Raw genomic sequence first — 72,089 nt, 5'->3', positions numbered from 1 at the left:
TGGGCAATACACAGATTAATAGAAATGGGTTCATTTAAATATAAAAGCTAGCTAGTAATAAGCCCAAGGTATTGGCCAAACATTTGTAATTAATATAAGCCTCTGAGTGATTATTTAGAAATGGCTGTGGGATGGGGCAGGACAGAGAAAAGCCTCCATTTACAGGACCCAAAGTGCAGTATCTTTCCAGAGGAGCTCTAGATCAATGGGAGAGATAGACACCCCAACAGGCAGGGGGAACCTCATACTTTATTAAGAAAAATAGACCACTGATAAAGGAGAAGCAGACACTTAACAGCAAGAACTGGAATGGTCTCTAGAGGGAGTGATGGCTAAGCTGGGGATAAGGACAGACAGGTACAGGTGCTGTGTGAGGTCAAAGCTGTAGGTGAAAGTCTCTGTGTGCCAAGTGAGAAAGTTGGCCTACAAGGACCAGGAGTAAGACCACATGAGCCCAGCAACAGCAGGAGAATATAGTCATTGACTTTGTCAGTTCTGACCATGTGGCTTTTGGGGGGTGACATTCTGAACTTGGAGCAGCTTGAGGGAGTAGGAGACCTGGAGTCTGGTTCAGTGTGTTGGTTGGTTTAATGAGCATCATTAGACATTTAGGAAATTGGAGTAAGTACTTTAGGAACAGTGTTCCCAAGGAAGCAGCTGTGGCATTTTTCCCTTTGATGTCTGTTAGGACATGATAGATGGTAATGGAGCCTAGAGTGTTCATAACTACATAATTCTTTCTGTCAACAAGGAGTGGTCTCATTCAGCCACAGCAATAAGGCAACCATCAAAACATAGTCTATCCATGCCTTATACTTCACCTCTGGGTTCACGTCACACATTTGCTTATTAACCCACTGTCTTCTGCAGCCCTATCTCCACCTTTGCTCTGATCTCCCCCTTCTGCACACAGCTGTTATAGTAAAGCCCTGTTGTAGCGAAGCCCTCCTGTTACAAAGGTCTGTCCATGTTGATTTTCTTCATTCTCATATTGCAATGCCTGCCCTTTTTGTTTTGGTGGTATGCAGAGGACTGAGGATAAATACAACACACACACACACCTACACACACACACACACACCCCTACACACACACCCACCTACACACACACACACACACCTGCACACACACACACCTGCACACACACACACACACACACACACACACACGTGTGTTCATACTTATGCATTTAAATTAAAACATATGTTACTAAGAAAGTTCTAAAGGGAGGGGCAGTGAAGGTGCTACAAAGAAATTCCCTTAAACAAAATGACTGACAGTTGGGGAATATTCGATAACCCAGAGTATGTATTTCTGGATGCTGCTCAAGGTTTGAACCTCATGTTTAACATCTTGGGAAAGCCATTCAGTATCACTGATCAGTTTCTTGACCTGTGAAATGGTTTCACATAGAGCATTTAGGTTTGGGGAACAGTAATTTAGACCCTTTCTAGAAAACACAGAGCAGAGACTGGTGGGGGACCGCCGTGCAGCAGTGCCCCTGCTCTTCCCAGCCTCCATTCTCTTGACCTTGGGATTTCTTGCTTGTTGTCCCCACAGTCCCCGTCAAAAGACATGCTGCTTTTCATCTGACCTTGCATAGGGGTTCTTTCCAAGTTCAGGTCCTCACTTTTTCCTTTCCTTTTCAGAATGATTAAGCTTTGGCTCAGTAATTAGGCAAATGACTTTATCTTTCGATACTGTTTCTGACATGCAGTCAGAACCCAGCAAAGGAGATCACCATGCCATGTCTTCCTTCTTCAATTGCAGTGTTTGCTGTAATGGTGCTGAAATATTTTTATTGCTGGCTTGGTGTGAAATTAAAGCAGGCAGGTAACGCTTGTTGGCAGTGGAGTGTGAACCTTGCATCGTATTTCCTAGAAGTTATGAGATTTTAGTTAACAGAAAAAGGGCCAATCTCCTGCTTGCAAGCCCATTTGTAAAAACATTTTATATTCTTCAGGCTTTATTTGTATTTTACCCTTTAAAAAGTTATTACTGATGTCCTCTCTCTGTTGAAGGACCCAATCCAGAGTGTCCACTTGAGTGATCATGTTCTCCATTGTCCCTCTGTTCTGAAAGGTGACCTTAGGGTTCTGGAGAGATGACAGCTCTAGGCCTTACAGAATGTTCCCAGTTGGGTGAGGTCATAATTAGACTGGGATTTGTGGATGCTAAGGAAGATATACACAGAGGTGAAGTGTCTAATGACAGCCATGTGACTTGGTGCTGTGACTTATCCACTGGCGAAGCTGGTACCTGCGAGGCATCTCACATTCTGTTGCTTTCCAACTGCTCTGTAGTCCACTTCTGAGAGGGAGACAGGTCACTAATGTTGGCCCACCCCTAGTGGGGAGGGATATAGAAGTCATCTTTATTTCCTGAGGGTGGAAATAGTGGAAATAACTACAGGTATTAAAGAAAATAGCCATAAGAAATATTAGTCTCTATACACCTATTAAAAATCAGTTGGGGGTACTTTTCTCTACATAAAAATCCCCTCAATATAATAAAACCAACATCTAGAGTCATCTTGATATTCCCTCTGGCCCTTGTGATTTGAAGTGTTTATATAATAAATTACTGTTGAAATGTATTTACGATTTTCATTGTGAAGTAGGAAGTCTAGTCTCACACACGTCTTTCTGCTTTCTTTTGAAAAAAGGAAAAAGAAAAAATCCTTTTATTAGAAAGTTGGAAAATACATAGTCCCAGAGGAATTTTTCAAAGAGAACAAACGATAAATTCCTGGCAAATATAGGAAGCTTTTCTGCCAATATTCACAGGGCATTTTCATAATGCAAACCTCATGTATCTGGAGTAAAGAAATCCCTCCCATGCTGTCCTTGGGTAACCCAGATAGGTGGCAACATTCCCTGCTGCCCTACTTCAAGAAGACTGCAGAACACTTCCATTTTAACTGGCTGAAATCACTTTGAAAACATTGGTCAATCAGGAAAAACAAATGCCCCCCAAAGTTTCTGAATATTTCTACTGTACCAGGCCTAGGAAAACACTTAAAAATGACCCTTCCCTCATGCCTGGGTGCCAGAAGTTCATAGTTCCAAAAACATTTCTTTGGAAATAGCACAGTGAATATGTCTATGTCTTTTTAATAGAGTTCCCAGCTTTGTCCTATTATTTAGGGAAATTGCAGTGGCTAAAAGTGTGTGTCTGAATTTAATTTGGTGCTTCATTTTGACAACAAATGAGCAAGTCCATACATTGAGGAGTAAGCCCATTCATTGAGGAGCAAGCTTATACATTGAAGAGTAAGCTCATTCATTGAGGAGTAAGCCCATACATTGAGGAGACAGCCCATTCATTGAGGAGAAAGCCCATTCATTGAAGAGTAAGCCCATTCAGTGAGGAGTAAACCTGTACATTGAGGAGTAGACCCATTCATTGAAGAGAAAATCCATTAATTGAGCAAGCCCGTTGCTCTGAGAGCTTTTGTGGGATATGTGGACAAAAGACAGTGTCCTCCCTCTGACCAGGGCCTGAGGAAAACACATAGTGTGGCCTCAGGGGCCGTACTCAGTATGAGAGAGGAAAGAACATTAGATAAAGATATTAGATTTTAAATAAAGGAAGAGTGGATGAAATACATCTTCATTGTTCTAAAGGTATCAAAAGTGTGTCCAAATCAAATGACAAGAATACACAAATGACAAAATTCAACCAGCCAATCAAGCAAAACCACCAAATTCAAAGAGTATGCACAGCATGAACTTAAGTGTTGTATGTTTAAATTTGGATTCTTATTCTTTGACAGAAATCACTATGAAAGCTCAACATAGATGAGGAACTCAAGGGCCCTACCCTTCACTGTTAACGGTTTGCTGCAGATAGATTCAGGGAGAGGGGCAGTCTTCAGCTGTGTATCCTCTAGTGACCCCACCAGGCTCCCAGGGTAGTTCCAATTTACTGCTCACAGATAGCCCTGATTAAACCAAATCAGACACAAAACCAACCCCAAAGTCATAGTCCTCTGAAACGGGTTGGTAGGATTGAGGAGCCAGTTGACAGGGCCTGGAAGGAAATAAAAGAGGGTATGAGGCAGGGGAGTAACCGGAATGTGTTATATGCATGCGTGAAATTTAGTCATTAAAAGAAAACATTAAAGGCAAGCCTCAACAAAAGAAACCATGTGCAAATTGTATCTTCCACGAACAACACTGGCAACAGAAGACAGGCAGCCAGAATCATGGGGTGAAGGTTGGGAACAGACACCTCACAGATTATCACGTATGCATGGTCAGTAAGCAATAGGGAGGCTCTTCATCACCAAAGGCCACTGGGGAAACACAAATTAAAACACAGCGGGATGCAGCAACCTAGGTTCAATCAGGGAAAAAATGGAATGAAGCCCATGCAAGCCTCCCGACTCTGCCAAGTGCAGGCAAACACCTGGAGAAACTGAATTCTTACAGACATCCCAGAGGGAACATCAGACGCTGTTATTGGGATGATGGGCGATTGTTTCACAATTTTAAAGATGTTAAACATGTAATTGATGTAAGGCTCAGCCAAGGCTAGGGTCGTGCTCAGTGGTAGAGCACCTGCCTGGTATATATGAGGTCCCAGGTTTGATACTCAGCACTGATGGAAAATTCATGGGGGTGTGGATATGACTAAGATGCATTCTATGTATGTAGGAGATTTTCAGTGATAATTATGTTTTAAAGAAACCATTTTGAGGCCAGAGAGGGCTGTAAGAATGTCTGATGCTGTGACCTGTCTAGTGTGGGAGGTCAAGGGAGGCTTGTTAGACGGTGAAGTCTCTGGAGCAAATGCTAGAAGCGAGCATGGTGGTGCACAGGCATGTGTTAGGCTAACAGTTCTCACAAGAAAGGAACCAGGGAAGGTCATTGTTCCACATGCTCACTTTATAGACATTTAGGGGACTGTCACTCCTCCGGGAGGAACTAGATGATTTACACAAAAGAATTAAAACATGTTATTCCATCTCCAGTGTCTTGAGTCACTTTTACCTTTTAACTCTATTGGAGTAATTGTGTGTGTGTGTGTGTGTGTGTGTGTGTGTGTGTGTGTGTCTGTGTGTGTGTGTGTGTGTTCAATTGTCTGAATATTAAGTTTTAGGGCATACAGCTTGTACAATGTACAGTTGTGACTGGTTTTAAAAAGAGCCTTTATTTGGACTGGGTAGATGGCTCACTGGTTGTAACACTGGCTGTCCAGAAGACTCAGGTTTGGTTCCCATCACCCACATGGCAGTTCACACATGTTTGTAACTCCTGTTCCAGGGGAGATTCAGCACCCTCTTCTGATCCCCTCAGGCACTGCATGCATGTAGTATGTTTACATACATATAGACAAAACACCAATACACATAAAATAAAAAGTTAAAACTTAAAAAAAAAAAAACCCAAATCAACAAAGGTGTGCCTTTATTATCAGGGTCTAGATGCCCTGAAGGGAAAGTCAGATCCTCTTAAACACAAATAGTAAATACTTTATCCACACACAGATTTAATGAACAGTGAGTGTAGGAGTTCCTTTGAAGTCTAGTCCCTCCAGGAGCCACAGAAGATGCTGCGAGAAGACACTTTTTTTTAAACCCCTTATACTCCACTATAAAACTAATGCATGGTTTGTTGTCTCCAAGGCATCATTAATTGCACAAAGAATCTTTAAGGATTTGTTCATTTCGCGGGAGAAGAGGAAGGAGCAGAGGACCACATTAGCTACAGGACGTCGGTTGTCACATGCAGTTTATTCTGGGAAATGCTGTGAAGCTTAAATTTCAGAAAGGAAAGTAGTTTTTAAAAGGAAAATAACCACCTCAGGAGTAAGTCATTTCCTTTTGTGTATAGGAACCTCAGCACATGTGCAAGGCAAGGCTAGAGATCAAGCTTCAGTGCTTTCCCTCAGAGCTGTCCTTTCCTTTTGAGACAAGACCCTTTGCTGTCCTAAAACCACCAGGTGGGGTGGGCCGACTGACCAGTGAACCCGAGGGGTCCTCCTGTCTTCTCCTTCCTGGCCCTGGGGTTACAAGTGCAAGTCACCCTGTTCAGCTTTTTTGTGAGTATGAGGAATTGAACTCAGGTCCTCATACTTGCAGTGGAAACACTTTACTGACTGAGCCCTGACTCCAGAATAGAGCAGTTAACGCTTCTAACTGCTCAGTGTTATGTTCAACTCTCCATTTCATCTGTAGGACACCTCCAGGTCCTATTGCTAGCCTTGCTGTGCAAACAATCAAGCCTGGGTTTAATGCAGCTGGGCAGTCAAGTCCAGGCAAGAAGAGTTGGTGCCCATTAAATTTCCTTTATCATGTTGTAAAGGAAGCATGGAGAATTAACACAGGGGGCCTGCCTCTGCCTCAGTGTAGAAATTTGCAAAGGAGTTGTCTCCTGGGTGAGTAAGTCTCTTCAGTGTCAAACAGTAGCCCAAAGAGATAAACCTGAAAGATGAAAAACTGAGATCTTGCCATCTGCCATCCCTCAACAGACCCCAGTTCAAATGGAAGCTTCTGGCATCCCCCTCTCAGCCCACTGAGCTCAAAGGCTCCATGATATGCTAACCAGAGCCATTCCTCCCTTTAAAGCTGGTGTTCTCTACAGAGCTTCAGTTCAAGAGAACCCACCAATAGGGAGGAAATATATGTGGTTGCTTTCTGCAATTTCATGGTGTTTGAAAACACCTGTAGCTTTGTATAAATTAGGTGGAAATAAAAATAAAAGCACCAAGTTATTGAGATCAAAACTGTGTATGTAGGTAGAGAGAGGGGGGATGGGGGATAGATGCAGAAGAGACAGCAGGGGAGGGAGGGAGGGAGAGAGAGAGCCAGAGGAGAGAGAGGCAGGGAGAAAGAATAAGATGGAAAGAAATGTTTTGCTTTGTTTTTGTTTTAGTTTTAAATGCAGCCTCCAGTAGATGCCTTGAATTAAAGCTGGAGAAAAAAATGGTTGCATGCTTATTTTGAATATGCAAAGGATAACATTCAAATAATGACTGCATTTAAATATATTCAGATCATACAAGTAGTCATGATGAGCCCTTCTTTGCCTATCATTGAGAAAAAAAGCATCAGCTTCTACCCCAGCTGCCAGAACAAGCTAGAAATGTACATTAATGAAACGTTGCACTGGGGGGTCTATGTGTCCCGCAGGACAGAATGGCCCATGGCCTGATTTCTCCATCATTCACTTCTCACATCTTCTTGTATTTCTGCTACAAAGACTCTGAGCTCTAGATAATGCCTGCAAATTCTGGATTATGATTCTAGTTGTCAGGGAAGAAGCTAAGCCTGGATGGCTAGGAAGGGCACTATAATGGGCCATGGTGTCTTGCTTCTGTGATTTGACAGTCAAGATATGATTGGGCATCTTTCCGGTGCTGAGTCAAGGAGTCTTTTTAAGTCATTCTCTGTGCTAATTTTTCTTTCTGCTCTGGACATGGCACACTCAGTAAATACTGGCACAGTGAATGAAGAAATGTGTGCTTGGAGACACTGTATAAGCCACGTTCTTTTTGAAATACATTGTTTAAAAGGGTTGGCTCTAGTAGCCTGGCTCTTGGTTAAGGAAAAGTCTGGTTTTTTTTTTTTTTTTTCGAGACAGGGTTTCTCTGTGTAGCTTTGTGCCTTTCCTGGAACTTGCTTTGGAGACCAGGCTGGCCTCAAACTCACAGAGATCCACCTGCCTCTGCCTCCCGAGTGCTGGGATTAAAGGTGTGTGCCACCACCGTCTGGCACCGTTTGTTTTTATATAGAGTGTCATGTAGGCTGTCTTTGAACTCACTGTGCGGATGAGGATGGCCTTTAATGCTTGATCCTCAGGCCTTCACCTCTTTGATGCTGCAATCCATGTTGTTTGTAGGCACTGCTGGGGATGGAGCCCATGACAGTGCATGTCAGGCCGGCACTGTAGATAGCACTGTACCAACTGGGTTACAGCCTCACCACAGATATCTTTTAATAGATTGAATTATTCCCTCCCTTTAATGCCTTCCTTTATCATTCCCCCCTCTCCCCTCCCCCTCTCTCCCCTCCTCCTCTCTCCCCTCCTCCTCTCTCCCCTCCTCCTCTCTCCCCTCTTCCTCTCTCCCCTCTTCCTCTCTCCCCTCTTCCTCTCTCCCCTCTTCCTCTCTCCCCTCCTCCTCTCTCCCCTCTTCCTCTCTCCCCTCTTCCTCTCTCCCCTCTTCCTCTCTCCCCTCCTCCTCTCTCCCCTCTTCCTCTCTCCCCTCTTCCTCTCTCCCCTCTTCCTCTCTCCCCTCCTCCTCTCTCCCCTCTTCCTCTCTCCCCTCTTCCTCTCTCCCCTCTTCCTCTCTCCCCCTCCTCTCTCCCCTCTTCCTCTCTCCCCTCTTCCTCTCTCCCCTTCTCCTCTCTCCCCTCTTCCTCTCTCCCTCTTCTCTCTCTCTTCCTCTCTCCCCCCTCTCTCTTCCCTCTGCCTCCCCTCCCTTCCCTTATCCTTTCCTTAATATCCTGTCCACTCAGACCTTCTTTCATCCTTCACTCCTCTACCACTCTTTTCCTCCTCTCTCCCCTTTCTCCCTCTCCCCCATCTCCTTCTTCCCTCATATTCAAAGGCTTTAGTCACTCCTCTTCATAGGCTGATGGGGCTCTGTTATCATTAGTCTTTACAAAGCTCCCCCTCTGCCTCATTTGTCAGCAACTTATCATCTGCCCCTGTGGTTTCCTCCCAGTCACCTGCCCAACTATTGGACCATTTTCAACCTAATTTGAATAGTTTGCTTTAGGTGCATTCTGGGAAACGAGCATTGTGGAATAGGCACACATTTGATGGGTGCAAACAGGCTTTCTGTCATCGCTCATTGTGGTGTGTGTGTGGTCATGGGTGAAAGACCATCCATCGATCAGTCGTTCTATCTGAATTACCCTTGTTTCTTTAGCACTCACGTCTAAGCCCTAGCTGCAGGACTTGCTAACCTGAATCCTTTGCTTTTTAGCTTTCCCAGTTGCTAGAGACAAGGCTTGATCTCAGGCTCTCATGGAGAAAATTATGGGACTTATGGGAGAATTTCTGTTACACACTCAGGAACCAAACTGGAGGCGTGTGTGTGCTTCATTTGTGTGTGCTGGTGGACTGTGCTTCACATCTTCAGCACTGTTTAGAGAAGACACCATCTGCTGCTGTGTGACTGGGTCACTCGGAAGTGGAATACTCATTGCATTAGTGCTGGGTTGAGGCTTAATGAGACATGCTCAGGTTACAAGGGCTTCCCTCCCTCCCTCCCTCCCTCTCTTCCTTCCTCTCTTTCTCTCTTTTTCTTTCTTGAATCACTATCTCATGTATCCCAAGCTGACTTTGAACAAATTCACTATGTAGCCAAGGATAGGCTTCAACTTCTGAGTCTCCTGCCTCTACCTGGATGGGTTTGCAGTTGTTTGTCAACATTCCCATGCTCACAGGAAGTGGGTGACCAAAGGCAATGGCATCATGGAAAAGCCCACCAAAGCTGCAGCCCTGGAGCCTGCAGCTCAGCTTGTCAGCAGCTCCTCAGGTCAGAGCCTCTTCTACCCAGCACTTGTTCTGCTTGTATAATCTTGTGACTTTTGTAAGTTTCAGGGACTCCCTGAGACTTGTGGATTTTACTTACTTCCCGAGTCTTGTCAGTTTTACTTTTTGCCACTCACAGCCTCTCTGGTGAGTGGTGAGAAATGTTTCCATTTGGATTAAATAGCTGCACAAACAGCTAAAGACCTCCCCTGAGACCCTGGCTTCCTCGGTCCACAGCATCCCCCACAGTATCACTCTGGGGATCAAGCCTTGAACACCTGGGCCTTTGGAGGAACCTCACAATGCAGATAATAGCCAAAATTAACTGTGTGTATGTCCACCACATCCTGGGTGTTGCTGCCGATGTCCCTGGACATAGTCTGGGACTTTTGACCCAGACATTTTCAGTGTCCTTCCATCCAAGGCTGGTGACTCAGTGACAGAAATGGTGCATATATTTAAGAAACCAGTAGGTCACACTTTCAAACCAGAGAGCATTTGGGAGGGGGGTAGCTAGGAACTCCCCAAAGCTCCATCCAGTTCTCCAGAGAAAGCTAGAATTTGGTTTTCTGTTACATGCTTTCCTCTACTCTTTTCCCTTTGTCCCCATCCTCTTCCTCTGTTCTTCCTTTTCATTCTCATTCTCTTTCTTTCTCTCTTTCTTTCTTTCATATTTTTAAGCACTACATTATTTCTGTGTGTAAATATTGTAAGGTGCACATGCAATCATTTCTATAAGATATGACCTAACATGGTCTTGGAATGTGACTTTATGGCCATACTACTACCCTGAACATGCCCAGTCTCTGAAATGCGATTTTAATCTGGGCTCTCATGGATCAAACTTGTATTGTTGGACTACTGGTTTTATGCCTGAAGACATGTGTTTCAGAAAGAACATTATCACAAAAATAAATGAAAGGAAAATCAAGAAAACATAGATAGATTAGGATAGCTTTAAATCCTTGTGCCTCAGTTTATCAGTGGGTAAAATGGAGAAAATAATAGTTATTTCTTGGGGGGGGAGGTTGTTTAGAAATAATTTAGTTAATTCATACAAAGAATTAACATGAGTGCTTGGGGCGTAAGAGCCAAAAATGTTCACTATGATTGCGTTACCTATTAATTAGTGTCATGTGACAGCCAACTGGAGATGCTCCTGAGAGGAGATGAGTTGGTACAGGGAGAAGACCCAGGTGAGCCATAAAAGGAGGGAGTGTTCATGGATGGTTGTGCCTTTGTTAAATACTGGTACAGTGATATTTGAACCAGAGCTTGTGTCTGCATTGGCTAGGACAGATTCATCTACAAGAGCAACTCTGACAGTGGCCACTCAGACACGGTGGCAGAGCGTCTCTGTCAACTGCTTGCAGCTCATAGCTGGCACCAGGCTTCTGCTGTGTTGCTGCCTAATCTGTAACTTCCATTTGCACAGCATTGTGGAGTTCCAACATTTCTTGTCCAGATTCCAGTACCAGATGTAGAAAGGAGAAATCAGGGCTGAGGGTTCCCCATGAGGATGTGACTCAGTGAGCTTGCCTAGTGAGTTTTTCATGGGCCACCCAGAAGCATGGTCATATGGGCAGAAGAGAAGCATAGTGTTATTAGAGGCAATGTGGGGGAGACTATTACATTCTGATTTCAGGAAGACAGTCCTGCACAGACATCTCCTGTGGTGTATGGGGCAATGGGTGGAGGACACTTAGACATTTCCACCAAGGTCTCTCTGTTGAGAAGATAAACAAAGCAGCCAACGGCAATAAGGATGAATCGGCATTACTTCCAACTGATGATACAACGAGTTACCAAAATCTTGGGGGTTTAAACCAACATAAAAGATTTATTTACAGTTTTAGAGATCAGAAGTCCCACCTAATTCTCAGAGGGTTCAAACCAAGGCTGTGTTACCACCAGTGGAACGTGATGGCTGTGTCTTAGAGTGCTGCATCCTTTTGCTGTTTGAGTCCAGAAACTGCTAACGTTCTCTATGTTCTGGGATTGTCTGCATCCTCTGCCCCATGTGCCCTCTCCCATCTTCACACAGTATAGCAGATCCCAGGCTCTGTCTCTGCCCCTCTTGCCTCCTTCCTGTAAGGACTCTCATGATGATATCAGGCCCACCTGGGTAACCCAAACTCATCTTTTGCTCTCAAGATCCCTACTGAGACACATCTGGGAAAAAAACAAAACAAAACAAAAACCTTTAGTCAAGTAAAATGACACATTTATGGGTTTTCTGATAGACATTTGAGAAGACTTTGTCCTGCCTATATAACGTGTAAAGACTCTAAATTCTTTAAAATTCTAACCTCTTTTCTTAAAGTGTCATTATTAATTCTACACAGGTCAATCAATGAAATAGGTTAGTAGGTCACCCGTGAGACCTGAAGAGTCTTCAGAATTAATGCCTTAGTGATTTAGTAACAAGTTTCATTAAGCAGAATTTCCTGTGAGCAGTTGCCTTCCTCCTTCATAATCAGGCAAAATCCCTGAGCCCACCTTTGGTATTTTATATTAGTGTTTGTCAAGGTTCTCCCTGGGTTCTCGTACTATGGGTCATCTTTTTCTTTGTGGTTAAGGAGACGAAGGCTCCTTTTCCATGCTAAGGACTCCCAGCTTCAGCTTCTCAATGTACTGAACTTGTTGATGTGGTGGGGTAGGTTGCTTTTAAAACGTCGTGGATTGGATAAGCAATATATCAAGTTGGTGGTCTGCTTGTGGCTCTGTATAATCAGAACTTTTCCCACAATGGAGACTCACTTCACCACTATGCATGCGTGCAATGTTTAGGACTGATGGCTCTTGCAGACCATCTTAACAGAGCATGTGGCCTGGCATCAGTCATACCTCTCACAGATGGTTGTGAATGTGATTGTTTTTTGCCTATTTCTGTTGTGTATCATTCCTGACTATTTTAATAGTGGGACTTTATAGTTTTGTCTCTTTCAAATTAAGGGCTTTCTAGTAATGTGGCAATGTATCCCCCTCTATTGAGAAGTTTGATTGCTATTGTTTTTCATTTAATGAGTAACTTTGGACTTTTCCTTCTGGAAAGCTATAGCCGTGCCTTAAGACCCATAGCTTATCTCCCTTGATATACTTATAGTGATGGCAAGTGGTTTTCTTCACCCACCATCTACTTTGCAGTATCTTATACAGTGTTTAAAAAATCGTCACTATTACCATCAATTTGACAGGTTCTAGAATCGTCTAGAAGGCAAACCTTTGGGTATGACTGAGAGGGAGTTTCTACATTGAGCTAATTGAGGTAAGGAAGCCCTCCCTAAATATGAATGGTGTCTATTCCATGGTCTGGAATCCTGGTCTACACTAAAAATAGAAAGTTAGCTCACCAAGAGTGTTCACCTCTCTCTGTGTGGCCAGACAGCTTCTGTTCCTGTCACATGCCATCCCCATTGTAATGTCCTATGACTCTTCTTAAGCCATAAGTGAAACAAGTCCTTTCTCCCTTAGGATGGTTCTCATCAGTTATTTGTCACAGCAACAAGAAGAGTTAATATGCAAGAGCGTCTTTTCCTGGGATGAAGGATCTGAGGTTCTCAGTACCAGAAACTTGGTACAATGCACCCAACCAAGACTTTGCAAATAAATGTGTAGATTTTTGTCCTTCTGGTATGTATTTTTGAGAGTTGATATGTAGTGAATTTGATAATCATCCCCTTTTAAAATAACTTGCTTAATGCTTATTGCACTGATCAACTGCAAACTTCTGACTTAGAAACCTAGAAACTAGTGGCCATATTGAAGAGAAATTATGTGCAAGGAAGTATTTTTTTTCTGTTTAAGAGATTAGCTAAATCAAGGGACAATGCCTACAAATAAATTTCCATGCTAGTGAATTACCAATTAAATTCCTGAAATATCTTTGGTAAGTAAAGATATTTTACTTACCAAATTGCTAAATAAACCAATTCATATAAAAAGAATTCTAATTATCTACCATGGTTAAAAATGAAGCATTCTATTTTCCTATTATCATGTTATTATTAAGTTAGCTTTCTTATTAGTAAAGAGTTTTGTTTTTATGTGGTATGGTATTTTCAGGGTTTTATTTGATCATTTTCATCTTTGGCTCTGATTAAAAAAAAAAGCCCATTATAGGAAATGATGGGAAAAAGTAAAAGATCAGTATATGAGAAAAATGCCTATACTACCCAGATAATATATACTGCTCTTAAGTCTGTGGTAACCATTCTATAGTTACACAAGTTCATTTTGGGTTCTTTCTTTGAGTATTTAATATTGTTGGGATTATATTTTGTCTGGGGCCTATTTCTGTTTTAATCAGTAGTATATAATGCTGTGGAACAGTCTTTGTAGACTGTAAATATATATTGCTCTCATTGTTAATAAAAAGCTGATTGGCCAATAGCTAGGCAGGAGGAAATTGGGTGAGACAGCCTGAGACAGTGAGACTGCTGGGGAGAGGAATGGTGGAGTCAGAAGAGTCGCCAGGAGGCTCAGAGGGAATGAGACATGCTAGAGGACAGGTAAAGCCATGAGCCACGTGGCAATATGAAGTTGAATAGAAAGGAATTAATTTAAATTGTAAGAGCTAGTTAGTAATAAGTCTGAGCTATCAGCCAAGCATTTACAATTAATGTTAAGACTCTGAGCGATTATTTGAGAGTGGGTACAGGACAGAAAAACTCCCCCTACAATATAAGAATTATTTCTCTATGCCTTTAACTATTTCCCTCCCATGGTTATTCAACATGACATCCCATGAGTAGACCACTATTTAAGCATTCCCATCTTCCTCAGGAGCATGTCTTTATTTTCCTGTGGTACAGTTTAACATGTGTAAATTCCTACATGTGGAGTAAGCAGTTAAAGGTTAAGACTGTCTGGAGGCATTCAATAACATCATTAACACACATTTCATAACACACACACACACACACACACACACACTGCTAGTTTCCCACAAGAATTTCCCAGATGTGGAAATTCTTAGACTGTGATATTATGTTTTGTGCTATTGCTAAATATTACCACTTTTTAAAGGGGGGGCAATGTGATAAAATAATGCTTTAAACTTTTAATGACTTTAAAGAGAACACCTTTTAAAATTGTGTCAATCATGAAACACATTCAAGTTTCAGGAGCCTAACAACTGCGGATTTCATCAAACATAATGGTAGGTATGTCCCATAGATTGCGAGAAAATACCTGAGAGAAGCAGCTAAAGGAGGAAGGGGTTATTGGCTCAGAGTTTGAGGGTGCTGTCCATCACGGTATAGAAGGCATGGTGACTGAGGCTTGCGGTTGCCTCTACAGTCAGAAAACAGACAGTAATGAATGCTGGAGAGATGGGTTGGTGGGTAAAATGCTAATTATCTGAGAATGAAGATCTGAATTAGGATCTTTAGCATCCACATGAAAAGTCAGGTACAGAGGGTTATACCTGTAATCCCTAGCATGGTGGTGGGAGACAGGAAGATCCCAGGGACTCAATGGCCAGTCAGTTTAGCTGAGTTTTCAAGCTCCATGAGAGAGGCTGTCTCAAAACATAAGGTGGAGAGCGATCGAAGGAGACATAGGATGTTGACCTCTGGTCTACCTACACAAGCACATACACAAGCACACATGCATGCACAAAAGCACAGATAAAAAAGCAAGCAAGCAAGTTGGTGTTTATCTCACTTTATCCCTTTTATTTATTCCTGTTCCCCATCTCATAGGATGGTGCCACTTGCATTTAGAGCAGATCTTCCATTTTTTTTGGTGAAATATTTCTGGCAATACCTACAGGGATATACCCAGAGGTGTTTCCACAATGATTCTAAAGTTATCAAGGTGACAGTGAATATTCACCATCATAGTAGGTATAGATGCTATTACAGGCTAGAAGCAATAACTACTTATTGCTTAATAACATTTTGATTAATTTTTACAAAGGAGTAATTATCCTTGTTTTTTGGTTAACTCATCAGAAACATTGCACAGAACAATTTTCTGTGTATGTAGTCCTCCCAACTCCTCCATCCTATCTGTAATCATCTACCATCTGTCCTTGGAACCTTACATAGAAATGTTGAAGATAATATTTCCCTATTAAAATTTACATGGAATATAAATATCTACTCAAAATATAGAATGTAGGTTATCTGGATTTTATTATGGCTTTGGGCCCCTGTATAATAAAACTGAACACCAATATCTTGGAGTTATCACTCACTTATTTATGAAAAAAGTCATGTTTTCTCAAATCAATTTTTGAGAAATTTTTGTTTTCTCAAATCAAATCTTGTGTTACTCCTCAAGGTAAGGCTTTGATCGTCATCATAGATGGTGCCCATTATACACATGATGTACACAGGGAAACTGCGATTCTTTTGTCATTATTCACAAGACATATGTCAGAGACTTAGACTCTCACGAATAGTTTTCTAAGTTATATTACACATAAGGGGTAATGAATAAAGCAGACATGAGAGACTCGAAGTGCATGTTTACTTCAAAGAACTACTTTTCAACAACAGACTTGATGTGCCTCCTCTCCTCCCACTCCCCAGCCTACCCCATTTTTCTCCCAAGCACAGGATCATGGGAATCTCATTGACTGTCAGAGATGGCTGCATAAGTTGTGTCATGACACGACCTTGGGTTTGATTCTTTATTGTCCTTGAGCAAGTGAGGAGTCTGCTGTGGTGGCTTCAGCGTAGGCTCACTCATTGCAGAATATCGCTTCTCCTCTGAATTATCTCAAAACCCCATGGAAAAGATGTACTCTTGACATTTTCATTCTCTATCTCTCTTATTTCTCAATTCTCTTCAGTGTCGCTTAAAATACTTAAATTACTCAGCAGATATTGCTTGAATACTCTTGGTTAATTTTTCTCATTATTGCTTTAGTGTATACATAGTTTGAGCACCATTAATGAGCAAGACATTGGCACAAAACCACCCTATTGATATAATCCTCCACCTAATCCTTATACAACGACTACCAGTTTGGATGCCTGAAGGGTGATGGAGATGGGATTAGGGGATTACTTCACAGGAGGTTTTGACTCCATAGGAAAATACTTTTGGCAAAACACTTCTAGTTCTCAAGGCCCCGAGACACTTGAGGGAAAGGGGGCCTTTGAAATGAAGCTCAGGAACAAGGGAAGTAGGGTCTTCTGAAGTTGCAGTGATGATCAAGAACCTGGTTGACAGAGTTTTGTATTTTATCCTACAAGCAACAAAAACTCCATAGATGTCTTAAGAAGGTGATGGCATGATTTTCATTTGGGGCTAGAGAGATGGTTCAGTGGTTAAGAGCACTTGGTACTCTTGTAGAGGACCTAGGTTTGGTTCCCAGCACCCACACAGTGGAAACCAAATTTCATCTTCCTACCTACTATACTGCGTTGAAACAAGGTCCTATATATATATATATATATATATATATATATATATATATATATATATATATATGTATGTATAGACACATGTATAGATACAATATATATTAGGAAGGGCATCTTGAGAGGTGAAAGACTATGATAAAGTGAGGTGGGGTATCTGAACATCAAATGAACAGTATTCAATATTCTCAATTGTCATGTATGTGTTGTGAGTGCTGGTAGTGGTGGTGGTGGTGGTGGGGTGTGTGTGTGTGTGTGTGTGTGTGTGTGTGTGTGTGTGTGTGTGTGTTTGTTTGTTTGAGAGGACTATGCTACATTTGTGGGCCACTTTGGATAATGTAGAGTACTAATACTATTAATTCTTTAAGTCCATGAACATTGAGTGTCTTTTCAATTTCTTTTAAAATGTTTGATAACTTTGATTATATTGATATTTCACTTTTTGGTTAAATTTATTATTGATTATTTCATATTTTTGTAGCTTCTGTAAATCAGATCACTTTTTATAATTTCTGTTGTGGCAATTGGTATGAGTGTGCTATAGTAATTTTAATTCTTGTGTGTTCTATCCTGAAACTGCACTCTATGTATTTGTCTGTTCAAACAGTCCCCTGAATATCACTTTACATTAAACAAACTTCACTTGTTTTCAGTTACTTCCTTTAGGCTTATCTTTGACAACACATACAGAAGGTCAAAGCTTGTCCTTGTAAATGAATCACATTTGTGTTTATCATGACCATAAACATAATTCTGAGCACATTAAAATATATGATCATTTTAAGGTGACTGACCAGTAGCTTGCATGTCTTAATTATCTTTAACAATTTACAAGTTGGTACCTTAAATAAGATTAGGATGTTTTCATTGAAGTTCCTTGAGTATCAAAATGAACTTTAAACCATTAATACAGTCCATGGAGAGACTGGGAACTTCATTTTCCTGATTCTTTTATAGTGTATTTTATAAAATACCACAGTTTTATATGACTCAGTTTATCCAAATAGCTAAAACTTAACACAATTAGCAAAGACATAAGTGATTAGACACATGTCTTTAAGCCAGCTTCTGCTAACTTGAGTAGATCTTAGGAATTTATCAAACACACATTGTTCCTTATCCAAAATATCTTAGAGACCTCTTGTCTCCTTAGTTAAAAAAAATCTATTTTTCTAAACAAGAATTGTGTGCTGTAGAAAATTAAGATTACCTATACATATATCAATCTACCCCTATTTTTTGAGACAGAGTTTCTCTGTGTAGCCTCGACTGATCTGTAACTCACTCTGTAGGTCAAGGTGAGCTCAGACTCACGGAGATCCCCCTGCCTCTGCCTCCTAGGTTCTGGTGTTAAAGGCGTGGGCCACCGCTGTCCGATGTACCATCAGCCTTTTTTTTTTTTTTTTTTTTTTTTTTTTTTTACAGATTTTAAGCTAACTTTTTTGCTTAGGATCTTACAGATTTTTTTAAAAACTAAATGAACTTCAAAATCCTGGGATAAAGTTCACTTTTCAGCAAAAGTGTCAAAGATAGTAAACAAAACCAAGAAAAGGAGGGGGGAGTACTCAGAGAGTTAAACATCTGGGATTATACTGTGCCATTTGTAATCTCTATTGAAAAATCCATTGTCATCTTAGCTGTCTCCAGTATATGGTATCTTTGTCCTTGGTTGTTATGTTTTGTGTGATGATATTTTATTTGTGTTGAAATGTGATATTTTATTTGTATAATAAACAAAGTTTGCCTGGAGATCAGAGGTCATAGGGAGCCAGGAACAGAAGTCAGGCAGTGGTAGTCCATGTCCTTAATCCAATCACATGGCAGGCAGAATCTCTGTGTGGTCAAGGACACAACCAAGCATGGTGACACACACCTTTAATCCCAGTACCAACCATAGTGGCCTGGAGGACTGTATAGACAGGCAGTGATGAGGAAGTGATGTAGCTGGGCTTAGAGCCAATGAGAAGGAAGAACAGGAAGCAATAAAAGTGCAGGTTAGACAGGAAGACATGACTCTCTCTGGAGAAGATACAGCATGGTGGTAAGCTAAGGCTAGTCATGGCTATTTGCTAGTTCTCTGATCTCTTCAGCTATTACCCTTGTATTTGGCTCTGTGTTTCTTATTTAATAAGACTGTTTAGAAATTCATCTACAGTTTTGCACTTTTCCCTGTCACAGAGTCAGGTGACCAGTCTGACCCAGGTCAGAGGCTTTGGAGGAAACCTTTACACAAACACGCTTAGGTCCAGAGTGAGCAGGCCAAATCCCATCTCCAGAGTCAGATTTTCAGTAGAGTAGAACTGCATGTGTCAATATTCCAATGTTATCTGCACCCAAAGGATATTTGAATCTCTATAAAACTGAACTGGTGATCAGAGGGAGGGACAAGAGCAGAAGGCAATGAAAGTTTGGAGATAAGGGAGGTTTGGATCATTTGCTGGTGTGGTGGCAGAAGGTGGTACAATCTGGGAATCTGGAAATCAAGCATGCCATTTTCTGGCCATTGACACCAATTTTCTAGTTTGTACTGAGGCCAAGACATTTATAGCAAGACATCAAGGCTTTAATGGAATGTCTGAGTCCAAGGAGGAAAGAGACTTAGGAAGACAGGCAAAGGGAGTTGACAGGCAAAGGGAGTTGAAAAGTGAGTGGGAAGAGTTTATGGTTAGTTCAAGCTCCAGAGAGAGAGAATAGTTACAGGAAGGGAGGTGTACAAGAAGCCTAGAAATTTAAAGTGAGGCAGGCTTGTGGCCTAACCCAGGAGCTAGCCTGGGTATAGTGCCCCATGGAGGCTTCCTGCTGGGATCTTACTCAAGGTCAGAGAATCTGAGCTTGCTTTACCCAGCAGGGCTGCATAATGGGATGGTTTTGCCATAGGCATGGTTACTAGGTATTTGGAAGAGTCTACACTTGGCTGTACGGTGTGTTTTAATCTTGCAAAGAAGAGGTCTTTTGCCTCTTCCCTTTTGACGTATTATAAAAAGTCCTTTTGAATAAAACTCTGGGTGGCTGGGTATTGGCCCAGGGCCCTCCCTAAGCTATCCTGTGTCTCTGTCTTTCTTATCATCTCTTTCTACTTTCTATCTTTCTATCTAACATTTCCTCACTGCTCTCTCCTCCACCCAAGAACCCTTCAATAGGTGGAATCAGGTCAGAGATGGACTCTGACATACTCCCACACATGGGGGCTTTGCTACATGATATAGGTATAAGGTAATAGAGAGCCAGATGCCCTGTTTGCCAGAGGTAGGGGAGATAAGGGAAGTGACAGCTATTCCTGGCCAACAGAAACCCATTTCACAGATTTCTGAGGAATACTGAAGGTAAGCTTTTGTCCATCCACCAGCAATTCTATTCACCTGGACCTACAACTTATAGGTTAAATAAAAGTTTACACAGTTAAAACCATAGAAGTTAATACATGCAAAGTGACTCATAAATGTTGTTTTTGCTATATTCAAATGTAAAACTTGGGCACACACACACACACACACACACACACACACACACACACACACACAGAAAAGGATTTTTTTGTCCTGCCTACCACTTCCCAGATAACCACACGTAGATTTATTATTATTAATTATGAAAGCTTGGCCAATAGCTTAGGCTTGTTTTTAATTAGCTCTTATAACTTAAATTAACTCATTCTATTCATTTACTTTCTTCCTCATGGCTTTATTACCTTTACTCTGTATGGTCCATGTTGCTTTCCTGCTTCCTCCACGTCTGGCTGGTGACTCTGCCTTTCTTCTTCTCAGTGTTCTCTCTGCCCTGAAAATCCTGCCTAGCTATTGGCCATTTAGGTTTTTATTAAACCAAACACAGTGACATATCTTCATACAGTGTAAAGGAATATTCCACAACACACACACACACACACACACACACACACACACACACACACACACACTTCTTCCTTTCTTTCTTTCCTTCTTTCTTTCTTTCTTTCTTTCTTTCTTTCTTTCTTTCTTTCTTTCTTTCTTTCTTTTCTTTGTTTCTTTCTTTGAGACATGGCCCATTATGTAGCCCTGCTAGCCTGGAACTTAATATATATACTAGGTTGGCCCTGAACTCACATAAGATCGACCTATTTCTGCCTCTCTAGTGCTGGGGTTAAAGGCACATGCTGCCAAACTCTGATTAGTTTTGCATTTAAAAATCCTGGTCTTTACTTACCCCAGCTAAATCAGCATTTAGTTATCATATATATAAGATAGGCTTCTATTCTACACCATCTTTTTGTAATGAGTGGAACTCTTCTCTGCATTTGTAAGAAGCCTAAATTTTGATATATCTTAGGTAGATAAAAAATATTTTAGATCCTAAATCTCCTAATTTGCCCCCCAAAACCAAACCATGGAATTCCTCTCTTTGTGAAACACGTTGAATTGATTTAAGTGTAACTGGGGGCTATGGATGTGCATATGCTGATGGGGATTCCTGTTCATGGCTGGCTCCCTTGGGTGCACCAGACAGCAGCAGTCACCTGCTGCTACAAAAGAGTGTTTTCCTCTATTAATGTCTAAGAGCTGCAGTGACTCTCGCTGGGAAGGCATGTGAATTCTTTAACTCTCTTGTCTCAAATCAATACACTCTCTGATAACTCATCCTCTATGTATCTTCTTCCCACAGAGCCTATTATTTATTAAGACTTCCATATCTATTCTCATCTAGTACATATCTTACCCTTGTGTGTTGGGCTCCTTGATCTCAGCAGGACAACTTTTATGACTGTCTTGTACTCATCTTACCAAAGACCTTTCCATCTCACCCTTGAGCTACTGCTCAGTGCCCTTCAGCTAACGTGTTGGACCATCCGCAGGAGAGGCACATCCAATGGTAACCGGCTACAGATTGTGGGGTATATGTGTTCCCACAATGCCTGTTGAGACATCATTAAGAGGTGGGGCCTCCTCATAGCTTATTAGGCATTAGGTATCACCATCAGGATGGAGTGCATTACCCTAGAAGAGGCTTTCACACGACTTCAGTTGTTCCTGTGTGGCAACTCACAGCAAAACCGTGTGTGAGACCAGGAAAGCAGTCCACGTTATGCTGTGCATTGCCAGACACCTTGATCTTGACTCCCCAAACTCCAGAGCTACAAGATGTCAATTGCTGTGATTTATCAATGCCACAGTGTAAGGTGATTTGTTCTAAAACAGGAAACACTGGGGCACTTGGAAATGTTGCATCTCCCATGTTTATGGCAAGGACACTTCTGTGGTCTTTAGGATTCCAGTGAAGAAGCCCAGGGTGAGGACACAAGCCCTGAAGCCTCAGAAGACAGAAGCCAATCCCTCAGGAAAACAGACCCTCAGGAGTGCAGGGTGTGTCCAGAGTCCTACAGAGACAGCAGGGCTGGAAGGGCCTGAAGAGCAGAATTGCCAAATGCTTACCCAGCTTCTGTCACTGTCTCCCGGTGCAAAAGAGACCACCCATGGGGAAGAGCAAAATCATGGTAGCCAATGAGGAGGGTCACAGAGACCGAGATACAGGCTAAAAGAAGTAGGTGGGGAGGAAATGGCACATTTCTCTGGCTCATACCTCTTCCCTAACAGTATCTTAGCATACACATTTAGCGGGCTGGTGACACTCTGTCTATCATGCCAGAGAGAACATCCTGCCTCCTTCTACTAGGAATCCTCCAAACTTGACCTAGATGAAGATAGATAGCAGAGGATAGTGGCCTGAGGCTGGGTAAGGATGAGGAGAAGGGCTGGTGAAGAGAGCAATGGGGCAGGCGCTCAGGAGGAATCAGACTGAGGGCACAGCACAGCACAGGGCCAGCACTGCACAGGGCCAGCACTGCACAGGCCAGCACAGCACAGGGCCAGCACAGCATAGGGCCAGCACTGCACAGGACCAGCACTGCACAGGGCCAGCACTGCACAGGGCCAGCACTGCACAGGCCAGCACAGCACAGGGCCAGCACTGCACAGGGCCAGCACTGCACAGGGCCAGCACTGCACAGGGCCAGCACTGCACAGGGCCAGCACTGCACAGGACCAGCACTGCACAGGTCAGCACGGCACAGGGCCATTATGACACAAGGCCAGCACTGCACAGGCCAGCACTGCACAGGCCAGCACAGCACAGGGCCAGCACATCACAGGGCCAGCACAGCCAAGCAGAAGACCTGCATATTTCTCCTAAGAGGCCCCTTTCTTGTGTTTGTTTCAAGGCATTGTGTTCCCTGGAAGCTGATACCAGAGAGTAGAGAGCAGTGTGCTGAGGATGCAGACAGGTGTGTGAGAGAGCCAGGTAGTAAGGTCAGATGGCTGTGTGCCAGTGGGAAGCTGTGTCCATATCACAGGCTGAAACTAGGGGCAAAATATTCCTGTGTCTGCAGATGAAAACTGGGGAGGAGGGGGCATGCCACACCCTGATCACCTGGACCCTGAGGACTGAGAAGGGATTCTGGGAGGCAGTTCTCACAGACTCCTGACTCTCCCTTGTAGGTAGGTTCATGATGGCTGGTGGTGCCACAGTTGTGCCGGTAAAGTGAAGCACTCTGTGGGATTCAGAAATCCTTTAAACAAGGATCCATGGAGTGCTGTGGTCATTAGGAAAACCGGCCTCAGAGGACCTTCCATGCACAGAGAGATCATCGGTGCAGCTACCTGTCTCCAGGTGTACCTGTGAGCCATTAGAGGAGACATCGGCACTGGAAGCAGAGATGATCCCAGAGGCCTGACCAGTTTGTATGTGTTCATGATGAATATTGCTGACCAGGTTGGAGCCAGACACAGAGGAACAAGTTTGCAGGGAGTGTCCATCTTGTGCTCCTTTGGGAAGGTAGAGTGTGTGGGAACACGTGAGTCCATTAGTTATGGTGAGGCTCTTAGCACCATCCTGAACTACTAGACAGCTTGCTTCCTGTCTCCACCAGATCCAGACACCGTCACAACTCACCCCAGCACCATTACTGGTGAACAGCTTGTTGCTTTGCAACCTGAGAATTCTGTACTCTGTATCTGGACAGACAGCGCACACACACACACACACACACACACACACACACACACACACATCTCCCAATGTACCTTGTGTGCAGTTGACACTAGTGAAGTTTGCTTGAACTGGAGAGGACTCCCATTCCAAGCAAGGTAATTTCATATTCCATATGATTGCCCTCCTGGAAATGCCTCAGATTCCTCTAACTCAGCTTGTTCCTGTCTCCACACTGACCCCAAACACTCACCACCCTCCTCTACTGCTTTGCAGGAGCCATGTGAAGCCAGCACATGCCATGGTACACACTTGGCCCCAGGGCGTCTGGTCGTGTGCAAGGTGAGGCCCACCAGCTGTGCTTTGAGTGGAAGCAAGGTGAAGTCTGGAGAATCTGACAGTTGGATTCAGAGATGGAGCTGGTTCCAAGCATGATCGTGGATGAGAACCTGTTGATGGAAAAACCATGGCAACCCCCGGTCTGACAGTGAGGGCGTTCCTCTGGGTGGCTCATGGTCTCCTGCCATATTCCCACCTTCTAAGATGACTCAGAGACACTTAAAAGCATTTAAGGGGTCTGATTCACACACCTCTCTAGGCCCACACTCTAGTACACCCCAAGACCACACTCTAGTACACCCCAAGATACTGTTTTCCACAGTGTCTCACACAAAGATCCAGCTGTTTTCTTTCTGACACCCTGTAGGGGTGTTGCTGCTGTGAAGCTTTGTGTCCCCAGGCAGCAGGCTGGGAAAGACTGGTGCCTTTGCTGCCTGTGTGACCCTGTGCTGGGGCTACCAAAGAGACCCCTGGGACTACACTCAGCAAGAGACATTTTCAACTGGATGGTGCTTAGAGCAGGAGATGCCACCCAAGCCCTAACACACTGTATGGAAGAGGGACACACAGGTGATGATGCGCCCCTGCTCAGGCCATGGGGAAGCCATGATTGGTTACAGGGTGATGGACTGTGGGGTTCCCCTAACCTCACCAAAGAATTAGGCCCACTGCCTGCAGCAGACCTTTACTGAGGAGGGGTAGTGTGCCACCGGCCTGTCACCCAACCTCCCGGTACCGGGAGACAATCAGACGCAGTGGGGAGCCGTGTCAAGCAGGAACTCATTTATTAAGCATCAGCACACCCTTTATAAAGCACCAAACCACAAGCCAGCTTTCCTTCTACCAATCACCACAAAGGTCATGTACGCACCAGCCTGTCAGCATGATGATCATGAGGAGGCCATGCACCTATGTCATCTCTCTTGATCCCAAGAACCAATCATAATTTTTGGTAAACAAGTTAGGTCCCTGCCCAGCCCACTTCCTCTCAGTGCCATCTTTGGCTTTTGCAGCCTCACATGTGCTTGGCATACCCACAATGGACAACTGAACATTTGGTAATCTTACCAAAATGCCGTGTTTTCAGGTCTCCTTGATGGAAGAGGCTTCTTCTGATTGACAGAGAAGTTAGGCCAGAGACTTACAAGCAGATGGACTAAGAGGAACAAGAGAAGATGTCTACTGATCCAGGTACCACCCAGGCCCTTGTACCAGCCCCTTGTTTGGGGGAACAGTGTCTCAGGCAGCTCGGAGACTTACCTCACTGAGGGTGATGCCTCTCTGTCCTGGCAGGAGCCATGTGAGGGTGAGGTGCTGCTCAAGTCCCCTCCTTCTACTGTATGGAGTCAGCTGTTGTTACTGTTCCCTTGGTCACCTAGGCAGGGACACCACTTCTCCATCAGAAAGACTGCCGGCTGCAAGGGACAGACCTAGAGAACAGTGACAGTAATTTGAGGGCTTTTCACAGTGGACCCTTTTATAGAGTGACATCAACCAATACCTAGAGAACTGAGCCATGAAGATAGTCCCTAAGAAAAGGTCCTAAACAGTGAGAGCTGAGTGACTGATGACTTTATGCATTGTGTATCCAGGTGAAGATCAGCCATTGAGGATATGCTCAGAGAGCTGGGCATAGGATTGCTCTGCAGAAGTGTTACGAGAAAAACAGGCACCAGACAAAATGATATATGGTACAAATATCTCTGAAGAAGAGACTGTTTTCTTGCTACAATAAATTCCTTTGTAGATTTGAACCACATGCTCTGGTGTCCTGATTTGTATCTATATAAACATTCTGACAGTGGAATTGGTCAGCGTGCTTGTCTTCTGAATGTACCATTTCTCCCTGTGGTGAGAGCAGCACTAATTCTCCATGATGCACTTGGGCCTTCATTCTGTGCATCAGATCTCTGCCCTCTTCCTCCTACATACTGCCTCGTCTACATCCTGGAAACATCTCTCCATCCTGCTGTTATCACTAATGGAGAATTTTGTTTAGGCTCCTCATATGCAGTATTTCTCTCTTTTAAGGGTAAGTTTTCTTAGTGTAATGTCCTTCAGGTAGACTCAAGTTGACCACAAGTCTCAGTATCCTTCTCCCCTTTCTTTTTCTGAGACAGGGTCTTGCTGTGTAGCCTAGGTTGACCTACAATTCCAGATACTCCTGCTCAGAATCCTGGGTACTGTGGTGAGAGGTTTGTACCTCCTGAATTATAAGACCTAATTACATTCTTCTTCAACAGACATGTGGATGTAGGGTAGACACATTATTAAAGGATTAGGTTTTGATTCATTTTAAAATACTCCCAACTTTCTCTGCAGTTGTCCTATCTCAGCATCATCAAAAGGATCCTTATAATTTGGTGTGGAAATACTCACAAGGGCCCTGACTCCTAATCACAAGGCACTGCCTGGTGTATCCTGTAATCTGGTTCCATCATCAGGTTGTAGTTCTGCCCTGCCGTTCATATCCTGTTGAGGGGATAGAGTTTCCCTCAAGGGACAAGTGTAGCTAGAGTTTTCCTGCCTGGCCCACAGTCAGGGCAAATCTCTCTCACCTGCCAGTCCCACAGTCTCTCAGACCCGACCAAGTAAACAAGAGACATATTGGTTACAAACTGTATGGCCATGGCAGGCTTCTTGCTAACTGTTCTTACTGTTTAAATTAATTCATTTCCATAAATCTATCCCTTGCCACATGGCTCGTGGCTTACCAGGATCTTCACATGCAGCTTGTCATGGTGGCGGCTGGCAGTGTCTCTCTGACTCAGCCTTCCACTTCCCAGCTTTATTCTCCTCCTTGCCCCGCCTATACTTCCTGCCTAGCCAACGGCCAATCAGTGTTTTATTGATTAATTAGCAACACATTTGCCATACATCCCACAGCAGACAAGGGATGCTCTGTGCTGTCATGTGAACTAGAGACTGAGAGGCTTCCAAAATGACAGGAGCCCTGGCCCCCTGCAACCAAATCTCTGTCAGAAGAAACTCAAAAAGCAGCTCGCTTCTCTTCCTGTGGAGACACAGCCAGCATGGGCCATCTGGAAGGACTGGTTTTGGTTTCGTGAGGGGTCCTGGACTGTGCTGTATCAGTTCACCCCTTGCTGCATGCTGGTTGACTCCATAGCCTGGCTGTCATGAATAGGCCTTGGACACACGGGGCAGTACAGAGGTCTCTTTGGCATCCTGACCTTCTTTCCTTTGTTATGTTCAGAATGTTGGGATGGCTGGATCACAGGGCAGACATGGTTTCACATTTTGAGCAATCTCCACATTGTGTCTCATGATAGTTGTATCAATGTTTGCTCTGCCAAAAATATGCAAGGGTCTCCAGTTCACACACAGGCAAGTGTCTTTCTCATCTTTTGATAATATCCAGACTAGTTCATATGGTCATTTATGACAACTCATTTATCAATGGTTGGCCATATTCCCTGGACAAATGGAGTTTAATTTACAAAGTTCTAACCTATGTCTTTACCTTGGTGAGTTTTCCCTACTTTTCCAATAGCAATTTCAGAGTATCAGGTCTTACATTAAGGTAGTTGGTCCATTTAGAGTTGATTTTTACGAAGGCAAAGAGATAAAGACCTAGTTCACTCCTCCACATTAAATGCCCGGCTTTATTCTAGCACCATTTGGGGGAAATTTTGTCAGAAGTGTCTGGTTTTCACACCACTATGTAACTCTGCCAGTTTTCTCCAGAAAGAACCTGCAGACATAGGGAGAAATCATGATTTTGTGTGGCACAAACAGACTCCACCTGGGACCAGATTCAAGTGTGGCAAAACCGACACCTTGGTAGAGAACCACCCCACACTTCACCTGCTGCCAGGACCTTGTCAAACTGTGAACAAACAACACTGGAGGGTCGACTACCCCACTCTGCCTTGCCAAGGTAGGTCAGGTCCTAAGGCTTTAGTGGAATCTCTGAGTCCAAGAAGGAAAGAGACTAAAGGAGACAGGAAAAGGGAGGGGTAGGAGGAGTTAGGGGCCTAAGAGAGACTCAAAGAAGAATGCTACAAAGGAGTCAGGCCCTGGAGGATGTAGTTTGTGAGTCCACTCATGTAAGTCTTTAATCCTCTCTTTCATTTGGCCAGACTGGCTCACACAGAACATTCTTCATCAGCATGTTGACTACTTACCAGTTTGGGAAAACTTTGCTGGGTAGTTAACTCCTGGATGTTGTCTGTCTTAGGGTTTCTATTACTGTGATGAAACACCATGACTAAAAGCAAGTTGAGGAGGAAAGGGTTTATTTGACTTACATTTCCACATTGTAGTCCATTACAGAAGGAAGTCAGGACAGGAACTCAAACGGGCCAGGAACTTGGAGGCAGGAGCTGATGCAGAGGCTATGGAGGGGAGCAGCTTACTGGCTTTCTTCTTATGGCTTGTTCAGTCTGCTTTCTTATAGAACCCAGGACCACAGCCCAGGGATGACACCATACACAATGGGCTGGACCCTCCCCCATCAAGTACTAATTAAGAAATGCATACAGCTCACTCTTATGGAGGCATTTTCTTAATGCCTCAGAGGTACCCTTCTCTGGAGATGACATTAGCTTATGTCAAGTTGAAATAAAACAATCCAACACAGTGTCTGTCAGGTAAGTAGAAATCTGAGACAGATACAGACTAGGGAGAGAGAACAGAAGGTAAAGTCAGAGAGCTCAGGGGGATCTTTATCTTGGGCATATACTTGAACACCCAACAGGAGGGGCAGGAAAAGCCTATCCCCAGGGATAGGCTGTAAGTGGGAGAGCTTAAGCTGTTGAATAGGAGTGGTTACTAAACAAGGGATCTGAAATCCTTTTGACCTGTGGCAGATAGATCCAAGTCCTGGCTCCCTAAAGTTTACATTGATTTTTTTTTTTTAAGTTGAGGTAAAAGTTTCAGCTGTGTGGTGATATATTGTGTCCTCCAAAATATTGTACACCCTAATAAAGTTTATCTGAGGATCAGAGGAAAAAGCCAACCACTATATTAGACATAGAAGCCAGGCAGTGATAGCACATACCTTTAATCCTATCACTTGGGAGGCAGGGATCTGGATCTCTGAGTTCAGGGCCACACTGGGAAAGCCAGACATGGTGGCACATGCCTTAAATTCCAACACTAGTTAACCATAAACTTCTGGAGGTCTGTACAGATAGACAGGAAGTGATAGAGCTGGGCAGGAAGAGAAAGTGATGTAGCTGGACAGAGAGAGGAAATGAGTTAGCAGAACACAAAGGAATACAGGTGTGGGTATACAGGAAATAGGTCTCTTTGGAAGCTGAGGGTCAGTAAGGTGAGGTTGGCTTTGACTTATCCTATTCCTCTGATCTTTCAGAATTTATCCCAATATCTGGCTCCAGTTTTTTATTAATATGACCGATTAGCAATTCATTTTACAGACAAAGTTCTTCCCAAAGCCTCTCCCCAATCTCTAGGAGTTTCCTAATGTGCTGTGTTCACAGAATCCCATTATTTGAGACTACAATTTAGAGCAGCTTTAGTTTAGAATGAGAGTGGAAAGCCCAGAATTCCTACATACTCCTCAGCCTTCCACATGTAAAGCTTTCCCTACTAGTACCCCCATCCCACAGCGGTCGGTGTGCTACAACTTATGAGGCTCCACTGAGACCTCGTTACTACCCAAAGCCCAGCACTTAGATGTAGGATTGTGTGTAACTTATTTCCTCTTCCTTTTTCAGCATTTTTGAGGAATGACTAGCACATAGAAGCTTTGCTTATTTAAGGCTGGCCATACATTTCAGTGAAGGTTGGGCTTAATGCTTGACACCAAGACATCCCCACAAAAGAGGGAAGAGAAACAGAAGTCCTCATATCTGCGGTCACAAGGATCAGACTTGTGACTGTTTAAGTATACATTTCTGCTTTGGTTGGTGGTACTTCATAGCTCATCAGTCAGCCAATGTGTTTAAGGCCAGATTTACCAAAGCTGTAAATTTGCCTTTCCAAGATAAACACTTATTTTAGTGGAGTATGTTCATGTGTTTCCACTGTTTCATAGTTTGTTCTAAAAATAAAAGCATGTGAACAAACCTTTGAGTTGTTCAACAGGAGCAGGAACAGATGCTATAGTGAGTAATTTTTAATAGGAACAACAGCATAATTAGTAGAAACCCCAGTTGATAAAATATCTGTTTAATTTAAGCATTTGGTAGGTTGCTTTCAAAATAATCAGATTAAAGTTAAGTACAGTTCATGGAATTATTTTTATGTGTAATTCAGGGATCTATATAATGCAATAATATAATATGTAAGCAGTTGCCACAGACTCCTGGGGAGCCTGTTCAAATTGTGTAGCTACATGACACAATATTGCTTCCAGCTCCCAACTCCCTACCCCATCCTCCTGCCTTTATCCATTTGAAGTAATGATAATGTAAATCAGACCATGACACCGTGTAGGTGGGTTGTAATAAACTGTGCCAGTTGACAGGAAGAAACAAGCAGACATTTAAGAAAAGAGACTTGTGGTTGGGGAGATGGTTCAGTGGCACACAGCACAAAGACTCAAGTTCAGCCCCCTAGGACCCACATAATGCTCGACACAGTAAGGTGGGGGAAAGAGACAAAACCCTGGCAGCTCACTGCCCAGCTGTCCTGTGCAGGTGGTGACAAAGAGGAAAGATTCTGTCTCAAACAAAGCAGAACCTAGGAACCAAAACTCAAGGTTGCCCTATGACTGCCCCTTGTGACCACATGTATGCCTATGCTCACACACCCAGGCGTGCACATGCACATACAAATACATGCATCATAGACACACAGAAACATTTTTAAAAGATATTTGCTAAACAGATAGTGGTAGACACGGCTCTAAGTTCTTACAACAGGTATGTTTCAGGGTGGTGGACTAAAAGGGAACAATATCAGTCTTTGTGATGGACACACACTCTCTCTCTCTCTCTCTCTCTCTCTCTCTCTCTCTCTCTCTCTCTATCATCTGTCCTGCAAGCACAGCCAAGCCTCATTTCTTTCCTTCTGGACTAAGGTCCTTCTTCCTTGTCATCGCTGACTTAAATTGGGTCACATTTGTGTGTTCTGTGATCTGAAAGTTTTGAGACACCTTCCTTGGTCTCTGCTTACCTTGCCAAACCCTCCCCCAGTTCCTAAGTTGTAAACAGGAAGAGTGTCCCCAGTCATTTCCAGTGTCCTCGAAAACACTGCTGTAGCTGAAGTCCCAGCCATTCTTCTGCCATCCGCCAGTGGAGCCTTTTCTGTGCTATCAGGTCACTCCAACACTTGGACTGTGAGCACTTCTCTTGGCTCCTGCTTGCTTTCCCAGCATGCACCTTGCGCAGATAGAGACTATTCAGCTCATAGCAGAATCCAGGATTATTCCCACTGTGGGCAATTTGTAGTGTTAACATCAGCTTGCCTGATTGCTGAGTTTAAGACAAGTCCTGACTTTGGGGTCTGTATATTTCTAGTTTGTCTTTTCATGATGTAAGCCGCAACTTACTTTATTTTTGTCACTGATTTGAGACAAGATCACATGTAGCCCAGGCTGGCCTCTAACTCCCAGTGTAGCTGGGGCTGGCCTTGAACTCTTCATTTCCAGTGCTGAGATTACAGGCATATGTCATCAGGCCTGGTGCTTTAATTAACTTTTTTTTCTTTCTGTAATCCTAAACTGTATGAGCTCTTTGAAGAGGGAGGTTTCTGTTTTGACCACTGATGTTTTCAGTTTCAGATTTACTGTGTAATAACAAAAGCAACAACGATAACAGGTACAGAGTGCTTGATGGACACTAGCTGTAATTCCAGATGACATTTTGGTTGTTGGCACATTTGATTATCACAGCCCTCCAGCTGCCATGACTCCAGCTTCAGGGATCTGATATGGTCCTTTTCCTTCATGGGCACCATCCCCCGACAGTGCATATACACACAAATACATGCATATACATAAATAATATATATATATTTATAAACTAAGTTATTTTGCAAGATAGAACAGGGAATTTGTAATGAATATGCACAATGTCACAGCATGGGAGAGCAACCTTTATCAGGGTGAATTCTGGGAACACAAAGAGCCAACTGGACCACAGTATCTCATTTCCCCAGTAGTCTTCACTGGGGGAAATGGGAGTTTTAATGGAAAAAATAGAGAACAAAATTCACAAACAGTGACTTTAAAAATGAGGTAAGACAGAGTTGGGTCTGGCAAGATAGCTCAGGGGTAGAGGTGAGTATGCCACCAAGTCTGATGACCTGCATTAGAAGGAAGCAACTGAATCCTGTATTCAAAATGAGGAGCCTCATCCTGTTCCCAATTCCCTCATGGATATGGGAATTGTTATGACTTGTCCTGCCTCGGATGCATTAGAATGAGTAGATGAATAGAGTCAAGCCAGATAAGATGAGCTATTGGATATTTGCTCCAAACTAAATCCCATTTGAGCTATAATGCATTTCAGTTGAACAACGCTCCCCTGGACTCACATTGAACTCCGTGGAGAATAAACTTATATCTGGGGAACATGGGACATACCTTACCCTGAAGCACACCAAGGACTAACGTCTATTCCCCCCAAAAGCCATGCATTTATACCAGTTAAGATATTAGCTCCTTCCTCACCAAAACACGAAGCTATGCTGATACTTCCCGACTATCTCACACATGGATATGTGATTTTGAAGACCTCCATGCACAGTATTTAGGTCCCTACTACAGATCACAAAGGAGAGCTGAGACCAAATACAGGAATATAAAGGCATCATCCCTCCTTCCCAGGTGCCTCAGCCTGGCCCTGGTCTTTCCAGTGAATGATGACTGAACACAATCCCCAAGACCAAGAGTTTTCTATGCTCCCTGTGAGTCTTTTGATCTCTACAGTGACTTCATGATAGTTATCACTGCTGGTCTTTGGATAAAACAGTCTCAAACTTAGAGATCTTAGGCAACTTGTCTAAAGTCACAAGGGTGGAAAGTGGTAGACCCAAGTTTAGGACCTGCAAACCCCAGCATCAGGGAGCACACTACTGTGACAGTGTCAGGTTCAAAGTACAGAGAATGTAAAGGTATCTGTGTAGGCGTGAGGGAGACAGCCCTAGAATTTGTATGCAATCTCTGTTTTGTGGTCTCCCTCCCCTCTCTCCCCAGAGTCTCACATAGCCCAGGATGGTATCTAAGTCACTCCTTAGCGATGATAGCCTCAACCTCTGCTCCTCCTGCCTTTCCCTCTTGGGTACTGGGGTTGCTAGTGCATGCCACCGTGTCTAGTTCTGCCACCTCTCCCAGGGCTTCACGTACGCTAGCGAACACGCTGCCAACTGGGTTACGTCCTCCGACCTTATTTTACACATCCAAGAATCACATTTTTGTGCCATTTTGGGCATCGGTTTGGTGTCTTTGACAAGTGCACCCAGGAGCACAAACCCCCCTGTATCAAGATAGGAGTTATAGACATCACCCTACAGATTTTTCTAGGCAGGATTCTTCTCGCCCACTCCCCGCTCCCTCAATGAGACAGCAGCAGCTCTGGTTTCTATCACAATAGGCCAGTTCTTCCTGTTCAAAGCCTCCTTATTAATAGATTCATGCAGCAAGTACTCCATTGTGTCAAGCTCTTTCACCAGCAGAGTGTTTTTGAACTCCACCAATGACATTTTGTGTGTCAGCCACTCATTTCTTTTATTTTCCTCCTGCTGAGCCCACACCGTCCTCTTCTCTACTTTTTCACAAATAACCAACAGGCTTTATGTAAAGCCTGTGACATTTCAGGCATGGTACAGAGCAGAAGGAAGTCTGCAACTCTTCATGCCAGCCATGTGCTCCAGGTGCCCTTTGACTGGTCTGATGTGATCCCCTTTGCATGTGCTCCTGATGAGCTATGATCTCAAAATGCAGTCGTTTGGCCACAGCACCTTAGCAGGTGGAAGGCTGATAGATAAGCTACACATCTGAGATGATGTATAGCTAAGACACGCTCACTACCTCTGAGGATCCTGGACTCTAACTTTTGTCTAATAAGCGAGTTCGCTATTCTATTCTGAATGCCTTAATGCATTGGCTCTTTCACTTCAGGGAATGTTAAGCAATTATATGCAAGGCAGGAGCATGATCAAAATGATGTTGGGCTGTGGTGCAGTTTCTCTCAGATGCAGAAGGACCATGCTCTGCTCTGACATCTTCACCCACCATGCACCTGTCATCATCCTGTCCTTCCCCTTGACCAAAGAGGACCAGTGAGCAAGGTTCCAGGAGAATGAAAAGGCTTTGGGGGTAGGGGAAGGTGTGGCATCAGCAGAGACTCTGAGATGGAAAACTGCTGGAGAGTCCCACAATATTTAAACAACTTTAATTAAGCTAAAGATGGAGCCGTGGGGTAGCGGGCCATGCTACCATGCCGATAAATTGGGACCAAATTAGAAAATTCTTAAAAGCCACGGCGAGGAGCTTATGTTTAATTTCAGAGGCCCTGGGGAGCCATTTTCAGCAGAGCCGAGAGCTGAACAGTTCCTAAGGACAAATAATTTGGGAGAAGGTAGCACAAGGAGAGAGGAGGGTAAGAAGACCGTTAGATCCGAGCTGCAGCTGTGCAGACTCAAGAAGGAAGGCGTGAGTCATGACTGCAGCTGTGAGTTCACTGCTTTCTGGAAAAACTGGTGGTTTTCTCTTTTTCACTGATTTTGTGTGTGTGTGTGTCTGTGTGTCTGTGTGTCTGTGTGTGTCTGTGTGTGAATGTGTGTGTGTAAAGGACCCCAAACTAGCTGCCTTGCAGGTTTTAAGGATAATTAACCTTGCTGTGCTCAGACCTTTAAGTTTATTGTGTTCTAGACCCTAAGCCAAAGCACAAATAACCCAATTAGGCCAGTAATGGCTGTGGATTACATTATATTAACTATTAAAAGAACATAATTTATCCATAGTCAGCATGTTTAACTCTTGATGTAGAAAGAAAACCAAACCAAACCAAATGCTAACTCGATCTTAAAACCTAAGAGAAAATAAATCTACATAACATAATCAAATCACTTCTATGTTGAGAGGAGGGTGAATTGCAGGTAGTGGGATTATTGTAAAAACTGCCTGAGCTATTTGCAATCACCAGAGGGGACTCGGGGAAAACAGCCTCCAGAGGCAGCAGGCGTGTTTGGTCTTAAACTGTGACTAAAATAGGGAGCTAATGCCAGTGCTCCTCGATTTGAGACTGGAGTTCATCTTAAATTGAACATCCTATGTCCAAACTACATGTAAAGCACCTCAGCCACAAAACAACGTGGTTAGCAAGACAGTACAGAGAAGAGGACCTGGGTTCTCCTTCTGTCTGGCTGCCAGGGACCTGAGATCTTAGTGACTCTGCCAAGCATCCTCTAAGACTGTCATATTGCATTTCACCAGATCAAGGAAAATCAAAACTCAACATTTGATGTGTGGCTTATACTGATGTGTAGCAATTTTGTATCCTGGTATAGTGGTTTGAGTGAGAAAGACTCCTTGTAGGTTCATACATTTGAAGATTGGTCCCTAGTTGGTGGAATTGTTTGGGAAGGATTAGGAGGTGTGACCTTGTTGGAGGGGAGTTGTCACGAAGGTGGGCTTTGAGGTTTCAAAAGCTCATGCCATTCCCAGTGTGTTCTCTCTGCCTCAAACTTATAGATCAATGATAAGCTCATCTGCTCCAGTGCCATGACTGCCTGCCAGCTACCATACTTCCCACCATGATGGTCATGGATTGTAACTCCCTGAAACTAGAAGCCCAAATAAATCCTTTCTTCTACAAGTTTCCTTGGTCATGGTATCTTATTATAGAATAGAAAAGCAACTGAGACACCTGGTAAGGAAAAACAAATCCTAAGCCACCAGAAGTCATTCTTACTGTTGGTCCCCAAGAGATATACATCACATGTAGGAAACTGAACTACATAAGGGAGTCCCTTGATGTCCACAAGTGAATGGTTCTACAATATTTCCAGATACCAACATCTGCAGGTGTTCCAGCTCAAAGCATGGTAATGTGTGCAGCCCAAGTGGATTCTCTCATATGTTTTAAACCACCTCTAGGTAACTTGTAATAGCTAGAACACTATAAACCTAACAACCATGTAGGTAGCATTTTCAGTGTGTGCTTATGTATGTATCCGTGTGTGCACCTGTGTGCATACATGTGGAGCCAGAGGTTGATGTCAGATGTCATCCTCAGTCACTCCACCTAGTTTTTGAGACAGGGACTCTGGACCCAGAGCTTGCCAATTTTTCTTGACTAACAAAGTCATATTCTCTTTAAAGCCCAAAGCTCAGCAGTTCCTAACAAAACAACCATTTCTGGTGTGTGACGGCTGCTGAGTCTTTAAGGAGTTCAATGAGTGACTCTTTATAATAGACTGATTTGCCCAGAAGGTGGTAGGGGAGCGTTGCCTTTGTATCAGGCTAACTTTAGCGTGGGTTCTGGCTGGGAACCTCTTTTAACTTGCTGAGTTCCTCTGACATTTGGTTCCCTTACCTGTTAGGCAGGGATCACAATGCTGCCATGTTGCTTCTGCCTTCTTGGATACAATAATAAAATCCCCCAGAGCAAGCATGGTAGGCAAAGCTGAATAAACACTCAGGAGATCTCAGTACATATTGATAATATGCAGCATTCCATCAATGGTTATATATTCACTATTATTAGATGATGGTAAAAAGAGGTGAGAGAGTCACCTGTGTTCTGTGAGATGGGACATCATAGTGTTTGTCCAATACATTCCACCTCGTGTAGCTTAAGTTTTCCTGCCTGGCCCACAGTCAGGGCAAATCTCTTTCACCTGCCAGTCCCACAGTCTCTCAGACCCGACCAAGTAAACACAGAGACTTATGTTGCTTTCAAACTGTATGGCCATGGCAGGCTTCTTGCTAACTGTTCTTATAGCTTAAATTAATCCATTTCCTTTAATCTATACCTTGCCACATGGCTCGTGGCTTACCGGCATCTTCACAAGCTGTTTCTCATCATGGCGGCTGGCAGTGTCTCTCTGACTCAGCCTTCCACTTCCCAGCTTTATTCTCCTCCTTGCCCCGCCTACACTTCCTGCCTAGCCAACGGCCAATCAGTGTTTTATTGATTAATTAGCAACACATTTGCCATATATCCCACAGCACTTCCCCCTTTTTTTTTTTCAAAAAGGAAGGTTTTAACCTTAACAAAGTAAAATTACATATAATTTGGGAATTTGGGCGTAGCTTCTCTTACTACTTCCTGCTGGAAGGGGACGCTGTATCTTATGGGGAAACAAAGAAAATTTTAGAATTATGGAATAGTCCGTGAGGGTGTATCATCTGAGTCAGTTGCCTTCAAATCGTTCTGGATGTTGGATCATCTGGGCCATGGTGTCATCAGAGACCTTTCAGGGGGTCTTGGCTGGTCAAACCTGATGTATCTTAATCTTGAACAAATCCATAGCCTCTGGCTTTCTGTGGAAACAAAAGAGACTCTTTTCCAAAGCAACATATCCTTATATCCAAATTTTGAAGTCAAGGTATCTTTAAAATATATATATTGGTTTAACTCAACAGCTTTTACAATCAAATGTTTTTTTGCAGTTAAAAATCCCAAAGACAACATAATCCAGATTCTCTGTGTAATATCCATTTTTACATGGCTTATTTTTTATACTACCTTTACTGTCTCTTTAAAGACTTTATTTTTTAAAACTATGTATTTTTTTCTATAACTGTATATATCACCTTTTTTGTCTTTTTCAAGCCTACGTATCTTTTACACACATTGTAAACTATTACATCTGAATCTGTCTTATTGTGAATCTATTGCTTTAACCTGCAGCAGCTGTGGCTGCTGGCTCCGCCCACAGCTTCTCAACATGGCTACATTTACCACCAGCTCTGGGAGCTATCATGGGTCTATGCTTTTATCCAAGCAGCATGTAGTCCAGAAACTTTTTTTTTTGTTTTATACTAGCAATGTCTAAATCCACCATGCAGCTTAATGTGCCACTTGCAGAGGCTTCATTCCTGCCATACGGGGCAGCAGGTCGAGCACACATGCTAGGAACCCACCAGTAGCTCAAACTGGCAGCTGCTGCTCATTTGAGAGAGACAATTAGGAACTGTTTTTAGCTCTGTCTTAGAATCTTTTTTTTTCTCAGGTTTTTAGGTGGAAACTCTTGCCACCACGTTGGACGCCATTTGTAGCTTAAGTTTTCCTGCCTGGCCCACAGTCAGGGCAAATCTCTTTCACCTGCCAGTCCCACAGTCTCTCAGACCCGACCAAGTAAACACAGAGACTTATGTTGCTTTCAAACTGTATGGCCATGGCAGGCTTCTTGCTAACTGTTCTTATAGCTTAAATTAATCCATTTCCTTTAATCTATACCTTGCCACATGGCTCGTGGCTTACCGGCATCTTCACAAGCTGTTTCTCATCATGGCGGCTGGCAGTGTCTCTCTGACTCAGCCTTCCACTTCCCAGCTTTATTCTCCTCCTTGCCCCGCCTACACTTCCTGCCTAGCCAATGGCCAATCAGTGTTTTATTGATTAATTAGCAACACATTTGCCATATATCCCACAGCAACCTCGGACTGGAGTTATTACTTATCTCTGAAGTTTTAGGAGTGTGCAGTTTTTTTTCAATATGTTTAACTAATTAACAACTGGCATATGGGGCCAGAGAGATGGTTCAGCAAGTAAAGGTGCTTGCTGCCAATTCTGATGTCTTGAGTTCAATCCTCAGAATCTCCATTGTGGAAGAAGAGAAATGACTCATAAACATGTGCCGTAGCATGTCCCTGGCCCCAGTACACAAACACACAAAATGCATGTATGTATGTATGTATGTAAAAACGGAGAGACTTCTACTTAAAAGATATCTATGAGTGTACAGGAAAATAATTTATCATTTTTTATGATAACTATGGTTTCTAGGTGAAATCCAAGCTCATATTAACTGAGTTTAATTATATTAAAAAACCCTCAGAATTCTGGTGGAGATTTTCTTTCAGTCTGTTTGTGGTAAGGCAAGGTTAATCTTATGCCCATCTCGCAGTGGGAGCTCAGTAGGAGACAGCATATAATGGTAGCTATTGTTCATATATGAATTCTTTTCATATGTGAAAATCAAATGAATATTTAAATAACATTTATGAAGTAGGCTGTTAATGCAGAATGGAATCTAGTGGAAGAAAAATGTGTATTTTGCAGATGGGCTGTAATATCTCTGAGGCTTCTGTGTGCACTCACGCACAGCCTAGACATATAGATATGCTGCCTACTCATATCTACTGTCCTACAACATGACATCTTCTAAAAATGCATCACTCTATATTACTATATGACAGCTCATTTGAACAGCTACCTATTGTTTTATAGAATAGACATGCTTTGCATTTTTAGCATATTATAAAACTGTCAGACAAGGGGCTCAAGAGATGCCTCAGTGGTTAAGAATAGTCATTGCTCTTGCAGAGGATCCAGGCTCAGTTCCCAGCTCATAGCCTGGTGACTTACAACCATCTGTGACTCAGGGGATCCAACATCCTTTTTTGCCTTATATACATGGTTCACATATTTAAATGTAGGCAAATCACTAATAAACTAAAATAAATAAGTTTTTTAAATGTCAAGCAAAACTCTTACCCCTAAAACCCAAACATCACAAAAGTGAAGGAATTTTATGGTAAATACTGGTATATCCATCACCTAGATTCCAACATTAAAAATTTTCCTTTATCTATACAGCCTCCATACACTAACCCCCGAATCCTTATCCTGTGTTTATAACCACAGTTAAACTTGGGTCCCATGTAGTCCAGGCTAGCCACAAATTCTGTGTCACTGAAGATGACCTTGAATGGTTAGTAACATAGTATTCTCACTAAGTCTGCCTAACCTCTTCAAAGTGTATCCAGCTGCATCTCACTAGCCTATGAAACAATCAAAATTCGACATTTGAGGTATGGCTTCTAGTGAATGTTTAGCACCTATGTGCCATGGTAAAGTAAAAGACTTCTGAACTTGGCTTCACTGTTTTCTCTCTGAGCTAGACAGACAATATGTGGAAAACTAGACAATGGTGTCCCTTGGTGTCCATGGGTGCTTGCTTCTAGATATTCCTACATATCATATTCAGCCTTCACCTTTGGAACGAAGGCCGATATTATAGGCATGCACCACCACACCTAAAGCACATGGTGCTGGTGATTGAACCCAGAGCTTTGTACGTAATAAATAGACAAATACTACCAAACGAAAAGAAAAAAGAAAAAAAATCTTACTAGGAGTCTCAGTTAGAACTGCATTATATCTGTAAGTCAAGAACAATTGTTACCTGCAATAATTAGTTTTAATTATCAACTTGACACAAGTTAGAACCATCTGGGAAGAGAATCTCTCATTACGAGGAGTTGTATATAACGGATTGACCTATAGGCTTGTCTTAATTAAGTTAACTGATGTGGGAAGACTCAGTCCACTGTGGGCAGCACCATTCCCTAGGCATGGGTGAGAGTCCTGAAGAGTATGAATGGAGAAATCAAACTGACCACTATAGGAAAGTAAGTGAGCACTCATCTCTTTGTTCTTGACTGTAGATAGATGAGACTAGTCACTTCAAACTCCTGCCTCAGAGACTCCCCTGCTGTGACGGACTGTAACCTGGAATTGTAAACCAAACATACCTTTTCTCCCTTAAGTTGCTTTTTTGTTATAGTATTTTATCCCAGCCACAGAAATGAAATTAGAACAACACCTTAGCATCGCTCAATTTGCCACATCATTAGATGGACCCAGACTCTTGTGTCCTTATGGCATCTCTGGTGGATCTAGGGCATGCTCTGTTGAGCAGACGCCTGGGCCATCTTCTCACTGTGGCTCCTTCAGTGTTGTTTATAGGGTAGAGGTTTTGAAACATTGTTTATTGAAAGCTGCAGGTGTTTGTAGATGCTCCCATTACATTGATGGACTTCTAGTCCATTCCCCTTTCACTAAGAATATTTAACCACAAGTTTATGTTGGATTAGGTCAATTACTTTTCCTCAAACTGTGGGTATGAATGCTTATAGTTTTTGATAAATCCAAAGTTTTAGCTCATGCATGGCTGCTTATAGTTTTTGATAAATCCAAAGTTTTAGCTCATGCATGGCTGATTTACCTGCAACTTATGTCAACTGTTAAAAAGTGCTTAGCAAATTTTGTGTGATTCCAAGCTTTGACAGTAAAAACACCAAGCAAAATAGTGAGATTAAGGAATATGTAAGTATACTTTATTTGATGTCATTTAATTCTAAAAGAATTTGCTAGACTCTGATAATTTCTACTTTGAAATTTTACCAATAACAAGAGTGAAGTTTAGAAAGATTATCAGATGCCCACAGTAACAATAGACTGATTTTGACCATGAGTCTTTATCGTATCAGTCCATTTAGGACCCAGAAATCATTTCTAAGATTCCCCTATAGATTCCTCTAAATTAGCATCTATCAACTGATATGCCTCTGTAATTAGAATTCGTTCTTTACAAATGGCTAATCCTGCCGATTATGTAGTGTTCTATTTTCTCCATTCTCACGGAGAACCTTACTTTTTTAACATGGGGTATAAGCAGGATCTGGCAACCTTCATGTTATCCTGATCGACTGACCCAGTAGAGAAGCTAGCCAGGAATTTAGCTGCAAATTGGAAATTCTTTTTGTTAAAATGATCTCTTCTCCTAAAACTCATACTTTTTGTAGGAAATGGACTAGGGTTAGGTTAAAAAGTTTCTGTGTGGAAAAGCATCAACAACTTTTTGAAGTTTAAAGAGAAGAAAATGTTAAGCTTTTGAAGTATAGATGATGGCACATAGACTTTTAAAAGAAGCAGGGCAGAGTACCTAGACATACTTCGTCTGCAGGCAGATTCATTTTCCACAGTGCTCACTATGACTCCAAATATTATTTCAGGTCAAATCACTAACCCTTCCTGAAGCACATGGTATTTTCCTGAATTCACCAGACTGTTCAAAAGGTTTTTCCCATCTGTGATGAGGACTGCAAGGATCAGAATCTTCTAGAACAATCATTCTAAGATTCCTGGGCCTTCTCCTAGATTCCAGCCTCAGGATGTCTAAGAATTGATTCCCTGCAGATATTTCAGGACCCAAAACAGAAAGCTCATAGCTCTGACATGTTTCAGAGCAGCAATGAAGAAATGTGTGCCTTCCCTTTGCAGAGACAACCACATCTTCATGTCAGGGGCTGATGATGTATCTTTGGAGTGAAGACCGAGTCTTGCTGGATTCCCCAGAACTAAGGGCTTTGTCCATGTGATTCTGTGGATGCCTTGCAGTGAGTCATGGGGAAACCATTCCTTGCTTTCAAGATGGTCTTCATAATGAAAAGAAAGAGCTTGGGAAGGAGCAATTGAATTGTAAGTGCCAGTGGGGATGCAATTCCTAGGGACCTGTAAGCAGTACTCAGCAAGTGGTACTAGCGAGTCACAAGAGAGGGCTCTGACCTGATTTGATTTAATTATGTTTTTCACTGGGTACTGGCTTAGCGCTCCCTGTCCTTGCTCCAATCTGGTCATCTCAGCCTGTATTCCTGGCCATCTCGTCATTCAAACTAGCAACACCTTTCATTGACCAGCTGGTTGCTATGTCCTGACTTGTATTCTCGGTCTTCCATCTTCCCACAGCAGCCAGGACGACCTGTCAAGACAGCCTTTTGGAACCTCTCCATGACTTCCTGTTGCACCTGGGACAAAGACAAACAAATGCATGCAAAGTAACAGGTTTTCTTATGAAATTGTATAGACTTTTTGCGCACACACACACACACACACACACACCACACACATGCATATATTATTGTAGGCTGTGTATAAGAGACAACTTGAGATATGTTTGTCTTTAAGATTTCTCTATATTTATTTATTTGGCGGCATGCACATGGCATGGCATATATGTGAAGGTCAGAGGAAAACTTGTAGAAGTCAGTTCTCTCCTTCTCCATGTCCGATCCAACTCAGATGATCAGGCCCAGTGGCATGTCTCTACCCGGTGAGCCTTCTCACTGGCCACCTGCTTTGCTTTTATGCCTCTTGAGTGCAACCTTTGGACCTCTTCCCTACCCTACATGGCCTTTTTCTACTTCCAACCCACACACACACACACACACACACACACACACACACACACACAGAGAGAGAGAGAGAGAGAGAGAAAGAGAGAGAAAGAGAGAGAGAGAGAGAGAGAGAGAGAGAGAGAGAGAGAGAGAGAGAGCATAAACATGGGCTAGTTAAGGCAAACCTTCTCAGTTTGACTTGTTAACCATTGCTTGACCTCGCTGGCACCTTCCCTTCCTCTAGCTGTGGTTTGCAGTTGGCATGCACATGCCTCCACTGGCGTGCACACTCCTACACTGGTGTGCACACTCCTCCGCTGGTGTGCACACTGCTCTGCTTTGTCCCCTCCTTCATTCCTCCATGTTCCATCTGCTACAGCCATCAATGCCTGGGACTGAGAAGTCTGTCTTTTGCAGTATGCTACCAGAGAGAGACATTTCACATTCTCAATGCTTTGTATTTAAATACTGATTTGTGTGGTCTTTTCTATAGTAGCTATCTTTTATGCTACATTAAATGTCAGCATCATATTTAACATATAGATTCATGCTATAGACGTCCTTGAATTCAGCAAGCTGTTTCTCAACATGTATTTGTTACAGAAATCAAGAAATTTTCTACCTGACCAAAAATTATTTTATTTTTTCCTCAAAGATCACAATCTTGGAGGGGGGGTGCTTGTTGAATTTTAATTGATCTGGCAACTTCAGACTAATTTCCACAATAGAAAATAGTTTTATTACTTTTTTATGAGGATAAAACTAAATTCAGATCATTTCATCTTTAAAGGAATGATCTTGTCATTTTTGTTTGTTTACAAAGTCGTGATGGCATGGCTAACTTGAGGGTTCAATCCCCATCCTGAGTGATTCAAATATTGGAAAAACATAATTGGCTCTGGATTGCTCTGGATGTCTTCATACTCACAATCGTTTCCCTCCTTTTGACAAAGCCCTCACGGCCCCATCACTTCCTGGGAGTCCTCCCTGAAAGCTAATATTGAATTAATATTTTACAGAGCGGCTTGAGGTTGCTGGCATGTTTCTGATGCGCACTTAGATTCCCCACGTGGCCAGAATACAAATCCAGAGCAGGGCTGTCTGCTAAAGAGATCTGTGGCTGCCAGTGACACACGGAGCAGCTTCATCCTCCACCCGCCTCTGGACGTACAGAACTCTAGGCAAAGCACAACTGTTGTTTGGCCCTTGGCATATCTGTTAGCAACGGCCGCAGGCAAATTTGGCCCAGGGGGATTTCTGTGGAGTAAAACACACTTGCAGTTTGAGCCTCATTGTCAGAGGCAGGCGGTTCATTTAGCACCTTTAGTGGAGCTTGGGAGCAAATGGGAAAGGGGAACCAGTGGGCACCCAGGCCTCCATGCATACGCACCCCACCCCCTCAACCATCCCACCCCAATTGTAAGCCGAACTCACTGACATGTCAGTGTTCATCTGCCATGTGGGACTGACTGGGATTTGGTTGATGGATAGTTTTTACTCTTTCCCTTTCAAACCCCTCCTTCCTCTGCCTGTCAAAGAAAAAATGCACTGAACGGAGCTAAATGAGCAACTTTATTCAAGGCTCCGTCACAAGAGATCGCTAGAGAAGACCTAAGGCTGGGCAGGAATGGGGTGGTGAGGTGGGGGCATCAGGGCTTAAAAATTGGTGCTTGGCTACGTTAAGCTGCCTGCCTCCCATGGCCATCACAGTTCAAAGGGGTCTCCCAGGTTCTGGAGAAAGACAATGAAGTTTTGAAAATCCGATGGGAAGCTGGCAGAAGATTGACATCTCAAAGAGGCAAAGGAATAATTTACAATCACAAATTTTCTGAAGTAAATGTTTTAAGGAAAGAGCTGCAGGCCCCAGTCAGTAAGAACCCTGTCTGAAGTTCAGTCCGACTCAGCGGAACTTGGATGCTTCTCTGTCTCCCACTCTTCACCCTTCTTCCCTCAGCACCCCCCCCCCAGTCCTTGTGTGTGTATGTGTGTTCAAATGTATGTGTGGGCATGTAAGCATACGTGGAGACCGGAGGTCAACTTTGGGCATCTGTCTCCATCATCCTTCACCTCTGTGTTTGAGACAAAGTCTCTTGCAGGATCTGAAGCTCACTGACTTGGCTAGGATGGCTGGGCAGGGAGCCCCGGTGATCCTACCTTGGTCTCCCCAGCACTGGGATTACAGAGATGCTCTACCATATCCAGCTTTTCATGCAGATGCAGAGGATCTCAACTTAGGTCTCCATGTTGTACATCAGGGATTTGCCAACTGGGCCATCTTCCCAGGCTCCCTTCCTTCTTGTTTAACAATGTTGTGCTGTCAGAACAGGACTTTTTTAAAGGGTAATTTTTGAAAGGTAAAATCGTAGTTCTCGTGCAGATATAAAAATCCATCTTAAAATATTTAGTGAGCTCATCATTTAAGCCAGACAGATGTTACCACTGGTTCTAAGAAAAATAAACATGACATTGACAGGTCAGGAACACTGGGGAAGTGTGTAAGAGGAGGCAGTGCTAATATTTTGCACATTGGACAAGGGAGGTTGGTTGGGCCTCTGTGCATGGACTCTGCGTGTCTGTGCTCAGGATTTATTTTTACATTGCCTTTAGTTATCATCTGAGTACAGAGCTGTGGAAAGTTGGAATTGGCAGTTCCAACTCTGCAGAAGCATGGAGTTTTCTCTGCTGGCCTCTGCTACCATTTCTAAGCTCTTTTCAACCTTCTTTTCACACACCTGTGTTGAGGACTCATGATGGGCCATGTGTACAGAAGATGGGGACAGCCTCGCAAGACTCAGGTCTTCTGCCCTTGGAGTGTTCAATCTGCTTCACAATTGCTTACTACTAACAGCTCCATGAGCAATGGGATGTGTGATAAGGATGGGAACTGGGCAAATCTCAGATCTCTTTGAAAAATGAGTTCTTACTATGGAGAATAAGTATGAGGACTTCTCAGAAGAAACTAGACCTTGGAAACAGCTTCCCAAATGCCATCTGTATTGCCAATTGATAAGGCAAAGCTGAGCTTCTTGCTGGAAATGTGGTCACCCATTCAGGAAATAAGATCAAAATTTATAGTGGGGTGGAAATGTGAGGAATGATTCTCTGCAATGAGCAACTGTAGTGGGGCCTGAATTAGGGTTCAGAGTGTGTCACTGTGATTGGTGGAAATGGGGTAAAAATGTTGAGGTGGAGATGTAAAGAATCTTTGAGTGTGGTTATATTTGGTTGTGTTTCACCAAAGGGGGGCACATCCTTCCAGGAACACCCATAATGAGCAATCAACAGCGTATTTCCCAAGGGCATTCATTTCCCACTCTTAGTGTCCGTGCTGGGTTTGAGGACAGGCAGTTCCTGTTCACAACCTTGCCTGGGCTTTGAAGAATAGTCATACCCTCTGCTGATGGCTGAGCTCATTCCCTGTGGAGAGCCAAGGCAGGGTGGGGAGAGTGGGCATATTAAGAAAGTCATCAACAGACCCTTTGTTACTTCTTAGCATGCCCAGTAAACTGTAACTGCATCTGAGTGTGAATCAGGGAATGGGCTTTGAGGATGAATGTTCCATAGTGCCAGTCTTTAAGTATGGTTTCCAGATCCTATTGCATGGCATATATTTATATTAAAAGATTATCTGTTCATCCGACGTTCACTTAGCTCAGCATTCTCTCTTTATGTACTAAGTCTGATAACCCTATTCCAGCCTTCTAGGCTGTCTGGGGTTGAATTGTACAGCCTAGGGGGTACTCTGCCTCAGTCCCTCGATCTCCAGGCCCCATTATTGGGATGTAATTACTCTCAACAGTGTGGAGACTTATTGTGGAGCTGTACCTTTCTCTCTTCTCACCTTCCCTCTATCCATCTTTGACCCAATCTTCTAGAATGGTACCCCTTCCTCCTCCTCCACTATCTCTATTAGTTGGGTTTCTAAAACATTGTTAAAGGAGAATGATGGACATGTGTTCATTTGGCAGAGCATAGCCCACTGATACATAGAGATTCCCTAGCCATTCACTGCCCAGGGCTCTTAGATGCACTGCCATGTCTGGGCCATTTGCCTCAGCTAATCTTATGACAGTCTAGCTTAGAGACTGTGGTAAGAGAGAACAATCTATCCCTTCTTCATCTTCAAATATGTCCACATCCTAATCTCCTAATACCACACAAAATGACTTTGCAAATGTTGCTAAGTTTAAGATCTTGCATTGGGAGCTTGTCTGGGTTTATCCAGCTGCGTTTCATGGTAACATTCTGTTGCGGTAGCACCTGTGCTACCACCACCAGATCACCATGTCCGAGCGAGAGGCTATGGATTAAAAAAAATAGAGACAAGAAACAGCAAGTCATTTGCCACAGCAGAATGCCGAATGCTGTTTATTGAGAGAGGGAAGAAACCTTAAATACAGGCTTACAGTGCAATGGAGGATCCCGGGAGGGCAGAAGTTTGCTACCGAATGTTCTACATTCTTGCATCTAAGCTGTTTACACCAAATGCAGGTTAGACAAAGAACCTCCGGTGAACGTTCAGGAAGAAGGAAACTGGCAGGGAATCAGCATAGAGAGGACATCTTGTCAAAGTCGGCAAGCAAGGCGGCAGCTACCCAAAATGGGGTCCAGGGCCCTACAACATTCAAAGGCTGAAAAGAGTGGACCACTTCCAAGATGGAGGAAGTGGTCACAAACCAGGGAATGACAGACACTTGTAGAAGCTGAAACTGAGTCTTGTCTGAGGTCTCCAGAAGGAACCAGCCTTGATGACATCATCATTTTAGCCAAATTAGAATGGTCATGGACCTTTGTCTATTGGTAATGTGCTAGAATACATGTGTGCTGTCTTAAGGCACCAAGTATGTGATGATTACATTAACAACAGGAAAGAAATACAGAGGCCAGAGGGAGGGGCTGGAATGGAACAATCTCGGATTTGATATAGGGCCAGATGTGTGGAAGGGAGCAATCAGGGAAACCAAGATGCAGCTTCAAGACTGTGTGTCTTGCGCAGTCGACAGATCCTGCATGTTCGTGTTTAATCACAAGGGTCAGGCCCAATAACCCTCTAACATCAGGCAATGTAACAAGGGAACTTAATTCCATAAGAAATTTCTTCAAAGTTTCATATATGTGGGAGCCTCCAGAGTGACGAACCACAAACTTGGGTTTAACTGTGCTTCATTAGACTTGTATTCTGTAAAGCCTGAGCATGTAGAGATGTGACTGAACAAAAGGGTATGATGTAATGATTATTGACTGACAGAGAGGCAGGGGTGACCTAACCATTCAGTTTATCTTGGCATATCTGTAGTAGAGAATTTCTTCTTTCTTCCAGTGTTGGGGGTGGCGCTCTTTCTGAATACAGCTATGCTAGTTAGATTTTTCAACACTGTGAGACAAAATGCCTGGCAGAACAACTTAAAGGAGTAAGGACTCATTCTGGCTCACAGTTTCAGAGGTTTGGGCCATGGTTGACGGTAGGTGAACTTTTCTGTCCCACCAGCCACTCCCCAAATAACCACACAGAGACTTAATATTAGTTATAAATGCTCAGCCGATAGCTTAGATTTGTCTCCAGCCAGTTCTAACAACTTAAATTACCCCATTTCTATTCATCTATATGGTGTTCAAAGGCTCATTTACCTCATCTATGAACTTCCCATGTTGCTTGTTCTGTGTCTGGCTTGAGACCCTTGAGACTCTGCCCTTATTCTTCCCAGCATTCCTCTGTCCCGAAAGTCCTGCCTACCTAATGACAAGTCAGCTTCAGTGCTATGCAGCATAGTGCTGGAGGTGTGCAGAGGAGGCAGCTCACTTCATGGTAGACAGGAAGCGGAGAGCCTCAAAGGGACTTTGACTTAAGTAATGCTTCTAATAGTCCTGTTCCTCCAGTAAGACTCACCCTCCCCAGACAGCACCACCTGCTGGGTGGGAGCCAAGGGTTCAACACATGAAGCTGTGAGTGACATTTCCTATTCAAACCCTAACAAAATTGTATGATTTCTATCAGAAAAAGTTGGTTAGAGAATTTCCCCAGGGCAGGGTCCAAGAGGGAAAGATGGGTGGAGATTAGAGAACAGATTTTAGGATTTTTTTTTTTTTCAGTTGTAGTTTCCATTTTAGAGAGAAAGGCTTCTAAGTCCTGTGATCTGCTTTGGGGATGAACTTTTCAGTTTCTGAGGTTTACCTTGGTGGGAAAAAGGAGAGCAGCAAGCAGTGACAGAAGATCAGAGAGGAATTTCCAAGGCTTTTGTTTGGGGGTGACAGTTTCCAAGCCCCTACAATGCTATGCTATTGATGTCTTAAAAGTCTTGATCACTTTAAAGAGTGAATTTTTTATTCAATGAGTATGTGTGTGGTCTGAGTGTGTATGTACTCTATGTGCACGCAGTGCCCACAGAGGCCAGAAGAGGGCACTGGATCCCCTGGAACTGGAGTTAGAGGCAGTTGTGATGTGGGTGCTGGGAGCCCAACCTATGTCTTCCTCAAGAGCAGCAAGCACCCTTACCTGCTGGGTCATTGCTCCAGACTCCATCATTTTGAACTAGAAGCCCACACATCTCTGCTTTACATTGAGCCCTGAAAAAGCTATAGGTGATCCCATGACTGGGTTTTGCATGCCTAATATTGTTACGTTATTATGGTTATAGAGTTGGAGACAGGTCTGTTAGCTTTTCTGGGCTAAGGATAGAGTTAGTTAGGGAATTTGAGACCAGATTCAGAGAATGGGAGGGTTCAGAAGGTAGAGGAAAGAGTCCTACAGTGGAGGACTATGGGATGAAATCACCTGCTAGGCTTGGAAATTATGGGACCTTTGTATAACTTCTGTCTGTCACCAGTGGGTGCTGTCATAGCACAAAGTAAATCAGATGCCAGGAGACTCTGAATACATTCAGCAAGCTGTTTGGAGCCTGCTCCTTGGGCAGTAGGAAAACCATGGATGTCATTTGAGAAAAGCAGTGGCAGACTCCAATTTTGGGCAGCCATTCAAAATTAGTTGAATTGGGATTTTGAAGGGTGATATTTTAGTCCAAGTCTGGCAGATGAATGAATGTGCAAATTCCACTCAATCTTTCCATTTTTATGCAAAACGCACATAAATGGTTTTCAGCTTTACTCCCTGGGAAAAATGCTAAGGCAGACCACCAAGGGAGGAACCCATAGATGTGTGGAGAGCTGTGTTTAGTGTTTAAGGTAGCAGAATTATTCTGGAGAATCAGACAGAAAAGTCCAGAATCAAGGAGAGAGAATGAAAGTGTTCAGGATCAAAGTGGCGTCACAGACAGGACCATCGTGTCTCCATTGTAGCTGGACCTGGGAGCAGACAAGAAGAAGCCGCAGTAACGCGATGTTTGGTTGAGTCCTCTGTCGGCCTTCCCTTTGTCTTCCTGTCGCAGCTTGCTGACTTGTTTCAAACAAGAGTCCAGGGCAATAAATGGTAATTTTCTCCAAAAAAGGGTAAAATTCCACTTTTCAGACAGATATAAAATAAATACCTACCAAAGGTCTTGCTTAATTCACGGATGAGGGAAATAGCAGAGGCTTCGCAACTGCTTTTGGAAGGAAAATTCAAGGTGTAATTCTTTAAAAGATTAGGGATGCTGATGTAGATTTACAAATCGGCCCATTTTGGATTTTTCTACAGTGAGGAGGGGGAAAAATCAATTTCCACAGCTCTGGGCAGATTCTGTGTGGATCTAGAGAGGAAAACTTGCATCCTTCTTCGTTTTCTATCAGTCAGTCCGAATCCACAGAGTTGTAAAATGGTCAAAACAATAGTCTATATCTCTGTAGCGTAGAATAATTCTATTCCACTGAAAGGGTGTCTTGTCTTCTCTCTTGAACATTTCAAAGCCTTAAGATTTTCTTTCTGGGGACCCTTTTGTGCCATTTGCCCCTAAGAATGTTTGTTTCACGGGCTCAAAGCCATCCTTCATCTGTCGTGTTCTTCCTTTCTTCTTAGGATGAAAGAAATTAACCCTTAGAAGAGGTCATTCTTCCAGGCTAGAAGTAGAAGAGCACAAGGAAGAACTTTTGAAGGTAGCCAAGAAAACAGGGGCTCTTTACAACTTGGTGGCAGCGGTGTGTGAAGACTGTCAAGCCTGTGAGTGGTTGGTTTTCTCATGCTTGAGTCTCCATACCTGGAAGTTTAAGGAAGATGTTTGAGTAAGTTTTTTAGCCTTAACTGGTAGGGACTGGCGATCACGATGATGAAGACATTCATTATCTGGACCAGTGTGTGTTTGAAGATGATAGGGATTACCATGTCAGCTCACCAGCATGAATGGGGACGAGCCCAACTAACAATGATCCCAGGGGAGTTACAGTTGGTCACATTTAAATGAATTTCAGAGGGACAATAATGGACAGACTTCAGTCCTTGAAAGAAGATTTTTCTTTGCAACCCATAGGTGGAAAGATTAGAAGATCATCAGCAGACTTGATAACCATAAATCAATTGTTTCAGAGGGATGTTTGGGGCTACATAATGACACGGTTTGAACACTTAAGAGAAATGTATTAAATCGACACTAAGTGAGTGTTTTTTAAGCAATACAATTATCACGGAAGAGGGAGGCTGTGTTGTTTGAAGTGGGCATGAAGAACTTGTTAAATGGCTGAAGTGTCTAAGCTGCCTTGGCGGAGAGGGTGTCCATTTGAAAGGGCTCTCTGTGACCCTAGCAGCAGTGGCCCTCCCTGAAGAAGGTCTCAGGTGATGATGAAAGCCCCAATAAAGAACAACCACAGATCAGGGCAGCTCCTGAAGCATGTGCACAATGGCTGTCTCCTTGATATCACACTTCCGAGAGACACTGCTTCCTGAGCTCCTCGGAGACAAGTTCATGTTCTCTGATGCTTACAACACAAGTCATACAAAGGACTGCTTTGTCACTCAGCTTTTAATTATCCTCTTGCAATCACTCCCCCCGCCCCCCGGGAAAAACATTAAAACCTAGGGCTATTAAAACTAACCACGGATAGATAGAACTCTGTTGCCAGATAAGGAAGGAGGAGTATAAAAGTCCATCTATAGACTTAGACTGTAGCATAACCAACCTAACATTGGATTCAAATGCAGTGTGATAATTCTTGTACCTATATTGTGGACTGAGAACCGTGCTCAGGATGTGAGAATGTTGGGGTAAACCCCTAGATCAGGGGCATCGAGTCTTGTCAGTTTATATGCCAGGGAAACTGGTCCTCTTGTAAAATCAATAGAAACCTTTTCAGAATACACCATAAACACTTTACTTGGGCAATGGGATAGATGCTTTAAAAGCATTTCAAGAGTCAACAAGGACTTATGTAACATAGGATTCTAGTTGTAAAACTTGGAAGTCATCTGAAAGGTTTTTCCCTTGTTAAGTGCCTCAGGTACTTTTCTGTTGCTGTGAGGAAGCATTTGACCAAGGCAGTTTGTAAAAGGAAGGGCTGATTTGGGCTTATGACGTCAGAGGCTCAGGAGTTCTTCACCATCATCCTAGGGAAGTGTGGCAGCAGGCAGGCATGGTAGCTAGAGCAGGTAAAAACTCATGCTTAAGAGTACAAGAAAGAAGCAGAGAAAATAAACTCAAAATGGTATGGCCTTTAAACCCCTAAAGTCAACCCCAGTGACAAACTTTCCCCTGCAAGGCCACACTTCCCAAATCTCCCCAAATAGTGCCACCAACTGGGAACCAGGTATTCAAATGCCTGAGACTATGGGGGAACATCTCATGCAATCCAGTACAATAGCAGAGTTGTTAATCTCACAGGACTGCTGGGGAAGTGTTTTTCCAGGCTCAGCTGCCTGGGGACTCAGAGGCCACAAAAGCCATGATTTAAAGGTGTCTAGATATTGCTTACACTGGTGTTAGTGGTTAGTATTATCCACATGGTGCTGGTTGTGTAGAGATACAGAATACACGAGTTACAGGGTCATGGAGGTGTGCATCAATATTCCAAAAGAGTAAGAGGCCAGACAGTGAGCCACAGGGCTGTGTTCCCTACAGGAAGTCCCTGAGGGAGCAATATGAGAACCTGTAAGGGTGAACCCTAAGCTGCAGTGGAAAACCCAGGATGATGGAGGCACCAGAAATCAAAAGCAAGTGCTGAGAAAGCTGAGGCCATGAGTGGAGCAAGCCCAAGAGAGAGACCACACACACACACACACACACACACACACACACACACACACACGTCCAAGTTCACTTGCAAGGCTCCCTGAATTCTCCCTATACAATCCAGGAGACTTAGAACCAGTGATTAAAAGTCCTCTTACAGGGAACTATGCCCTCTCTGTTCTCATCAGTCACTCAGCACCGTCTCTACAGTAAGAGGCAACATGGGGGCAAGTCTGATATACTGTTTTCAAATCCATGTCATCCCCATCCTAAGTTCTGTCCTGCTAGATTTATTCTGAGCCTTTATGCAACTGCCTTCCTCTGTTCCTCCATCCTTTGACTCTTTCTCCTGATTCCCACCCTCTGCCCCCTCGCCTTGCTCTCAGCTTCCTCCTGGGAATTCAAAGCCTTTATTCACTTTGCTTTCCTAGCTCGGAGTCTGGGTACACGTAATTTTAACATTTTTGCTGATATGGAACTGTTTCCATTTCATCTCTAAATCAGGTTAGTGCTTGCAAAATCCACTGCAGTATTGATATTCAATATGAGAGGCTTCAAGGCAGTGGGAGGCTGATGGAGAGGGGTGCCCAGGAGGCTGATGAAGAGGGGTACCCAGGAGGCTGATGAAGAGGGGTGCCCAGGAGGCTGATGAAGAGGGGTGCCCAGGAGGGCCCTGGGACAGAGCAGCCAGATCAGTGAACTGGCTGCAGCACCTCATTTCCATGGGAAATGCTCTTTTCTAGAGAGCTCTCTCGGGGAAGTAGGACAGGGCTTTTCTGCATGTGTTGAGGCCCAGGAGAGCACATGTTGGCTAAGTACCCCCACCTTCTATAGCATTCCCATAGGAACCCAGACTCTGCACTGCAGGAAATAGCTACATTTATATTAGTCTTGGACACATTAGGTATCTATCTGTTAAGGTTACTCATTGTTAAGGATGCCTTTCAATTTCTTTTGTGTGTACATGCACATATGTGTATGTGTGGGTGCATATATGTGTGCAAATGTGGATACCCATGTGTGTGTATTTGTGTGGAGGTCGGAGATCAATCTTTAATGCAGTTCCTCAAGAGTTGTCCATCTTGATTTTTGAGACAAGGTCTCTCACTGGCCTACAACTCATCATGAAGTCTAGGCTAGACCAGTGAACCCCAAAGAGCCACCTGTCTTTGCCTCCCCAGCACTGGGATTACCAATGCAAGCCACCATGCCCTGATATCCCTTAAATGGTGGGTTCTCAGGTCCTTGTGATATCAAGGTAAACACTTTAGCAGCTGAGCTGTACTGCCATCCCTGTGCCTTTTGCCTTCAAATGCATTCCAGTTTTATTGATAAAGTGTGTATGTGTGTGTGTGTGTGTGTGTGTCGGTGTGTGTCTGTGTGTCTGTGTGCACGTGCACAGTTCATGTCCCCGGGTGCAGGGAGTGGTGCTGGCTAATGACTCTTGTCTGATGTCTCAGTGGAAACTGCCTCTGTGAGAAAAGAATCTTTTTATATGTGCTCTTGTCCACTCCCCTGGGGTAGCCGGCCAATATGGAGTTCAGAGAGACAGAGGTGCAAGGATAAAGTCTCAAAACCCAGGGCAGGTCAGCTCTTCTGGCAGATCTCCAATCAGGGCAACTCACGAGGGTCCATTGCAGCCTTTGCTACAACCTCTTTGCAACTAATGCTCTCCCTCTGTTCACTCCCCTCCTCCTCCCGCAATTCCTTGCTGTGAAGGACTTCCTGTAAACTCTTCTATTCTACTCATGCTGCCGCTACTCCAGCCTTCTGTGTGTAAAGCTACTTCTCCTTCAGGTTCCACTTCAAACTCACCTCCTTCCTTGAGTCTGTCCGAACTGTCACCTGCCTGCAGCCTTTCCTTAATTGTCCTCTTTCCCTCCACAATCTCATCACTGAGGACAATGATCTCATTCATTTCTGTATTTACTTTCTTACCAGCTTTCTACTTCTCCAGAATGTAAGCACTTTGTGGAGTGAACTCTGTGTAGGCAGAGTTTTCCTGTCCTGACCACCTACTCCCAAATCATTACTCAGAGGCTTAAATATAAATTATATAAATGATTGGCCAATAGCTAGGCTTATTACTAAGTAGCTCTTACACATTAACCCATGTCTATTAATCTACATGCTGCACTGAGGCTCCTGGATTTACCTCGATCCCATTGTGTGTCTGACTTGTTTTCCATCTGGCAGGTAACTCCTCCGACTCCACCCTTCCTCCTCCCATGATCCTCAGTTTGGCTTTCTCACCTAACTCTATCCTATTCAGCTATTGGCCAGTCAGCTTGTTTATTAAACCAATCATAGCAACATATATTCACACGGTGTACAGAAGGATTATTCCACAGCAACTCTGTTCTTATGAATCCCAGAATCTCTGATATCCAGAACACTGTCATATATCAAGAATAAATTATTTTGGTCAAAAGAACAAATATGAAAAAAATAAAGAAACAAAAAACATGTCCAAACTTATTTGTACACTTTATCTTGTCACAGTAATTTGGGGTGGGGGCTGCCAAGATGGTTAAAGGAGATTGTAGCCAAACATGGGAGCACACTGTTCTTGTATAGGACTGCCTATCACTCTAGCTCCAGGAGGATCTTATTCCCTCTTATGGCTTCCAGAGGCAACTGTACTCAGGCATGTACATACCCACATCCAGATACACATAACTAAAACTAAAAGAAATCTTTTTAGAAATGAGTTGGTATAATAAGGAAATGAAATATAGCCTATCTAATGCTTAGCATAGGATCCTACCCCTAGCAACCCACCTGTCATCATTAACATTGACACTCAGCAAGAACAGTAGTTATGACTCTTGATTTTTACTTAAGTAGAAACTGTTTTTTAATTGGGCTTCTTAGTGTAGTAGTCTGCTTTAACAGTAACTAAAAATGGTATGCACAATCTTAGAATTCTATACTTAAGGGTGATCAGTAGGATGATTTTTGCTTGTAGAGAATGCCCAACTCCAAAACATAAAGCTCATGCATTTCTCCTCATACCTACCTGCCTAGGCTCTTGCCCATGAATAGGTAAGAAAAATTGAAAACAAAAAGGTGCTATTCAAATCTTTTTAAAAATTATTTATTTTTAGTAAAGTTTATTTGCTTATTTTTAGACAACTTCACACATACATGTAATGCATACTGACCACATTCACCCCCCATCTTCCTGCCACCCATCATTCCTCCCTTCATCCCCACAAATCTTTCCCTTGTGTTTATGCCTATTCCTTTTGTTTTGTGACCCTTCGGGATTCCCCAGTGCATGACAATGGTTTTGGAGTTGGCTGTTGGAGCCTGGAGGCCTCAGCAGTGGCTGTACAACTTAAGACACTTGTTGGTTCTGTGTTAGTCCAAGTGTCTCTTGACGCGTTCATTTCCAAAAGAGAGTTCCTGCCTCTCAAATTTGGATGTGACATTATAAAGAATGTCTCATTGAGTTTTCTTGAGTCTTGGAGGAAAATAGCTGACTGAGATATGGGAGCAATTCTTTACCACATTTGTCCTTAACTTAAAAGACCACTGCATCTTCCTTTTATCTGGGAATAGCCTTGGATGAAGTTCTCTTCTGCTGGAAGAATTCTTGCTGACACACTCAGAAGGGCCAGGCAAGCAACTTCCTAGCATAATTGGCAAGGACCTTGTATTGCCTTCCACTTAACATAATTAAATCTGATTATACATAATTACTTCTTTCTACACGAAAACTTCCTTGAAAGGTTAAATAATTGACTGCTGAGGGCGGAGACTGCAAATATTTCACATATTGGCCATGTGTAGAAATAGCGAAAGGACCTTTCTCTAAATTGTCTTATCCAAACATACTTGCATACCTTTCCCCTAAAAAGTATTTAACTTTTCATTCAAAAGTTATAATAAAAAATACTGCAAATGGATGGGTCTAAAAACAGAACCACGTTGTCAGATGAAAATAATCGACATTCTTTCTGTGATATTTTTATCAGTGTCTCCCCCACCCCCCACATCATCTATATTCAACTGACTGTGATGATGTGATTAGATTCACTGAAAAATGTTAGCTGCTGAATGTCCACTGGGCAAGAGAAGCAAACAAAGGAGAATGAGGGAGCCATTCACCCACAAAGGTGTCCAGGCAAGGCTCTTCTGGTTTTCCTGTCCCCTGCTGAGTGCCCCCCTGTGGACTTTTCCTCAAAGGTGTCTTCGCTTTTCCAGACTTTACAGCTGAAGCGACAGACTGTGAAGTCTGCAGGCAATGGCTTCCCACTGTGGAGGAGTATCTGAGATCCTTACTGTGGTAATTACCTCTGCCCAGCCTATTTTCCGCTTTTTTTTCTGTGTATCTCCTTCAACCAGCCTTCCAAACCCTAACCCTTCTTTTAGCTCCAGCCACATCAGCCTTGAGCTGCTCCTACAATAAACCATTCAGGTTCTTTCCCAAAGCCATTGCTTTATTTTTCCTAGAATGCTCTGTCCGTCTGATGCATTCCATCCCCATTTCCTGTCTTCACTAATTCTTTTGTGCTAGGCTCAGAAGACAAAGAGAGCAGATGGGCCATTGCCTTGTGTCTGCCCTTGTGATACTGACAAACCCAGATTTTCCTCTGCTCCCAAACCATGTTTCAAAAAAGCTGTGTAGACAGAAGCACTTTGGTATTTAGATTTGTTGACCTGGTGGCACAGACTTGTAATCTTTGTTATTTTGGAGGCTGATACCACAGATTCAAGGCTTGTTTGAGCGACAGAGCAAATTAAAAGCTGGCCTGAGGAAATTAATGAGACCTTGTCTCAAAATAACGAGCAAAACTGAGACAAGATATAGCTCAGTGATGGAATGCTTGCCCACCATGGATGAGACCCTGTATTCAATCTCCAGTACTGAAAAATGAGCCAGGGAAATAGTAAAAATAAATGATTGGGAAGAATACTGAGTTATAAAACAGGGCACTTTCTGGGGACGGCCTGATCCTATCCCAAATACACATTCTAAAATAATCATGTTGGGGATGAGTTCTTGACTTTTTCAGTTTGCAGCAAAAACCTTCTACCTGGCTTATGGGAAGCAGATGAAGTCCTGAGTGAATATGTGTTGTTGACATAGCCTTGGATGCCTCAGACCCATGGAATTGGTAAAGATGTCCTTGGGTGAGCCTGGAAAAGCCTTTCCCTCTGGTCCATGTACAAGTGTCTGTGAATGATAGAGTAGTGTTTGCAAAGCTAGCAACTGCCCCTTGCTCCTCCAGGATGATTGCAACTAGAGACTTCCCCTTCAGAGACCTTCTACTGAGACCAGCTAACTCTTCCTCTGGGTTGTGTAGTAGGTACCCTCCATCAGATCACCAGCTAACTCTTCCTCTGGGTTATGTAGTAGGTGCTCTCCATCAGATCACCAGCTAACTCTTCCTCTGGGTAATATAGTAGGTGCCCTCCATCAGATCACCAGCTAACTTCCTCTGGGCTGTGTAGTAGATGTCCTCTATCAGATTGAGTACAAGCCAAACGATCACAGCTTTTCTGTATGTACATCTCTTGTTCCCTAAGTGTCTGTAGTTTATTCATTCTTTTGTTGCCCCAGTCCGTTTTCTAGGACTAAGATGCACAGAATGCTGTGCTGGCCCATTCTACAATTTAATTTATAACTTTATCATAACTAAATAGGCAATGGCCTTAAGACTCATTTCTTCCATCATTCCCTTCCTCCACACTCACCCAAACCCCCAATACCTAAACAGCAAATACCTAAACCTGCCAGTTTATTGTCAAGTGTCCTCTTCCTCCTCCTCCTTCTTTAATTTGTTTTATTTTGTGGAGTTTGGCATTATTCAATTAATCAAATTTTTATCTGGTACCTACTGTGTTTCTGGTATTCTGTTATGTGTTAGACACACTAAGAAAAAATAGAACATGGTCAACAAACTTTACCTCAGGGAGTGGCCAGCACTCCTGGTTTTGTTGGGGAATTTTCATTCCGTGTAAACTGAAGTCCAGATGCTAAATTCAGGAGAGTGGAGGAAGGCATTGAAGTGTTTAAGTTAACAGTAATTGAATATTTTCAACATCATATGATTCAGTCTAACAGAGTAAGTCAGATGTTCATCCCAAGCCTTACACACATCCGTATTTCACCTGAACCTGTCAGTCAGCCTTCCCTCACTGTAATTCTGGTAACTCATTTATTAGTTTTAAAAGATTTATGTTATTATTTCTCTGTGTCTGTGTCTGTGTCTGTCTCTGTCTGTCTCTGTCTCTCTCTCTATGTATGTGTGTATGTGTGTGTGAGACTGTGTGTATCTATGTGAACATATGTACACATGTATACAAGTGCTCACAGATGTCAGAAGAGAGCATTGAGTCTCCCAGAGCAGGAGTTAAGGGTGGTTATGAGCTGGTAACCATGGGTACCGGTAACCAAACCCTGGTCTTCTATAGGAGCAACAAATGCTCTTAACTGCTGAGGTGTCTCTCCAGCCCTGCAAGTAACTTATGAAGATAAAAGATAGATTGATTTTGGCTTACAGTTTTAGAGAACATTGTCAAAGAGCAATTGAAGCCATTGCTTTGGGCCTCTGGTAAAGATGCAGATGACAACATTGGGGTTTGTGGGAGAGCAAAACCCCCAAAGAGACAAGAAAGAGTTGGGAGAGGGAAGGAGGGAGGGAGAGGAAGAGGGAGACTGTGGTCCTAATCTCTTTCAAGAGCAATCTCCAATGACCTAAAGACCCCCACCTCCACTAGGCCCCACCTACCCCCTGAAGGTTCCACCATCTTTCTCCCAATCAGACTTTTAACAGGTGATATCTTTAAGGAACACTTGCTGTGTTCATTGGTTTTTGTCAACTTGACACAAACTAGAGTTGAGAAAATGTCCCCATCAGACTGGCCTGCAGGCAAGCCTGTGGGTCGTGTTCTTAATTGATGAATGGATTGGTGTGGAAAGGCCCAGCCCACTATGGGTGATTCCACTCCTAGCAGGTGGTCCGGGGTGATAAAAGAAATCAAGTTGATCAAGTTAGGTGGAGCAAGCAAATAATCAGCATTCCTCCCTGGCCTCTGCTTCAGGTCCTGTCTCCAGTCTCCTGCTTTTGGTTCCTGCCCCGATTCCCTCAGTGGGACAGTAGGACTTGAGTCTAGCAGATGAAATAAGCTCCTTCCTCCCTAAGTTGCTTACAGTTCTGGTGTTTTATGTCAGGGATAGAAAGCAAATTAAACACCCCAATTGTTGTAATATACGTCCCCCAAACTGTTCATACAGAGTGAGCAGGACTGGCTGGGGAGGGCTCACAGGTCTCCGACTCTGTGGTGTCTACTGCACTTCACATCAGTGCAGACGATAGTCCACCCCACCCGCTAGTTCTACTACTTGAGATTAGGGCCCCTTTCTAGTGCTCTAACTGATTGTGCCCTGCAGCCCATTCCAGATGCTAAGTCAGGACGTGGTTGATGGTATCAGACAAAGAAAGGGAATTTAGTTGCCATGTGGGGGAAAGACAAAGGGACTCCAGCCCTCTTTTGGACACTGACATGATTTTGATTTTTATGAAGAGCAACCGTGGCAGGAGGCTGGAGCCACCACATTGGGTGTGGAGCCGACCATCTCTCTTCTCAGTTTCAGTTCTACAAAGCAACTGGAAGAAATTCTCTTACTGATGTCCCCTCTTGAGGGGAGCAGTAGCTGCCTCCCATGGGTCGAGGGGTCCTACCCAGGGGGCACCTTGCTGCCATGTGGGCCTGACCTGCCCCGGGTTCCCCTCTGCTTGAAGGTCGTTTTCATCCTTATTAATAAAGCTGTTTCTGGATTAGTCCTTTTCTCTCAGGAATATGAAGTGACGGTGGGTTTAACAAAAATGACTAGAGACCTTCAGGTGCCTTTTGATGACAGAGCTGTTAGTGTTGCTGCTCTCACTGCTGTGACAGATATCTGGTCAAAGCATCCTAGGGAGGAGGAGGGGGAGGCAGCTGGTCACAGGAGTCCAAGAATTGGAGATAGATGAATGGTGGTATTTGGTCCCTCCCCCCTTTCTATTGAGGCCAGGACCCAGACCATGGGAAGCTGCTAGCCACATTCAGGATGGGTCTTCCCTCCTTAATTCAACCCCACTGGAAATGTCCCCATAGGCAAGCATAGAGCTATGTCTCCTAGGTGACTCCTAATCTCACTGAGAGTGAAGTAATGCAGATCACCCCAAGAATAGAACACTGTCAAAGATGACACTGAGATGTCTGAAGGAGACAGACACAAAATGTAGGCCGTGTTAGGCTTCCCTTTTCTCTCTCTCTGTCTCTCTCTGTCTCTGTCTCTGTCTCTCTGTCTCTCTGTCTCTCTCTGTCTCTCTGTCTCTCTCTCTCTGTCTCTGTCTCTGTCTGTCTCTGTCTGTCTCTGTCTCTCTCTGTCTCTCTGTCTCTGTCTCTCTCTCTCTCTCTCTCTCTCTCTGTCACACACACACACACACACACACACACACACACACACACACACACACAGAACATCCCTATATTTCCAGCACACTGTCTAGAAGATGCTATTGTCACCACTGAGCACCTTTGTTCTGGAGGAGCTTAGTTGGATTACTCGTTCTCTGATTTAGGGATAGAAGTTCACTCTGGGCAAAAGCATGGCGGCTGGCTATCATGTAAGTGCTTTCTTTCAGTGCTTCAGGTGGTAGCAAGGAGGCTAAGTTCCTGCCCTTGGTAATGGACACAGCTTGAGATGAATGCCTACTTATCTGAGGACACATTAACCCAGTCACCTATGCTTTTTCTAATGTTCTCTTGAACTTTAAACGTATATTAGCCACATGGAATCTACTGAGAGAAAAAACGGAGAGAAGCCAATTTTCTCTAGCTATAAATGTCTTAGTCTCATTATTATACAATGTGTGAAAATAGTAAATTTACTGGAAGGTCTAAGTAGCAGTAAATAGGTGAGTGAATTTACTTCTGACAAGATATTATCTTCCCAAGAGGAACCTTCAAGTAGATGTATTCCACTGTCCATTTGGGTTGCTCTGCTGTCACGGGAAACCATGGAAGACTAGAGGTCAAATGTTCACCTGAAATGCACACACAGCTGCATGTAAGTATCGAGGGCACATCTTTGCTGCGCTTCCTCGGAAGGCCTTCATCATTTTCCAGTCTTCGCTCCTGGTCATAAACAGGTTTCTCTCTTAATGATGGAATTCTTGCTCAGTCTTTTCTGTTTTTTAATTAATCAAGAAACAGTCCTGGCCATTGGATCCTTTTTTTTTTAAGCGAGTAGCAGATTAATGATTCTCAGTACATTACCAAACTATAACCTATGCACCCCAAACCCTTCGGCTGTGAAATAAAGGCACTAGGTTGAACCAGATATGCTAATGGCCTGTCTATGTTTAAGAGTTTAGGATTCCGGAGCTGTAATTGCAGTTGAATGACCCTGGATTTAATAGGCAGGGAATCCCACTGATAAATGGATAAAGTCACTCCGTAGACATCCTGTAGGAAGCTAGGGAAGCCTGCAAATTCACAGGGCTCTCTGCCTTGTCTTGTTTAGCACAAGGTGAAGGTTGGAATTATAGGCGCATCACTCATTAGCTTTATAACCTGTGACCTTGGGGCTACTTCATATCTCATGGCCTGGAGTTTCTTTCTGTATCCTGGTGGAGATGATATTAGCTGAGGGCTTTATGCAGTTCCTGTGTGTAGTGAATTAATCCACGCATGGTGTGTGCTTAGAATGTGTGTCCCAGCATGTGGTAGACGCTTGGCACTACTTAGAGTTTAATCCTGGGCTCCCAAGGCATGGTGGGAATGTTGTCAGTAGGTACTGAATTGGATGAGGTATTTTCTTCAGATTCACTTTCCCTGTTTCTGGGACTGTGTAGAAAGTGTTGTATTGAGTGTTTCACAGATTTGGGGTCTGTTATGAATTTTTGAAATCACAGAATGTGGTAGTGGATGGCCTCCCACAAACACCCGGAGGCATTTCCCCAGCCTGCCATTTGTGGGTTTGTAGTAGCTGTGCTGACTGACACATTCCAGGAGTTACCCCCTTGGGGCAGGTTTATAGCATAGTAATTTTACTTTGCCCATAACCTTGAGGAGACGCACTGGGTTCCTATTATAATGTAACAAATGAAGCCGGAGTCTTCCCATCCATGTCAAATGTGTAGGTTTTTAACCCTGGGAGAATTTCACTTTTCCATTATGAAAATGCCAAGCATTATAGGGCTTTGGTTGCCATAAACTGCAAGACTTCTGCTGAAATTTGAATGCCGAGGACTGCTGTCTTAGCTCACTCCATATCTGAAGTTCACACATTCTTTTTCTAATTATTAATTACTATTATTTTATGAGACGAGGTCTGATGTATCCCAGGGTGGCCTGGAACTTGCTATGCAGTTGAGGGTGAGTGTTGCAAGTATGCTTTGCTCACCATTTAAAGACAATTCTTCTTTGAAAATTTCACACATCTATAGTCTACATAATGTATTCTGATCATACTTACCCTCTCCCACTTCCAGTGAACCCCTTCTCCCTCCCAACAAGTCCTTCTCTGAGTTTCATGCCTCTTTTCGACATCTAATGACCTTGACTAGGATTGCTTTTATGAGCACGGGATGGAGTTTATCTGCAGGGGCATGAGAGACTTACCTGAGGGTCCATGGCTGAAGAGAACGGCTCTCGCTCCTCCAGCAACCGTTAACTGTTTGCAGCTCCTCCAGGAGGCAGGAGGGCGCATGAGATCCTCTTTCATCTATGACTGAATAGGTTCGAACCCCCAACCTTCCGTGCTCCACAGTGCTGGAAAACAAACCCCGGACTTGTGCAGTCTAGGTAAGTATTCTGCCAACCGAGCTACATCCCTAGCCAATTCATTTCTTCATTCTTTGTTTCTTCTTTCTTTTGGTTTTTCAAGATAGGGTTTCTCAGTGTACTTCTGGTGCCTGTCCTAGACCTCGCTCTGTAGACCAGGCTGGCCTCAAATTCACAGAGATCCACCTGGCTCTGCCTCCTGAGTGCTGGGATTAAAGGGGTGGGCCTCCGCTGCCAGGCTTAATTTCTTCATTGTTATGGGAACTTCAGACACAGGCTAGTGATTGCAGGGCCAAGGACAAGATACAGACATGGGGATACCTCAGGCATGATAACCTCAGGGGTTATTGTCACAGCTTCAAGGTCAACTTGACACACCTTAATAGATCATCAGTGAGGGAACGCATTGGGTTGGCCTGTATGTATGTCTATGAAGCATTTTGCTTGATTGTTAATTTGTATGGGAGGGCTCAGCTCACTGTGAGTGGTGACATCCCTGGGCAGCAGGGCCTCAACTGTATAAGAAAGGTCACTGAGCTAACAGAAAGCAGTATTCACCGTTGGTTTCTTCTTTAAGCTCCTGCCTTGAGTCTCTGCCTTGGCTTCCTGTGAGGATGGACTATAACCTGTAAGCCAAATAACCCCTTCCTCCCCAAGCTGCTTTTGGTCAGTGTTTTATCACAGAAACAGAAAGAGAACTAGAGTAGGGACCTCAAATCTCAGTGTTCTGGCTTGGATAAGTGTCCCCTAGAGGTCCGTGTAGCTTGGTCCTTACCATGCTACTATTGGGAAGTAATGGGACTTTTAAAAGGCGTAGCCTGGTGGGAGGTCCTTGGGTTACTGGGAGCATGCTCTAAAAGGGTCAAGCTGTTCTTCCTTTTGATCCTGGCTAAGGTTGTAAGGGTTTTTTTTTTTCCCTATCACATCCTCCCTGTCTTTGCCACCCACAAGCCCACCAGAGACCCCAGACAACAGATCCACCTGATTTGAAATCAGCTCCTCCCAAACGGAGAACCCCATAAACATATTCTTTATAAGTTTATTATCTCAGGCATTTTATTTTATTATAGTGATGAGACCCTGCTCCAGACAGTCCATCATCCAAATACATAATCGTGCAATGTTGGATTTTAGAAGACAGAGATATTGACAGAAATGCATAAGCAAGATAGTACACATTTAAAGAAGACTGGGTCACTGAGTGTGGCATGGCTACCTACTGTAAGACAAAGAAGAGTCAGAAGTACCCACCCTGCTTTGTTTAAAAAAGTGATTTTTTTTTCATCATGAATGTTTCAGTGTGGTTTTAGCCAATGATGATAGTATATCACAATTATTTTTCAGATCTTTCTGGCTCACATCGTATCCTGAGGCCCACGCAGTCTCCTCTCAGCATAGTTACCCTTCCCAAGGGAGCATGGGTTCCTTTAGTTTCCACTCCTGTCCAAAAGCTGACAGCTGTTCCAGATGAGTGAGGACCACCTGAGCAGGGGGAACCTGTGGAGAGCAAAGGGCAACCAATATGGAAGGGAATGTGTGGTTAGTTCTGCCTCCGGGAGGTTGTGTGGTATGCCAGGAGGTTGTGTGGTGTGTCGGGAGGTTGTGTGGTATGTTAGGAGATTGTGTGGTGTGTCAGGAGGTTGTGTGGTGTGTCAGGAGGTTGTGTGGTGTGTCGGGAAGTTGTGTAGTGTGTCATGAGCTCTGGAACTTCGATTGCCTCAAGTCTGACTAATTACAGGATCAGTGTGCCACAGAAGTATTCCTTTCTGGGAGCTAGCAAAATAAAGGTGGTAGGTAGAGAGGATCAACTGTTGGGGGCACATGGGGACAGTATTGGGAGTCCAAGTGTGTTCAGTTCTTATGACAAGGTCAAAAATCAGAATATCCTCTAAGCCAGGAGTTGGCAACAGTTTTGAGTACAGGATCAGGTTTTAATTTTTTAGGATGTATTAGATTTGAACCCAGTGTTTTATATGCACAAGAAAAATGCTCTACTGTTGAGCTACATCCCAGTCCACATTTTTTTTTAACTTAGAAATGTTATTGAGTTTTTTTTTTCGCTGACAATTCATACATATGTAGGGTGGACTGTTGTAGAATATTATTTTAAGATGTGTTACTTTTGTTTACATTGTATTTGTTTAACTCTGTGAAGCTGTGTTACTGTGCCTGTTTAAAATACTTGATGATCTAATAAAGAACTGAATGGCCAATAGCAAGGCAGGAGAGAGAGATAGGTAGGACTGGCAGACAGAGAGAATATATAGAGGGAGAAATCTGGGAGGAGGGAGGAAAAAAGAGATGGCAGACAGAGAAGAAATAGCCAGAGAAGGAGGAAGACTCCAGGGTCTAGCCACCCAGACACACAGCCAGCCATGGAGTAAGAGTAAGAATTTCTGAAGTAAGAGAACTGGAAAAGCCCAGAGGCTAAAGATAGATGGGATAATTTAAGTTAAGGAAAGCTAGCTAGAAACTCGACCAAGCTAAGGCCGGGTATTTATAAGGAACAATAAGCTTCTGTGTGTGATTTATTGGGGAGCTGGGTGTTCAGTCCCTGTCAAAGGAGTCAAAAACAGCAACAGTGGACTCTCATTGTTTCACCCCTCAATCTCTCTCCCACCTCTGTTATCTCTCTCCTCCCTGCCAGTCCCCTGCCCACAGTCCTGAGTTTTTTGTTGTTGTCTTTATGTTACTATTTTATCATGAGATAAGGTCTCGCTAAGTTGTCCAGACTGGACTTGAATTCTTCTGCAGTCTAGGCAAGTGTTGAACTTTTTTGATTCTCCTGCCTCAGCTTCATGAGGCTGAGATGGCAGGTCTATGGCACTAGGTCTGGTTTGGAGCGTGGATGTCTTAGGCCTGCAGCTCCTCTGGTCAGTCTATGTCACACTTCTCCGCAGTGCCATGGCTGTGGTGTCACACTTGTCAGCAGTGCCGTGGCTGTGGTGTCATCATTTCTCCGCAGTGCCGTGGCTGTGGTGTCATCACCTCTCTGCAGTGCTGTGGCTGTGGTGTCATCACCTCTCAGCAGTGCCGTGGCTGTGGTGTCACACCTCTCAGCAGTGCCGTGGCTGTGGTGTCATCACTTCTCCGCAGTGCCGTGGCTGTGGTGTCATCACTTCTCCGCAGTGCCGTGGCTGTGGTGTCACACTTCTCCACAGTGCTTGGCTGTGGTGTCATCACCTCTCAGCAGTGCCGTGGCTGTGGTGTCATCACTTCTCCGCAGTGCCGTGGCTGTGGTGTCATCACTTCTCCGCAGTGCCGTGGCTGTGGTGTCACACTTCTCCGCAGTGCCGTGGCTGTGGTGTCACACCTCTCAGCAGTGCCGTGGCTGTGGTGTCATCACTTCTCTGCAGTGCCGTGGCTGTGGTGTCACACTTCTCCGCAGTGCCGTGGCTGTGGTGTCATCACCTCTCTGCAGTGCCGTGGCTGTGGTGTCACACCTCTCAGCAGTGCCATGGCTGTGGTGTCATCACTTCTCTGCAGTGCCGTGGCTGTGGTGTCACACCTCTCAGCAGTGCCGTGGCTGTGGTGTCACACTTCTCCGCAGTGCCGTGGCTGTGGTGTCATCACTTCTCCGCAGTGCCGTGGCTGTGGTGTCATCACTTCTCCGCAGTGCCGTGGCTGTGGTGTCACACTTCTCCACAGTGCTTGGCTGTGGTGTCATCACCTCTCAGCAGTGCTGTGGCTGTGGTGTCACACTTCTCCACAGTGCTGTGGCTGTGGTGTCACACTTCTCCACAGTGCTGTGGCTGTGGTGTCATCACCTCTCAGCAGTGCTGTGGCTGTGGTGTCACACTTGTCAGCAGTGCCGTGGCTGTGGTGTCACACTTCTCCACAATGCCGTGGCTGTGGAAGGGCACTCGGGGTATGAGAGTGCATGTGGAGCTGTTCTACAGGACACGACTGAGGGCCCTGAAATGTGGACTCCCTGCATTCTCGTGTGTGCAGCATCTGGTTGTTTTCAGTCAGTAAAGTAACCCCCAGCTCTGCAGAAACAACTCTCAGCTATTAGCAAAGGGAATTAGCATTTGCCCCATGGAACATGGCAGGTGGCTGTCTCCCTGCTCTGGACCAAAATGGGAAAATCTACTTATTCTCAGTGCAGAGAACATTGGTACCTTTCACCAAAGTGTTTTAAAGATTCACATAGAATTTAAAATTTAAGCCGTGTGGTGATGGCACACACCTTTGATCCCAGCACTGGGGAGGCAGAGGCAGGAGGATCTCTGAGTTCTAAGCCAGCCTGGTCTACAGAAAGAGAGTTCCAGGATAGCCAAGGCTATTACACGAAAAAACCCTGTCTAAAAAAAAAAAGAATTTAAATTTTCAAATGCATTCAGTTTCCAATATGGTGTTCACAACTTTTATAGGATCATTGAGAGAGACGTTCAGGACATCTCAGTGAAACTGCTAAATAAACTTTGAGTTTAGGGGGCATGTGTCCTGAACAAGTGTCCCTAATACTGTGTACTTCTTTGTGGGGGAGTTTTCTGCAGTTGTGTGTGTTTTCTTGCCCATTGAGGTGAGGATTTTGTGCCCTTGGCTTCTAGGATAGGTCAGGCACACAGTAGGATCTCAACAAATATTTCAGGACCACATAAACATGTTTCCTTTCCAGAGAAAAGAGCAATGCATCACAGTATTTCTGCCTGCAAATAGAAAGGTTAGTGTGTATATTTTTAAAGATATTAATTCACTAGAAAAATGAGATAGCTGTCTTCTTCAGAGGCAGGACCTCTATAACATCTGAAGCAAGTGAAAAACTACTCAGTTGTCTGAGGTACATTATTAACAGCCTCACATAAAATCAAAGATAGAAAAAAGGAATAAATGGAGATATCTTAGTTTTCAATGAATATGAAAAACTATTTCTTTACTTCACAATAAACCAGGAATCCCAAAGTATTTGGTATAGTGATGGCCTGGCTTTCGAAGGGAATCAGTCAGTCTTTGTTAACATGAAGAAAATGTCCCGGGTCTGGTAATTCAGTTTTAAGATCGATGCTGTTCAATTATTTAGTAATAAATCCCCTTAGAACAGCATTATATAAGCACTGTTCTGTTTTTAGTAGAGGTTGGGGGAGATGGGAAGGCAATTTATTGATCAGATGAGACCAGGGGTGACTGATAAATTTCTGAAAATGCCAGAGTATGCCCAATGCTGAATGCTGTTTAGGAATTCTAGTGTTTCACCCATAGATTAAGAACTCAGTTGCAAAACCCTGGCATCTTTTAGATACAAAAGCCATTTCAATGTATTATTACTCTTTCAGGTCAAGTGCCCAGGTCAATATCAAAGGCCAAAATCATCTTCAGGCAACACTGTCCTTGGAAATCAGTTAGGGAAATATCTTGTTGGGAATGGACTAACTAGAGGCCAGGGGTTTCTAGGTGGGAAGCAGTCTCTTTCCTAGGTGAGCATCTGATGAAACAGTGAGTTTGTGGTTTGATAGGGGATGCTACTGGAAAAGTGACCTCTGTGTCTTCAAGTCCCCAGGAATCTGATGTTTATAATAGGAGAGACATTGAAAAGGGGCTTGATAGAGAAAATACCACATCCGTGTTTCTTACATCCTGTTCACCAAGAAATAATTTGATGGCTGGAGATCATTGCTGCTTTGGGGTTGGAGATCATCATTAGTTGGAGACTGTGATTGGTTGGGGAATATTGTTACTCAAATTTAAAAGGTATAGTAGATCCCTATTAGTTCATTCAATGTCAACCAGTCTGCTGGATTAAATCTTTACCTATTTTCTCCATAAATCATCCCAACTCCTTCCCCCTCCACACACTTGGCACCAAAGCCACCTGCTTGTCTTGCCCACTTCACTTAAGCTCTGCACTTACCACATGCTAGTTCTGGTGTGCTTAAGAATCTCAATGGTTATTTTGCCTACTATTGTAATTACATGATTTAATTAAGTATTATGTAAACAAATTAGGAGTGTGAAAAGAGAATTATCTTCTCTGAGAATAATGCTTTTGGAGGAAAAAAATATTAGGAAGCTAACAGGCCAAAAATTACTGCCAAGTTACATGTGAGGGATATTAAGATGTTGAAAATAAATACGAAAGCCTAGGTGTCTCAAATCATATTACATTAGACATTTTAAAGTCTTACAGCGTTTTCAAAGAACTGGAGGTAGATAAGTTTGGGGTTGTGTTTCGTGTAAAAAAAATTTTGGATCTCTAATTGGCAGACCTCACTTGGGGCTTGTTGTATTCTTCACCCAAACAGGAGAAAACTGTGGATTTGCAAGCTGGATAACTTTTGAAAATTTAAGACTGCTTAGGGGAGAGACTGTGAGCTGTGCGTTGCACCATGTTTATTGTGTGCATGTATGTGTATGCAGCTGGAGGCCACAGAGCAAGTATGGGTGTGGCCTTTGGTTTTTTGTTTTGTCTTGTTTTGTTTTGAGATGTAGTCTCTCACTTTCCTAGAACTCACCAAGTTGTCTAGGGTGCTAGCTAGCCAGCTCTAGGGATCTGTCTCTCTCTGCTTCTCCAGGGCTTGGTTTATTTATTTCTTCTTTTGAATATAGGTTCTGTGGATCAAGCTCATGAGAAATGCCAAAGAAAAAGTGAAATAAGAAAATGACATTGAAATCATAACTGTATAAAAAAATATGTGTCTCGGACATGTAAGATGGCTCAATGGATAAGAAGCTTGCTGCGATGCCCTAAGACCTATTCCTAGCACCTACGTGGCAGTTCTCCTCCAGCCTCTGCATGGTTTCCTTGAGGTGTGTGTGTATGTGTGCTCACACACATTACACTCATATATGAAGTAAACACAAAAATTCATATTTTGACGTGTGCATGTGTGACTGTAGTTGTTCTGAGAACATTTAGAGACATGTGCACTGATATATAGAGCACAGTAACCTCTAAGGATTCAGTAAGGCTGTCCTGGTGTGTGCTTGAGGCATGGACAGTAGCAAAGGGGAGTTTTCATCATCATATCTTCCCACACTGGGTTATGTTCCCTTGCTTCCTCTGTATTTATAAAGCTGCCAAGAACAAGCAATAATCAGCTTCCTTGGAGCTAATAGGTGAACAGGGCAATGGAGAAAGGTTCACTCTCCTGGGACTGCCATTTGCTCAGACTTTCTAGAAAGTGACCTGGAGCACTTAAAAGCCTGTACAATATTCAACTTTGTGACAGTCATTTTACGTCTAGGAATTCAACTCAGAGAAGTAACCTGTGGTGTTCAAAGGGAATTTCAATAGGAGAATGCTCATTTGAGGTTTGCTTATGATAGTTTGAAAAATGATTTCTAACAATAGGGAAATTACTAAATAAATTCCAGCAATTCTGCAGCAATCCCACATGATAAAGTACTATGTAATGGTTAGAAATCTTGTTTTAAAGACTCAGAAGGTATAGAAATGTTCACAGCATGGCAACCTGTGAAAAATAAGTAGAAAAAAACCCCTATTCTTTGCTAGTATGATATAATATTCTAATAAAAGTCATGTATTATCCATCACTTGTCATTTACCTACCGATCATCTCTCTTATTTACCTATCTATCATCTATTTGCCTATCATCTAACAAAGTACTGGATGAAAAAATTAATATCATTGATGTACATGTGCTTATTTTGAAATTAATTTTTCAAGATGTCCCAGGTTTGCTGCAATGCAGAGGAATCACTTTTGTGAACACACACACACACAGCAATAAAAGTCATTTCCATACCAAGAACAAACACAAAATTGACCCTGAGTATGACAACAATTACCTTTACTTCCTTTGTGGTGTGCTAACTCACACCCATAGTTACTCCCCAGAAAAAGTGAACTTACAGGGCAGTTACCCAGCATCAGTTTGAAACCTATGATCTTACTGTACATATAGACCATACCGATTTCTTGTTTGCAGGTTCATATACACATGGCTCATTTTTAACATTATCCTGAGGAGCCTTAAGATCAAAGCCACTCTGAATGGTTTTTGATCAACAGTCTCTCACTTTCCTTCACAATCAGTC

This window comes from Peromyscus eremicus, chromosome 4 (genome assembly GCF_949786415.1).
Source record: "Peromyscus eremicus chromosome 4, PerEre_H2_v1, whole genome shotgun sequence".
NCBI lineage: Eukaryota > Metazoa > Chordata > Mammalia > Rodentia > Cricetidae > Peromyscus > Peromyscus eremicus.
The sequence above is the reverse complement of the archived record's forward strand: the minus strand, read 5'-3'. Positions refer to the sequence as shown.